At 36.5% G+C, this 72,089-nt stretch overlaps 1 protein-coding gene and 1 long non-coding RNA gene across 2 annotated transcripts; one reads left to right on the forward strand and one right to left on the reverse strand.

Annotated features, from left to right (window-relative positions):
• Positions 1-10,258: 10,258 nt before the first annotated feature.
• Positions 10,259-53,401, reverse strand: PPM1A (protein phosphatase, Mg2+/Mn2+ dependent 1A). The gene is made up of 6 exons (XM_004327653.4): positions 53,262-53,401; positions 20,340-21,193; positions 17,875-17,992; positions 13,592-13,700; positions 12,108-12,165; positions 10,259-11,151 (listed from the first exon to the last, which is right to left on the reverse strand). Exons 2-6 carry the CDS (start codon positions 21,171-21,173, stop codon positions 11,122-11,124), a joined length of 1,149 nt encoding a protein of 382 aa, XP_004327701.1. The 5' UTR covers positions 21,174-21,193; positions 53,262-53,401; the 3' UTR covers positions 10,259-11,121.
• A 6,538-nt stretch (positions 53,402-59,939) lies between these two features.
• Positions 59,940-61,816, forward strand: LOC141277828 (uncharacterized). The gene is made up of 3 exons (XR_012329684.1): positions 59,940-60,097; positions 60,813-60,930; positions 61,767-61,816. It is a non-coding gene; the product is annotated as an uncharacterized lncRNA (long non-coding RNA).
• The last annotated feature ends 10,273 nt before the right edge of the window (positions 61,817-72,089 follow it).

A 72,089-nucleotide genomic window follows, 5' to 3' on the forward strand; every position in this document is an offset into this window, starting at 1 on the left:
GCAGATTGAGAACCACTGCTTCAGAAAAGCCAGGGAACTGATAACAGAAGGAAAATCTGCAATCCTTATCTTAAACCTCATTTTAATTGCTTTCCTAATGGAACCTACAAGTGACAGTTGACAACTGAAGTTGGATCATCCCCTTCTTCCCCTAATACAGGGCCTTTGGAGGGACTTAATGGAGGGAGAACAAAAAGAGACTTGACTAACCCATCAAACAGTAATGCATTATTGACTACTATAAAAGATGATTTCTAGGGACTAAATTAATTCCATTTTGAATTTCAGAAAAACAGAATTCTCTTAACTTAAAAAAAGATATATATATATTTTGCGGTATGCGGGCCTCTCACTGTTGTGGCCTCTCCCGTTGCGGAGCACAGGCTCCGGACGCGCAGGCTCAGCGGCCATGGCTCACGGGCCCAGCCGCTCTGCGGCACGTGGGATCTTCCCGGACTGGGGCACGAACCCGTGTCCCCTGCATCGGCAGGCGGACTCTCAACCACTGCGCCACCAGGGAAGCCCCCAAAAAGATACTTTTTTACTTTAAAACAACCTCCTCTTCTTGCCCTTAGTATCTATCTCCTTTTCTTCCCCTCCTCCACATTCCCTTCTTCCTCCCGTGCCCAAAAGAAAAATGCCAACTTCCTTAAATGACTTCAAGTTAATGTATAAGAAAAATCAGATTCTAAGATTAAAAAGTACAGTTCTTTTTACGTTAAGTATTCAAATTCTTATACCTGGACAAATGAGTTTTGAACAGAAGTGTTTGACTTTCAGTCCAAGAAACTAAAATATCAAGACAGTTCCAACAGATTTACAGCACCAACTATATGATCTTCAAAAATTGCTACTGCATTCTTATCTCAAATTACGGAGACTTGCACTCTAGGCAGTTTCCTTCTTGAAGCCCTGATCCTCCTGAGATGAAGCTTTTACTGACACTGTGGTCCTGTCAGATGCCAAGTCCATCTGGTGGTGAAGCAGGCAAACCTCTCTGAAGGTCAGGTTGAAGAAGTAACAGTAGTGACAGGCACTGTGGAGCTGACCTTGAACAAGGATATTTGTATATGCATATATAATACACTTATAACCATACTGTCATTAAACAGTCCAGTCTATATGTTTTAAAAATCAGGACAGAGCACACGATAAAACTTTATGATATCCAAGGATATAGAATTCAACGCCTTAAGAGTTCTCTAAAAAATAATTACAGAAGTCCTAAAGCAGAACATAGGCTAGGAACTTAGATATTTAAGACAAAACCAAAGGAAAAAAGAAGGCAATTATTCTGATTTCACACAGAAAAGGAAATACTAAGGAAGGACAGCAAGTAAGCTCCCTTTCTGTGATCTAGGCACAGAAGCAGTTTTATTGCCCTTAATAAGACCCCTCTCTATTAAGGATCACTGCAGCAAAGAGTCTGTCAAAGAACATCAAAAAAAGACAGTTATAAAAATTGAATTTACATCAGATACATGAATACTTTTATTTGCCTAATGCTAAGTTTAAAAAGTTACTTCCCATGTGCTTCTACTTCATCCAGTCACTAGAAAATTTCAGTTTTTGTTAGGAATGTTTTGGAGACTTTTAGTTTAAAAAACCTTTCAGTTTTGTAGTAGGCAGTTAAAAGATCAATGGCTAAAATAATTGAGAATAACTCTGCTCTCATAATGACATATAGTTAAACTTTGTTTTCTTCATTAAATAGAATCAACTATACATTCAAAATGTTATATTGAGAATTTAAAAGACAATCCTGGAATGGTTTCAGGATGCTAATATAAAGTACATACATAACACCTTAGACTTAGTCACAAACTCTTCTAGCAAACCCTTTGATTTTTAAATACTTGTTACCAAAACAAACACAAATAGCAAAATATAAAAGATCTTTAGGAAGGGCACAGCATGGATACAACCTAAGTCAGAGTTTGATCATCACTCAGAATGAAGTTAGAGCTTTCACCCACCTTTAACAAGGACTGAAGAGTATGATTCTCAGAAACTTCAATGATGTCTCACAGTCACAGACTGAGTTGGATCCATACATCTTAACAGGCTTAATAAAATGTCTGAAAGGAACTCTTCACTCACCTCAATTATGTAATTAAAAATAAAACCATAAACATCATTTTCCCACCTTATCTTTTATGCTTTATTATAATTCTGCCTGAACATTTAAATTCAATATTATTCCCTTTCTGGGTCACTGCTGGAATAACATTTCTCATACCAAATGTCTACGCAGCAAGTTGATTTATCCTAGAGCAACTATAGGGGCACTGTGAAAAGTCGGAAAGACAAAGAATAAGTTAGTAATTTAAAATAAAAAGTTGTCTTACGAGCTTTCATTTAATTTCAACGTAGGAATTATAAATTTGGTATTGTCCATTTACCGAACTTCATATTGGCAAATTTTTTCAAAGCTATAGCTTTTCTTTAAACTTGTCATCCAGTTCTAAGGATCAATCCTAAGGAGACGTGATTTAATTGAAATATAAATACTGAGAAGTGCAGGTGACCTCTGAACAACACAGGTTTAACTGCACAGTCCACTTATAGGCAGTTTTTCCACTACATATGTACTACAGTACTACCCAATCCGTGGTTGGTTGAGTCTGCTGAGGCCAAAACAAGGATTCAGAAGGCTGACTGTAAGGTTATACTTGGATTTTCAACTGTACAGAGGGTCGGCACTACTAACCACCGCATTGCAATCTGATCACTTGCAATCTGATCACTTAGTAACTTCAGAAACTATTAAATGGAACCAGATAAAAACAGCCATTTTGGTAGATCAAAAATGATCAAATATTGTCAATTTCACTAGGTCAAGTGTCTAGAAAAACATTTGTGTAGCTATAAGGAAAGCCATAGAGAAAATGATTTATCTGGAAGACCCAAGCTGGTACCCAAACTATAGCAGAGAATGACACACATATAGTGTGTTTAGCTAATGCACTATTCAGGTAACAGTACAACTATTAACATGAAACACAATTTTATCAAAAGCTTTTTAGGTACTCTGAATCACCTTATATTAGGTATGAGAATAAATATGAATCTCACGTAGACAACAGGCAGCAGCAGAACACAAATCTTTTACCAGTGGTTTTGTGCCAAGTAAACTAAGTCCTACAGAGGGCATGCAAGCCAAGTTTTTTTGGGTAGTTCATCTAAGAATAGACTTTTCAACTAGAATCAAAATTTCTGTGATTTGATGGGAATTTCAAGTCTGAGCTACTAAGTGGTAACAACAAAAAAAAGGGTACTCCAATATCAGCTTCTCAGCATGTGATCAATTAAGGGAAAAAAACTGAAATAATTTTTACTAAACAAAAACAAACTCCACAAAAAACCTAGCTTCAACATTCAAAAGAATAACTACAAAAAAAACAAAACCAAAACTTCAGGACACAATTTGACCAGTGAACAGATACTAGTTATGCATAAGCCAAATGAACCCTTTTTTACTTCAACCTTAGTTATAAGACTTGCTACCTTTGGCTATGATGCCTCATTACTGTGTTTTCATTACACATTTTACAATGAACAAAATAAGCTCTTGCAGTTCATAGAACTTTACTTACATCATCAATTCAATGTACTCTAAAATCCCTCTAACTATGCAAGCCTATAAAATAAGTCACACTTTCAGACACGAATGAACACAGGACAGAGGTAGTACAACCAATTTTCAGAATGAGCAGAGGAAGTAAGCATCCTAAACACGTGTCTAATACGAAGCAGGCACTACACCAGGGATAATAGCTAGGTGGAGAAGTTCTTTTCCAGGCCACTCCCCATACAGTCTCAACTCTTTAAGGAGTAAGAAATATACATCTATAAGACGACAAACGGTATGTTCTTGCCAAGGGGACAACTTATGCCTTTTTGGTTTCTGGGATGTTTCATGAAAATAATCATCAATCTGAACTTACTGGCTTTCAATCATCTTCCTAAAATCAGGGAGGGACAAGTCTAGTTCAAACTGTGACTATCAGATCTATCTTTTTAAGCAAATTAACCAAGTTCAGTTGAACAAAAATTTTCTTAAGGTCTCCTAATAAATAAATTCAAAATTTCCAGGTTTCTATGCAGAACAAAAATGCTGCCTGCAGTATCAAATAATCATAGATACACACACATTATGCAATTGCCTGTTTATTTAGTGGCACCAGTTTTGCGAGCTAGAATTATTTCTACTTTTCATTTCATACAATCTGCAACCACTCACAGATTGAATGCAATTTCTTCAGTGGACTTGAAAACAAAAAGTACATTCTTAAAGTTAGAACTGAATTCACATACTTTCTTTTGACAAGAAAATGATACATAATACAACATACACATTTATGGAATTTCTTTAAGAGTTTGGATCACATAAACTGCAAACAGTAGGTGAATTACTGTGGAGAATTTTGTTAAACACTGTGTTTAGGAAATACTTCTGTAATTGTATTCGTTTTACATGTATGGATTTTGAAAAATGGATATATAGTGCTTTTAACATGTAGATGATCTCTCCACTCATAACGTTTATACAAATTAATTGAAATAAATCATTTCAAGAGTGAAACCAAGCAGTATTCAGGCATATTACTATAAATAAGATATTTTCCTGCAGATATGCTGTTGACTTAGTTCAGGGCTAACCAGGTAAGACAACAGTCTTTACATTTCAAAATTCCCACAAATGGGAATTAAATATGCTGTAACCGAACATCCAATTTTGGCAACAAATGCAACAAGCTAATCAATTTTTTCATGGTGGTTATGTTTAAGAGAAATCTCAGTCCTGTACATTGGTGACTGTATGTATGTTAGATCCTACTTTAACATTATTTATCAGTAAACACCTAATTCCTCTCATAATTTGAAGTGAACTAAACATTTAATAAACTCTGACACCAGGAAGCTCAAAATCTTAAAACCTGAGTGAGATCTGACAAGTCAAATGTGCTGTTTGTGAATATATTAAATCTATACTATGCAGGTCAGAAATGTTCCATGAACATTTCCATTTTACATCTTTTTTTTTGAGATTCAAAAGTGGCAAATTTAGAAATGATGTTATCCTCCAAAACTAGTGCAAATACTAATCATTCTCTTTCCCTCCCTAGATACGAATTTTAAAAAGGACATTTTAATATCAGATTCTACCTAGACACCCATCTACCTACTCTATCTTTAAAAAAAAACCGATTCCTTAAAATAGACTCAAATTATTTTGACGTCCTTGATGTATTAATATCTTTTATGGGCTTTGATGGAAAAGTGTTGAGGCTCTGTTATGCTGTAGTATAGGATCTTAACCAGGGGCCCATGAACCACTGAAGTACTGTAAACTCTGGGGAGGTACGTACATTATATGCATTTTCCTGGGTGCCAAATTCCTAGGATTATTCAGTCTCAAAGGCCCTGTGACCCTGAAAGGTTAAGAAGTATTGCTGCAATGAATTTGTGCCATTCATTATACCTAATTAAGATAGTACTAACTGTGTTCTGCAGCTACCCAATCTCTTACACAAATCTAACTTCAAATAGTACCATAGAAATGCAAATGTTACTAAATGTCCTTTACTGGATCAGGAGGACAATGTAAAAAGAAAGAAAAATTCTAAATAATTTTTCTAAACATTTAATTCAACGAGAAAGCTATTATAGAAAACTGGGTTTTTGAAACAATGAAAAGAACTGAAGGATTGGGTTTTGTGGTGACGAAACATTGCATTTATTTTTCTCAGTTGTTTCTATGTTGGGGAAGCAGTAATTTTTTATCATTCTCTGCCTTGCTGGGAAAATCAAATTATCTGCAGAAGCAAAGGCTGGTTCTTGCTGGTTTATGTGATGCAACAGTTCTTAATAATATACAGCTAGGTCCAAGGAAGACCTTCCTATGGCTTTTTAAATAATTAAGAGTAATCTTCCTCTGTCCTCCTCACTGGCATCTTCCCAACCCTTCATTTCCCACGTTTTCCTATTTTTGGCCCAGGTTTACATAGTATTAATTGGCCTTGGTGAGGTAATGCACTAAGCTTTCTTGCTCAAGAAAATGGAATTGGCCTGTTTTGGTTTGAAAAAAGAGAAGCCACCAAGAGGGTAGTAGAGGAAATGAAGCAACATTTCCTGCAGGATAAGGGAGAAAAAATGTCACTCTGTTGTTACATCAAGTTAAACAACCTTCCCCACCCCATCCCCACCATCTTATAAAAGTATAAGTTGTCAACTACGATTTCAATTTTAATACATCTGAGTGTTTCTAACTGGCACACTCCTACCCACTGGTAATATAATTAGGAAACCATGAGAGCAGAGGCCACTAAATATATAAAACAGGAAAAAGGGAAAGAATCTGTGTCATAGGAAACAAAAGTGGAACCAAATGCCTTTCATCATCTCTGTGTAGCATTCTATTAGTAATAACTGACACTTAACTGACATTTAACTATTCTGACCAACAAAACAACACAGTATTATACTCATAACATTTAGAAATATATTCTTAAATCTTTCAAGCATATTCTGAAGTATTGTATATAAAATTTAAAACAAATACAACCCCAAATTCATAGCATGTTATATAAAGAAGTAAAATTAAGCTTCTAAACTTTTAAAGTATAAAGAAGTCTTTCTAACGCCTAAAAGAAAAACTTAATCAGAAGACTAGATCACTTAATTAAAAAACGGTCATCTCATCAGCAGTATTTGTAAGCAAAAGTATATGAAACTCTAGAAGTTTTCTTTGAAGAAAAAACTCAAATGAGAAACATTTATATACTGAAATATTTACATATTTTCTAATACCAAATCCTAACATAATACTGTACAAATGGCAATCAAAACATTAAAGGTTTAAACCTCTCATTCAAACTTTATGAATTAAAAGTATATACCATGAAATTCAAAATTAAAACAAAATAAACCCCTGTAACCAGTTTCATCAGTTCTTTCAGAAACTGCAAACTGAATTTCCATATTAATTTGTCCAGTAAAGATGGTCAGTAAAATTATTTAAAAAAATTAAAACACAGTAATCACTTAGCTAAAATTGGATATTAACATTGGCATTGTTTTTTCAAGAAAATACACACTTTTGGTTAAATAAGATAAATTTAGCTAGATACATGTTCTTACTTTATTTTTTGTCCACACCACGCAGCATGTGGGATCTTAGTTACCCAACCAGGGACTGAACCTGAGTCCCCTGCATTGGAAGTGCAGAGTTTTAACCACTGGACCGCCAGGGAAGTCCTAGATATATGTTTTTAAATGCGTTAAATTCCACCAGTATTTCCAGGGTTGGAGAATTCTAAGAAATATTCAATACATTACCTTATTTCTCTGATTTACTGCTGTCAGCTGGAAGAATATAAGCCATTCGTGAAAGGCAATCAAGCATACTGAACAGACTTAAGCCTCATCAGTCCAATTTTATTCTTATGCAAAGCAAAATTTTCTTTTGAATGCGATTTTTAACTTTGAGAAGAATAAAACAGAAGAAAGAGTTTTCAAGTGACTAAAGGAACTGCAAATGAGTTCTTTAGGGCAGAGACCCGCCTTGTTCAGGAAAGTATGGGGCAGACAGCAGGTGAGCAGTAACTTTTTTGGATGAGTGATCCAGTTATAATATTAACATACATTAGATTATAAATTCTATTCAAATGTAAACTCCTTGAGAGCAAGGACCTATTCATTTCTTTATAGTTCCAAGGTGCTTACCCTAAAACAGTGTTTTGTAATAACACTTTATATATTTTGTAGAAAAGGTGAGTTACTAGCTGGATTAATATATGGTCAAATGATCACTAAAAGTACTACTATAATTCAGATTATTTGAATTACATAGTTGATTTATTCTTTACTCTAAATTTCTTAATTTTATGAAGTTAGTAAAAAAAAAAAAGTGGCTGGGGGCTTCCCTGGTGGCGCAGTGATTGGGAGTCCGCCTGCCGATGCAGGGGACACGGGTTCGTGCCCCGGTCCGTGGGGATCCCACGTGCCGCGGAGCGGCTGGGCCCGTGAGCCATGGCCGCTGAGCCTGCGCGTCCGGAGGAGTCTGTGCTCTGCGGCGGGAGAGGCCACAGCAGTGAGAGGTCCGCAGAAAAAAAAAAAAAAAAAAAAAAAAAAAAAAGAGTGGCTGGAGCAGTACACTAATTGCATAGAACTCTAGAAACAAGTTAATGCATCATAATTAAAAATAAGTTTGAAACGGTTCTAAAGCTGAATAAGAAAAATACCACTTAGATTTTTTAAAGTTAATGCTAATACTGAGAACTGTTTCTGTTATCTGTAAAAGTATATTCCCTAAGAAAGTGGAAATTAAGAGAGCTTACCTTGCTAAAACAATAAGAGATCAGTGAAATTGTTAGGGCAACAAGAATCTGCTATACAAAATGAATTTCCTATTAAAAGCAGCAAAGTGGGTTCATCCTGTTAAAACATTTAAATGAAAGTACATTTGAATAGTATGTTATCATCACACAAGAACTTTTACCCTCCAAAGAAAATAACATACAACATATCAAAAAATTGAGGCATTGCCCTGAGATGCTAATTAGCACACAAAATGGGGTGGGAGGTCAAGAATTTAAGTGGTACAAAAATGAAGTGCACAAGAGAGGTGCAAAAGTGCCTTTTAAAGTGTGGCTGGTTCCCCACCACCACCATTAGCCCCAGGAATCAAGAACACACATAGTTTGCCATTATAATATATACTTCCTTCCTGTACTTTTATAATTAAAAATTCTATCTAGTATGGCAATGTTGACTCATGTGGAAAAGATTTAGTCTTCTTTGGTCACACTTACAGTTTTCTCTCACTTCCAGGCCTAATTTCAGTACTAATAATTTTAACATTTTAACAGAGGAATATTTTAACCTCCTCTTTTTTAAAGACCCTCAAATTAAAAAGTCTCTAAATATGCTACTATGGTTTGAAATATAGCTTTCCATCACATATTTTACTTACGATTTAAGATTTTGCATCTCAAAATCCAGTTCAAGTTTTTGTAATTTCCAGAACTAAAAACTTTAGTCTACTTAAAAAATTAAGGAATTATAATAAGAATTTAGTTTTCAGTACTGGTAATCTATACTAGAAGCACTGGTATTCATTAAATGTACATTTAGATGCTTACAGTCATAACTTAGAACATTATCATACTTCGCACTCTACCACAGATTTAGACATTAAGCATTTATTTGTAAGTTAAGTACGGAATTGGTTCTGTAATTCCAACTGTTATGAATTTCTAAATATAAATAGCACTTGTTTTTCTTCATGCCGGATTAAGATATAAATTAAATACAATTAAGTTACATTTAATCACCTCCCAAATAAGAGGGATAATGAAAAGATTTTGCTGGCATATAACTACTTAAGTCTGAGATATTTCACATTACTCTTCCCAATACTCCCCTAACTTTACATTAGTTTTAAGGCTATATATACAAATACGTATATTTCCAAGTTAGGGAAAAAACAAATATAACAAAATTATACTACCTTTATACACAGTTTTGATTTTGTATTCAGTGTTGTATTTATATCTTACATTTTAATAGTTTTCTAGTGGGGAATCTGCTTACTGAATGATTAAATTACATGGTGATTAAATACAATATTCAACCTAAACAGACAAAAATACAGAAGGGCACAGAACAGTAGAGTCTTTTCAATGTGACAGATTTTAAAACTTACTTTCACATGCTTAATCAGAGGAATTTAAGCCTAAATTAAATTAGGTTATTTTTATATCTACAATTCTTTAAGCTTTTTAAAGTTATTTTTAAAGGCCGACAGCTAAATATTATCAACATGCTATATTTCAAATCACTAAATACATCTTAACTATTTGGATTCTAAAGACATGGGCTAATTAAAAATCACAGACACACAACACTCACGAACACACATACACCCCTACGATAGATTAGATTGTTAGATTGTCAAGCTTTGACAATTATTTTAACTAAACAGTAGGCAAATTCAGGCTGATAACACATCTAAATGAAAAAATAAGCAGCCTGAAAGAAACCCATTTAAAAATAGATCAAAGAACAACAGAGACTTAAATCTTTTATAGTCTTTCTAATGGAAGGGAAACAGTTCCATTTATGCCTTGAATTACAGTATTTTCCAATTAAAAGAGACTAACATCTTTCCCCATGAGAAAAATTCTCGTTTACAATGGTATGGTGCTTTAAAATAAGGGCGGAGTAAAGGAGGAATTACACATACATGATTAAATTTCTTGTTTGTTAAATCAAGCTTTATTGATAAAATGGAATTCAGGATATCTTACTAGGAACAGCAGCAGGCCCAGCCAATCATGATAGCAAAAATGTGGCAGTCTCCTACTATTTGTAGGAAGCTGCTGCTTATCAATTAGTAATTAAATGTAAGGACTTGTAAAAGAGATGCAAAGAATCAAGGCATTTTAGCCCCAAGATTGATATTCTTATGAATATATTGTATTACCTGCAATACTCATGGTAACAAGGAGAGAACCTAGAACAGTTAAATGAAGGGACCAGCTTTATCGACAATGCCAATCCCACTGCCAAAAACATTAAACTAGTTTTCAATTAACTCCCTGGATATTCAGCTTTGTAAGATTTTGGAATAATTCTCCATAATCACGTGCACATTTGAGCGTCTAGCTGACATGGCTGCTGCTCTCCCTGTCCCAACCCCAAGTCCAAACACAGCATGACTTGAAAGGGCTATATATCTGTTGCGTCACACAACAAGCCAAACATTTCTTATAACTTTGATAGTGATTTAAAGCAGTTCATAATTAAATATGAGCATTTTATACAAGGACAATTATACTTTACAAAAAACAAAATCATACAACAAAAATTGCTGGAGTCTGATTTACAACATGAATTATGGTTTGAAATCACGTTTACATAAGTCTCAAATTTACAAAAAAAAAAATCAGTTCTGGGCTAGCTGTGGTACTGCTGAAGTTCTCTGGTGTAATCACTCTCACCCATGTCATACATGCCCTTCTTTAAAGTTGAAGATGGATGTTTAAAAGGTTCAAGGAAGTTGAGCTGTACTCTCCTTTGGAGGTGAAGGTAAACTCCATGGCTAGATGAGCAGTTTCACCACATATCATCAGTTGAAGTAGAGTCCTTTATAAAAGGAAACAAAGCAAAACAAGGAACTAAATTAAAACTTAGAGATGCATTATTTCCTGGGTAATGCAGAAAGATAAGGTTTTGTAAAGCTGACCTTTAGAATATAAATGTTTTCTAAAATATATAATATGTGTACATGTGTTTATGAAATATCAATATTTAATCTGTTTAAAGAATTGTGAACCCTTTGTTTTGTTTTGGAATAAAATATTTGAAATATGATTTTACCATGAGGTTGACCAAATGTATTTCTAAACCAATCAACTACTAAAAAGAATTTTATTTTTCTCTTCAATAAACCCAATTTATTTTTAGAACACTACCTTTACAAATTTTTATTGCATAAAAACCTCAAGTAATAAGAGATTTGAGGAAGTTTCATAATGCAATATATAAAATATTTCAGAGCCAGGCCCAAATGATTTTAAGTTACCACTTTTCTGTAATCACCATACTACAACAGAATTGTAATAGGAAACTTAATTGGAGAATAGGGCATTCTAAATGTCTTTATATAAACAGAATTCTCTAGTCTAGTATTTAAATGAAATATGCAGGGTTCTTGGCAAAGAATGGGCATTAATGGAGATGGGTATTCTGAAGCTCTGTTACAGCTGCTTACAAAACTCAGAATTAATTCAAGATTCTGAGCAGAGATATTCCCAACTTCAAAAAAACATTTAGTGGCGGAAAATTTCTGAAGTTGATTGCTTGGAGAGGCTTAAAAAAACCAGAATAATTAAAAGGGACTTTCTTCTTTTTTGAGTTAAATGGCCACTCACCATGATTATATCCTCAAGCACTAGAACTGTGGTGCTGGCAGAGTTCAGAGCAGTCAGGGGTGTGTGTAAGAGAATGGGTGCAATGAACAGCTCTGCAAAAACAGGTAGGAAGGATATGCATTTAGAGTAGAGGGGAAGGGAAAGCAGAGGGAGCTAAATGCCACTTACAGTGTCATCATTTTTGTATGGATTCAGTCTATTGTAAACGGCTTCAATAACATTCCGCCTAAATTTAGAAAAAAAAATGCAGAAAGTTAATTCTTCAGAGCACAAAACTGCTTAGTAACTCATAGCCAGGTGTTCGTTAAAATGTCAAAGATACTCATACACTTAAATTATTTTAGTTTTATTTCTTACTGTCAATAAGTGAGCCATACTTTAAGATATTTGGGCCCCACTGTTAAAGTAGTGGTGAATTTATTCTAGAATGTAACACTCTACTAATGCAATTAATAGAAGACTAAAAGTCATGGCTTGGAAAAAAAATCAGTCTATATGGGCTACTTCTGTTTGAACTGGCATTTAGTGGTTATGAGTCAGAAATGACAATGCAGTTCTTAAGATATAATATTAATATATTCTGGTTAAGAGCTGAATGTTGTGAAGTAGAAATAACTTCAATATCTGTTATGGTAAAATAATTTAGATATTTTACACTTAAATTTCTGCTTTTCATAATGCCCCTTTAAAAAAGCGCTATTAAAACTGAAATGTCAAATATGACATTTCCCTGGCAAGTCTAGGAATTACTTTTTGTATCATATTTTATTAAAAAATCAGTAGTGGTATTTATAAGTTATAAGCCTCCCTACTTACAAAACTGATTTGAAGCAATTTTATAGACAGTCATTTCACAGATCATATCGGAAGAAACAATTTCCAAAAAATAAAACCTTCAAACAGGAAGTTTTACAATTACATGAAATGATTAAAGAACATGGCTACACTTACAGATCAAGTGGAGGATCAAGGAAATTAGTCAATATATCTTTGTAGGTCAATTACATGGATATCTGAGGTAAAAATGTTTTAAGCCTTGAATTATAAAATTGCTTAAAGTCTCTACTGTAGTTTATAAAGATGTAAGCTTAGTATCTAACACATATTAGCCCACAGTTCTAGGAACTAAAGTGAAGAGAGAAAAAAAGCAAGAAATGCATCTACCTATCTTGCCTTACACCAAAACCCAACCAACCAGCATCAACAACCAAAAACACTAGGAAAATCAGAGATACAGAAAAATGGCCCAGATGGAAGAAGAGAAAAATGCTCATCCATGGGGTGTTCAGTTATCCAGGGATTAAGAAAATCAAATTATAATAGTAGGAATAATAATGACACTTAGAATTTTGTAGTACTATGTAATTTAGTTTAAAAATTTCTTTCACTGTATTATCTCAGTTATGCTATATGAGGCAATCAGTGTAATCCAAGCCTCCACTGAAGACAGCCTTCAGTGTAATTAGTTACAATGATATTCTGATACCGATTCTAAGTAAGCACCATATATCATTAATACTGAAAAACACCGAACCACAGCTTAAACATTTTGAAGTCACTTTAGAAATTAGGTAAATACACATTTGATCAACGGACACCTAACATTTTCATGTACAGAGATAGATGGTAAGAGTACGCAGAATATAACTTACTTGCTTGCCAATTCACCCCCTGGTGGGAGGCTGGGGATGTTCTCACTCGCTAATGTACGCATCACATGGACTAAGTCAGGGACGCCTTCCCCCTGCTTCTTTATGATTTCTGGGAATCAGAAGTACTTTTTTTGTAAGTGTTATCCAAATTTAATAATAATTAAAAAAACAAACAAAGATAACTTAGGTTTTTAAAGATGGCATTTACCACATCTGAGATTTTCTAAACTATATAAAAAAATAAAAATCAAATTGACCTTTGAAAATTGATGACAAAGGGATGTACAAAATGATACAAGAGATACAATACTTTCCAGAAACTTCAAAGAATGAAAATAAACAAGATAAAAATGTGAAAAAATTTCATATTAAAATCAATGTATTACCATAATCAGGGATATGTGTGTACAAATGAGGATATTCCTCTTAAGATGCCAACTAATTACATCTGAGGAGATTAACTCCTCTCTTTAGACTGGAAACATGTTTCCTGAACTTTGCCCTGAAAATACAGTACACAGATTTTTTTAAAAAAATAATTTCAAGATTTGAAAAAAGAAAAAAAAAAACCTTTAAGTATGGGGGATTTACTGATTATATACTAACCCAAATCATATTTACATATGTTTATATTTGCAAAATGATACTTAAGTAGCATGTGCAGAATAGGTCATGTACTTGAACACCACTCTCAGCTTAACTTCTGTCTAAAGTATCTTTAAGCAATAAATAGATATATACCATTTCCTTAGTTGACTGTTTGAACAAAGCCTACAGAATGGAAAAAGGCTAAATTTCAGGACAAAATTTTTAAAAAGAAAAAATTTGATAAACCATACAACTGTATTTAAAATTGTTAATTTCAAAACATTCAGTTATTAAATGGATAGAGTGATATGATCGGCAGTGTTGCCATGCAGATGCATATTGTTATTCATACCACAAAATACCAACCATTATGCACAGACAACTTAAAGAGCTCTCAAACTATTCACTTTAAGTACAGGAAGTCTTTACCTGGAGTTTCAGCATATTTATTCTAAACGTAAGATCATGCCAAGAGTATTTGTAAGTTATATGTTCAATTTTTTGTTTTCCATTATTTACACTAAGAAATTTTCTTTGTCATCATTGTAGATCATTCTAGTTCTCAATTTGTAAATACCTTTGAAAATACAATGCATGTAAAGCCCTTTCATCCTTTGATCAAGCTTCAAAATATTAATTCATCATTAAAGCCACATATTAAAAGACAGACATTGCTACCCATACTTGTTTAAATGGCTCAAACTGTCCTTTGAGGATTAAGGCCAAATTTTACCATCTTTTATTTTTTGCTTTTTTTTAAACCAGTCTTTAATCTGAACAAAAAGCAAGGATCTCAGATTTGGTTTGCCAAGTTCCTTTATTGTATAATCTTTAACATCTAGTATATTTATTCTACATGATTCTAATGCTGGAAATTTGCTGTACAAAAATAAAGGAATTTGATGTTGACCTAAACTGCACAATTTCACAATCTAAAGCTGTAATACACTTAACATACAGTCTCTGCTAAGCCAATACAATTATTGGATAGATAACTAGATACAATATAAATGAACACTGATGATAAATTCAATCAATGATGGTTTCAGGTCTAAAAACATTACCTTGAATCATCTATATTTGATGTTTCATACATCTCCTTTGTTAAAATATAAAAATTAGGATATTTTAATTGTGAATAAAATTACAGGAAGACAAATTCTTTAAAAAAATAATATAAGACTTTAAAAACAGTTATATCTCCTATTCCACATGGGACAATACACTTAAACTATCTGACCATTAATACTACACTAGCCTTGATTCTCTGTGCTTTAAAAAATAAAGAAAAAGAAATTTTAAGAAATATTCCTTTAATTGCTCTTGGACTATACATTTTAATTACAATTGTAAAAAGACTGAATGCTTTTATTAAGGAATATATATGTATAGAATATCTATGTTCCACATACTCATGTATAAACATATTCTGGCCCCCACCCCTCCACCAAGCCTGAGGGATTCTATCAGTTATCTCCAAATTAGCAACTTTAAAGCTTGGGCAGTCAGTAGCAAATAAAAATACATACATGACACAAGTATCCTCTTAAACTGGCTTAGAAGGACCACAACTTAAGTGGTATGGTTTAAATCATGAGCTGAATCTTTTCACAACCCTAGAGAGTCAAGTATTTAGAATATCATAGGAGGAGAGCTAAAAAGCCTTTGTCCTTTTCTGTGGTGTGGACAGAGAGGCCAAAAGTATTCAAAGCAAATAAAATGAGGTTTAATAGGTCACAGCAATTTAGTGAAGGCATGTACTTAAAGAAAGAAAAAAAGAAAAAGGTATTCAGTGCCTGTTTTGGAAGCTGATTGCAGTATTTATCACTTTTTAAGACATATAACAACTTTTACAATGCAAATAGTTACATTCTTTCTATGTTTTACATTCTTTCTATTAATTCTTTCTATGTTTTTAAATATAGTAGTGGTTTTTAATTACTGTAATATTTAACTAGATGCAGTCTCATCAAATCTACCTCAGTAAATAATACTGTATTTAATTTACGACATAATAATCTCCAGTTGAACAGTACAAGTATAACAACACTTCAACATACCAAAAATATTGAGGATTAATGTAAAGTCTGTTCAGGTGGCAATTCTTGCTTGATAATAAGCAATATAAAACTTAATATTGTAACATAAAATTACTTATCTAAAGCAATTATTTAGAATTGCATCAAAAACTTAAGAGTGCACACTAAAGAGAAAAAATAGCAATTCATTTCTAAAATTTGACCCCATTTCATAGTAAATAAAACTAATTATTTCTTTAAATTGATAAGAAAACATGTACACTCAGGTTAAAGTGCCAATAAATTAAATATCAACATATCCCAATACATATTCTTCTTCAGGTTTCATATTTTTCCACTAACAGCAGTTTGAACCAATGTGCTATGACTTGGTAGCATTCTAAATATTTTATCTCACTGATAACTTATATTGAAATGAATCACTTAAAACAAAAAATTTCCAAGACCCTTGGAAACAGTGAGGAAACAAACTCATTGAATAGTATGTCCAGTGAATGAAATACTAAATACTATATACACATACTAGATATATCACTATCAAGTAGGTGAGAGAAATAAAAACAAAATAGCAGCTCCAGACAGTACTGAAAAATCAAAACCAACCATGATTCTAATATCAGACTAATTATAATTGGTATCAAACAGCAAAAAGGGAGAAAACAAAATTAAAGTGCATATTAATTTTAATAATGCAGGCACAGCAGGATATAATAGTGTATCAATGTTTACATGCTATTAAAGGTCTTTAACGTGCAATGTAATGACATTAGGAGCCAAAAATGCATTTTAACACTATTATTGGCATGTCAAATTTTTCTGCTTAAAGAAACTGCATAATCTACATGCTTATTGCATATATGCAGTAAACTGGAATTCTCTGGGGAGACTTAATAGTTATGGCAAATAGTAGCTGCATCAGTGATCATTTAAAAGTTTTTCAAATATTTAAAGGCATTACACTTGAGCTACAAATACCTTTCTAATTGTCTCAAAGTAATTTGCAGAATTATGACAAATACACTTCTGTAATTCCCAACTTATTTCTTGATTTTATTCAGCATTTATATTTCTGCCAGGTAGAGATATATGCCAGGTATGTCTTCTATTCAGGTTTATGTTGTCTAGGTGAGGCAGTTTATGGCTTAGGCAAGAAGCTTTGGAACAGTTTAAAATAAATTTTTAAAAGCTGTGGCACATGAAAGTTGTTAATAACCAGGCTATGATCTTCAAGTTATTTTTTTAAAGTCCCAAAGATCTTAAAATTCATACACACAGCTTTACACAGAAAGATGGTATTCAAATTATCACCATCATAAAAAATCTGTTTATAATTAAATAAACCACAAATTAGACTTTCCTGGCATAAAATTATTCATGCCAATGAATTCATAAAGAATTTGAAAGCACACAACACTTTAGCCTTTTTAAACAGAAGTATCCTGAACAGAATGTACTGGGCCATCCGAGTTGCTATTTCTAATATAACTGTGATAGGACAATAACAAATATCTAAACAGCTACTACAGAAATGCCCTTTCCCACTTTTGTACACTAAATGTCAAAGGCATGTAAAGATCTAAAAGCTAAAATGTTAAAGTTTGATTATGTTGAGGTTTTTCTTTAATAAAGCTACTTATTTTTTGTTAAATGATCCACCTTCTACTCTGCTTTCCAGGTACTTGTCCAACTCTGCCTCCTTCGTCACTGCTTCTGGCGATACTTTGGGTGCATTTGGAAAACAGATCAATATCACACTCATGTTGTCTCGACTTCCCTGGGAAGAAAAAAGTTTGAGAAAATATTGTTTTCTTTTTGCTCTTCAAAGCTTTGAGAACCTTTACAGTCATGCCAATTATACTTGTTCTAGTGAAAACATATATTGTTTTTAAGGAGAGAAAAATATATATGCACATGTGGAGCGGCACCACCCAATACATATATTGTACATATGGTATACAGAATAACCAATACTCCAAAAGACAAGAGAGAAACACTACAGATTAAAAAAATGATTGTTGCAGTAGAGTTTAAAGCTCTATAAAACAAATATTTCTGAACATTTACTGGTGGCCTACTTAACATGAAGTGATACCTAACACAAATACACATACATACATTCATTCAATTCAACAAGATAGAAAATTCTAGTGATATTCTTTACAACATGATTTGATCTGTAGTTACATATATACTTGAGAAATTTACTTTTTTTTGACAAATTTACATTTAAAATAAATTATGGGGCTAATTAATTTGCTTCATAATAAGTAGAAATATGGAATTAGAAATAAAACTACATATATAAAGTTTATAAACCAGCTTTTAACTTTCATAATTTAAAAAAAAGTTTCAACTTTTAGGAAGTACATTTGTTTTTAAAAGCACCTAGATATTCAAAATGCTATAATTAAAATACTTGAATCAATTTTGGCCTCCCCAAAAATCAGACTTCCTCTTCCTATTAGTAATTGGAGTTCTAAAATTTTAAGTATTTAATTCCCCTATATGGGAAAATTGAAGTTATACCATTAATTTAAGCAAATACAAAGAATTTAATATTTAAAATATTGGGGGAAATTGTATAAAAATGAGGCAAATGATAAGATACTGAACAATTTTTAAAACAGAGCATAATGCAGAAGAGATAAAGTAGAATCTGAGTCATAATTTACTAATATCTGAATCTGACCAAGTCTCTCAAGAAAACAGCTTTTAATTTAGTTAACAAGTATTTAACTCTCAAGCGCTACAGAATAAACCTAACAAATGAATGCTACTTTTTCCCTTTTTTATACTAAAAGGGACAAAGAACATAAGCATCCTTGTTTGGTTCCCCCCAAATTCAGAAATTAACAACAATAGTGTGTACTACCAAGTTGTTGCTCTATTGATTTTTTTTTAACATATGTGTTGGATGTTACATAAACTTGATTTGTGTTGGATATTACATAAACCTGATTTTTAATTAAGATTTTAAGTACAGCTGGCAGTTGTGCATATAAAACCACAGAGAATATTATGTTGACTTTCTATTTCCGAGTTTTAAAAGGACATCAAATATACAGCCTCAGAAGAGTTTTATAAAATCACCATTTGTTAAACAAACACAAAGAATTAGTTAATGAGCATTACTGACAAAATAGAACTGTGGTGTAAAGAACACTGCACCTAAGTCAAGGACTTGGATTCTAGTCTTAGCGCTGCAACTAAAGAAGTAAATTGTGTAACATTTTTAACTTTTCTAGAAAAGGGAGCAGCATGTATCAAGCACACACTGTTTGCTAAAACTAGGTACTTCATATGTATACATTAGTTCATCAACAGTCTTATGAGTTAGATACTATTTTCTCCATTCAGTAGCTGAGAGAGGTGGAACAATTTGTTCAAGACTATAGAGTACAAAAGTAACAGAGGTTAAGATTTGATTCTAGGTCTGACTCTGAAGTCCGCAGAGCCTTCTCTTGCTCATCTATATACATGATCCCATTTGATCATCCCGACAACCCCATAAGACAGGGTAATAATCTCTCTCTTTCTCTCTCTTTTTTATACAATTAAAGAAACTGATTTTCCAGACAATTTAAATAGCTTACCTGAAGTCATACACAGTCTCATACCAAGTTCTTCTGACTCCATATCCAAGGCTATTTCTATTACATCACACCAAATGATCACTAAATCCTCTGTTGGTGCTACAGATTCATTAGACCATAGTCTCAAAGTATTTCCATAAATGTACTGAGATATCACATGGTAAAAATAAAATATTAAAATTCTAAAATGCTTTTCATATATAGACACTGAGGCTTAACCCTCCCCATTCCCTTTTCTAAAACATGATACAGTCTTTTACCTTTGATAAAATTCCACAATAGTAAAAAGCTCAAGTAGTCATGGTTACTAAAAGACTAAACATTCAGATTATAACCCTTGCACTTTTGGTAACCGCGTAATTTATTTCTAAGAAGTATTCCTATGTTATTTTCATAATTGATGAAAAGTATCCTGCAATTGTACCAAAAACTTATTTCTGAGTACTATAGGTTCTAAGATGATTATATACTAGAGTAGTAATTAAGATGACATAAAATCATTTCATCTAAAAAAAAAAGTCTAGCTACCTTATACAAACAGGTGTCGACTACTTCATTGCAAACTTTCTCAAGGTCATCAGTGACTTCAAGTCTGGATCTTACAAAATCACAGAGCTCTTCATTTCCCATGACATCCCAAATACCATCACATGCAAGAATAATGAACTGATCATCTTCTTCAGATCTTTCAATATCATGGACTTCAGGCTCTGGTGACACAAGCTGCTCTGTAGGACCTTTTCCATGGACACATTTGTAATCGAAGTCCCCAAGGGCCCTTGACACAGCCAGAGAGCCATTCACACGTTGAATCATTACAGAACCACCTGCATTCTGAATTCGTTCTTTTTCCAGCGGATTACTTGGTTTGTGATCTTGTGTGAAGAAGTAAACTTTCCTGTTCCTACAAAGTAAACCTCTTGAGTCTCCACAGTTAATGAAATAAGTATGTTGAGGAGAAATTAAGACACCCACAGCTGTTGACCCACTTCTATCAGCACCATGTTTCTTCTCTGACATAACTCTCATATGTTCATCAATCTCCAGAAAACCTGTTCTGATTCCATTCTTTACATTTTCCACAGAAGGTGCTCCTGTAGACCCTTTAAAATCCTGGTTATTGGTGATGTGATCTAACAAATGCTCACAGCAGTATTTGGCAACCTGAGAACCAGCATGCCCATCATACACAGCAAAGAATGACCATGTTTCAAGTCCACTTGGCAAACCGATCACAGCCGTATGTGCGTCCTCCATTTCAACTCGCCAGCCTTGCATGCTGCTTAGCCCATATCGCAACCCATTACCCTGCCCCTGGGCATTATGTTTTTCCATCTTTGGTTTGTCTAAAAATGCTCCCATTATGTCTTGATCCTCTAGGTCTGCAAAGGAAGAGAAACAGGAAAGTTAATAGCTATCTTATAAACAAACTACATATCCAACAACCTTTTTAAGAGAGAAGGAAATACCAAGAAAGCTTTAAATAAGAATTCACAACTCTTGTGATAAGCAGACACTCACTGCTGACTTGGAACCTGATGATTAACAAGGAAGAATTGGGGGAAAGGCTGTTCAGGCACAGCTCAGAATGTACAACAGGCAGAGAGAAGTAAAGCATCATGATAAAAGTAGCTGATCTGACACTCTCCCCAAGGAACAAGTACTTGAAATAGAAAAGAGACTTGGCAGTGGCCATCAGCTTACATGAACCATGTCAAGTGGTTAAGGATGCATTGAATATGTGAATCTCTTAGGGAATCTCAGAACTAAGTTGTATGTATATATTAATCAAGAAAAAACAAATAAATGAATTCACAGGACATACCAAAAGCCTACTAATTCAAACATCTTAGTTGAACATTCAGGATTTTCCAAAGTTTGATTCCAAATATCTAGTTTTATTCCTACTACATCAACTCTCTGAAAAAGTAGAAAAAGATCTAATCACCATGATTCAAATTTGCATGCTCCTTCCCTTAAGTCTTTCCTCCTTACTTATAGAAATAAGTATACCCATCCTTTAACGTCTAGCTCAAATTCTACCTTTTCCATTGGTTTTTCAGTCTCTGAAAAGCCAATAAGTTATTAGATACCTGTAAGTGGTTCAGCCTCAATTTTCAAGTTGCAAAGCAATTATACATACATATAACAAAGACTGTCATATGTAGATATAATAAAATTCATCTACTGTAACCTAATCTAGTGGTAATAACACGTATCATCATATGGTACTCTATAACCATTTGGTATAAACAGAAAAGGAGATCAAAAGGTCTAGGACAGCACTGTGGACAAGCCTGAAAGCTTAGCTAATCTAATCCTTTCCCAATAATCAAAAGCTAAAACCCTTGGTCTGGAATGAGCTTACACAAAGCAGGAAGACAGTTGGCCTTTACTTGAGTAATGGCCTAGAATGTAGACACTTGGGGTCCAAGTGATCAAATGAGTCACAATTTAAAGCAATCTGAAAGAAGGATACAATGAGATTTAATGGAGGTTAAGGTGAGATGGGAAGGAGTGGGGGAAAGTACCCAGGTAAATCAGGATGCACTTAGGAGATTAGGGGATTGATGATGCTAAGCTCTGAGAAGAAGCTGGGAGAGAGAAAGGAAGAAGAAAAACAACTCAGAAAGGAAACAGTTTCCCAGCAACCTCTCCCTCCTTCTCTATCCTACGAGGGCCAAACTAATACACAGAGAAGTCTGGCTGATTAGTATGATAAAATGATCTCCTGCCTACTTGTCTGTGTCCTATTACAATTCCACTAATGGAGGTTAAATAATGAAAACTAGCCATTATTCATTCCTTATGGTGGTATTCATCAAATTACCTTTCTGACACCAAGTTGATACACAATATGGCAAGGGTGAGTGTTTTGATTGGACAAAAGATACAATAGTAATGATACCTTAATAGCAGACAATGTTTAAGATGAATTCTAAATCACTGATAAGTGTTTTACAACTGTTACCTGAAGTCATTCTCAACAACACTCTAAAGTAGGTAATAATATTATCTTCAATTTATAGACGAACTTTAGTGTGACTAAAGAACTTGGCCAACGTCACTCATCAGACAAGTTGAGGGGAGTCAGGTCTCTAATTCAAGCCTGCCTGGCTCTAAAGCACCATTTACTACTACAGCAATGGTCTCAGTCATGGCTGTACAAAAGAATTATCTGTGGACCTTTTGAAAAGTTAAGATTAAAAAAACCAGAATTTCCACAGTAGGGTTGGAATCTAGGAATCTGTGTATCTGTTGTAAAGATTAGATGGAAAGCCTAGATAGATAGGTAGATAGAAGATGATTAAGCCATGGTGAGGTTAAGTCATCTGCTGAAGGTCAACAGCAAGTTGCTTCATCTCTGTACCTCAATTCCTTTAGCTAGGCTAAAGGGGAGGTGGGAGATGTTACAGTCAGCCCTCCATATCTTCGGGTTTGGATATGGAGGGCCCACCATATTCACTGTACTATGCTATTTTATAGAAGGGACTTGAGCATCCACACATTCTGGTATCCATGGGGGCTCCTGGAACCAATCCCTGCAAATACTGAGGGACAACTGTATACTTAAGACACTTGATACCACAAATCTAGCATTCGTCATCTTATAATGGGCATATATTAATACGTACCTCTGAATGTTGCTGCAAAGTTTAAATGAGGTAATGGCTGCAAAGTAGCCACATAGAGCAGAGCAAACATGAGGAACTCAGCAAATGGAAACTATTTAATTATGACTACATTCCCACATACACAACACATTTAGATTCTGATATTACCTAACAGGGATCTTACTCTCCCTCTCCCTTTTATAGAAAAATCCAGTAGTTATTTTCCAGAGATATATCTATCTATCTATCTATCGATCGATCTAGATATAGATATATATATGAAACTACCAAACAAATAATTCTTTGAAGATAAACAGGGTATGCTTTCTAAAAAAAAACACCCCAACTTTTGAAAAATGTATATTAGAAATATAAAAATGTAACAAACCAAGTCAATCATCTGATAAAATTTTAGGTCCAGCTCTACTGCAAATGCAAAAATATAGTCAAGGGCAAATAATTTTGTGTCTGGATTTTTACATACTGAAAATAGGTGATTCAGAAATCTTACCTCCTGGGATTCTGAATAATTTGTAGAAGCCTGGTGAAGCAGCCAACTATAGCTACAAAATACAGCAGATAGTTATATAAAAATAATAGTTATCAGAAATTATTTACTTATAAATACTATGACATAGTACTTATAAATATGTCATACTTATAAGTACTATGACATACTATAAGTACCTATAAGTAAATAATTTTTACTTTTAAAAAATACATAGTTATTTTCCATAACTGGTCTACTAAAGAGTATTTTATTTAGTCAAGTTATTAAATTGGCATGTATCTACAAACAGTAAATCCCAAGGCGATTCAGTTTGCCCATGAAAGTTTAAGTTAGTTTCTGAGAGAAATTCTAGTTCTCACTTAGTGTTAAATCTACTCTGAGCACATGCTGGGTCTCATCACAACACTAGCATTATCAGATGATCTGAACATTTCAATACAAAGTACTATGACAATCATAAGACTGAACTCATCTTTGATATAATCAGAAAATTTGGTGACCATTTTTGTCTTTTAAAACCAAACAAACTCCCAAATTGAAAAATCCTAAGGCTGAGTCAGGAAGTATTCATTAAAGTTCAGCGACTGCCTTTTATTAAGTAAAACCGATCTCACAATCATAATGAAGAGTCTTGAACCTGGTCATTTGGTTTAATCCACTCAGAATTATCCCAAGTTAAAAAAAAGCTCTATATATTCATTCCACTGTTAAGATCCCTAAGCACCATATTAGCCATGAAACAAGAGTTATTAAACTGACAATTCTGGCAGAGTCCTTTAGTAAAAAATTGAAGACTAAAACACTGCAGGGTTCTTCTCTGTTTACCTATGGACACACAGTATAATACAGAATGCCCTGGTGCTCCATTAACAGAGGACAAAATAGACTATGTAAACAATGTTGAGAAAATTATATTCTCTTAGTAATTGATATCAGAATTCTTCTTACAGCAAGCCCTACTTTTTCTGAGAAACACTAGTTTGATCAGATATGTAAGTAAGGGGTTAAGGATCAAAAGATATACTCAACATAACAAAAGATCACTACTAAACAAGCATTTGAAGGAGGGTAGATGCTGCTAACTGAAGGATCTTTGTTTGATGAGCACTGAGATAGGTTTGATTATAAAAACTGGGGAGGAAAATCTGGACTAGACCTCCATAAGAAATAAGAAATCTGAAGGTTGGGGGAAATCCAAAGGGAAAAAACTATATAGCATGAGAGACTTGAAGCTTCTTGGGGGAAAAGGGAAAAAATGGAATACCAGTTAGCAGCACTGGTAGCAGTGTATAACATGGCAACATTGAAGTCATTTGCAGTGAGGAGTGAACTCTCTACTACTACCAAACCTTTGGTATAGCCTACATTGCCCACTAATGCTTATGTATGAATAGACTGTCAAAGATGAGGACAAATGGTCAGCTGACCTCTGGAATGCACACTTACTGAACAATAGAATACTAAGCAATTTATTGCATAGACGGGTTCAGAGAAGATGCACAAAGTCCTTGTGGCCACATCTCTCTACCAAGGATAATCTAGGCTACATAAACTACTTTTAACTTCCCAAGGTATGAAACATGGTAATTCATAAATTATATTTTGTAATCCAAGGTAACCATCTCAAAGTTATCTATGGTAATGATACATAAGCACATGAACAAAATTTTACACAATTTGAGGAGAAAAAAAAGATCAATCTTGGGTAATTTTTCTCCCATTTGGAGTCTGAAATTTCTAATCATTACAAAAATAGTCACATTTATATGTACAAATTTGATTTTGATAACTTGTATAAATAATCAGAGCCAAAATGTAGAAATGATCTGTCTAAACCTATTTTACAAATGAGAAGGTACAGAGAAACAGAATGACTTGCCCAAGGTCAAAAAGCTAGTTCAGCACTAAGCCTGAGAAAAGGACCTAGGTTTCTGGACTAACACTCTAATTCTCCTAAACAAGCCATCCTGTATATCTGCAAATGAAGTAATGGAAATCTAAAAATGTAGACTTTTAAAAAGACAACACACAAGGCAGAGAGGCATGGAAGATGGTCACCGAAGAAAGCAGAAACTTCTTTTAGTGTCATTTCTTCCTCTGCCTACTCTACATAATTTGTGTTCTAAACTACCAAAGGTAAATGACCAAAAAAAAGAGGAGGGAAGGAAAGGTAAAGAAGAAGAGAAAAGGAAGAAAAGCAAGAAATCCAACTTTTATTTTTTGTCTGAGACTAACAGAAAACAACAGTGAACTAACTGCAATTTCTGGCAATGCCAATTTCAAATACACGAGCTAAATAAAATATAATAATGAGCAGAGAAAACTAAGAGGATGTATTTTTAAAGATTCAGAAATTAAAGGTGGGGATTGGGGGTGGGTGGGTGAGCTCAGTATTCATTAGCTCCAAACTAGAAAACGCCCATCAATTTATGAGATGACACTGAATGAATGAAACAACTGCAAGCTGTCAACCAAAGCAAAAACAAAAAAAGCAAACAAACCACTCTGAAAGTAGGTTCATGGAAACGAAAAACAATTACTGAACTAAAATTTTCAAAAGAGACAATGAATAGCCAAATAGATACCACAGTTAAAACAATAAACAAAACAAAACAATAAATGAGATCACTTCGAGGAATTCTTTTAGTACTCAGGTCTTTCCTCATCTTGATTCCAAACATACAAACCCACCCATGTTGGTACCCATCCTATCCTCATACCTTTCTGTTATAAGAGTACTCTCTGTCCTCGCACTTAAGTTAAATCCCTCTGTTAGAGCTTTGGAGCCCATGCTTCAAAGGAATCTTACACAATTTATGCGTCTTCCCAGGAATAATAACATTATTATCCTCTTTCACTCCTTTATATTCAACCTCCCCCTTTCTATTGGAGTACAACTTTTAAAGACACTCAAATGTCATCCATTAAAAATAAGTCTTTAGGGCTTCCCTGGTGGCGCAGTGGTTGAGAGTCCGCCTGCCAATGCAGGGGACGCGGGTTCCTGCCCCGGTCCGGGAGGATCCCACATGCCGCGGAGCGGCTGGGCCTGTGAGCCATGGCCGCTGAGCCTGCGCGTACGGAGCCTGTGCTCCGCAACGGGAGAGGCCACAGCGGTGACAGGCCCGTGTACGGCAAAAAAAAAAAAAAAAGTCTTTAGGTGGCTCATTCCCCTCTAGCTACCTCCTGCCTCTTTCTTTCCCCTACAGTTCAAAGTCTTTTAAAAAAAGTGGTGATGCTCCGAACTGTTGTCTGGCCATTCCATCAAAACAAGCTCCTCCAAGCTTAACCCAATGGACATTTTGGCCCTTGTCTGACTGACTGCTCAGAGCAGCACTCAACACAATACTCCTTGAAACACTCTTCCCATTGGCTTTTCAAGATGCTACACACTCCTAGCTTTCCTCCTACCCTAGCTTTTCCATCCTTGTCTTATTTGCAGGCCCATCCTCATCTCTCAAGCCATTAAATATTAGCATTCAAGGCTTAGACCTAGGCCCTCTTCTCACTCTATGCTAGCTCCCAAGGTACTCTTTCATATCGTTTTTTCTTCTTTTTTTTTCTTTCATGGTTTTTGCCAGTGAATGGCACCATCATTCATCAAAGTGAATAGAAACCAAGGACATATCTTTGATACCTCTTTCTACTTTATCTCCCATCAGTCCAACATCAAGTTCCATGGATTCTACTTCTTAAGTATTCTCAAATCTGCCCAGTTTTTTCTCTAACACCATAGTCTTCAAGGTACCATCATCTTTCAATGCATTATTCTATACCAGCCTCCTATTTTGTCTCTTCACATGCATGCTGGCCTCCCTCCAATTCATTCTACAAACTGCAACCTTAGTAAACTTTTCAAAATACAAATATCAGTGATCGTTTTGTAATCTACAGAAATATCAAGTCACTATGTTGTGCACCAGCAACTAACATAGTGTTGCAGATCAATTATACTTCAAAGAAAACAAAAAACCCAAAAAACAAACTCACAGAAAAAGAGATCAGATTTGTGGTTACCAGGGGTGGTGGGAAAGGGAATTAAATGGATGAAGGTAGTTAAATGGTACAACCTTAACAGTTACAAGATAAGTAAGTACTAGGGATGTAAGGTACAATGTGACTAATTAACACTGCTGTATGCTATATTTATGTTTTTAAGATAGTAAATCCTAAGAGTTCTCATCATAAGAAAAAAAAATTTTTTTTGTACCTACGTGAGATGACACATGTTCAACTAAATTTACTGTGGTAATCATTTCATGATGTATGTAGGTCAAATCATTATGCTGTATACCTTAAACTTACACAGTGCTGTATGTCAATTATATCTCAATAAAACCAGAAGAAAAAAGATAATATAATACAAATTTCACTGTATCACTTCTATACTAAAAGTCATTCAATGGCTTTCCTCTCTTTGGGGGGATAATGAACTGCTTAATATGGCTCACATGAAAGCCCTGAGTAGTCAGGCGCCCATCAACCTTCTCCAGACTTACCTTACTTCATAATGCGCCACCCCAATAACATTCTCTACTCCAACTGTAAGGGCTTTCTTACAGTACCTAGTACTTGTCACGTCCCCTTCCTCCAAATAACATAAACAAATGCCACTTCCTCTATAAAAAGCTATTCCTTCCTCTCTTACTCTACCCAATTCATACTCATTCTTCAGATTATTAACTCAAGTATCAGGTCTTCTGGAGAGCCTCCTTTGAATACTCTGGATTCCCCTAGCACAGCAGACCTTCAATAAACACTTGCTGAATGAATTAGCTCCAAAGAAAAAGCAGATGTAAATATTAAAAATTTGGTAACAGAATGAGTACACCCAGGGAATAAATATAAACATAAAAAAATAAGACTTTCTGATGGACAAAACAGAGAAGCTATAATCAAAGAAAGAAATTTTTCCCTCAGTAGAAGTCTTCAAACTTACAAAGCTCACTGAATATCTAGGAGGATTAATTGCTAAAAACCCACCCCTATTTACCCACAACTGAAGAAATTCACGGAAAAGAAAAAAAAAAAAACTATAACATAAGCTTCTAGGAAAATCTTGGGTAATCTTCAAAGGAAAGAGTATCAAATTAGTATCAGCCATTGCCAACTATAAAACTGAATCCTAAAGTAGAGAATAAACAGAGTTCTAAGAGTTAAGGTTAATTACATAATCATCCAAACTATTATTCATGTGTATAGGGGGAAAGACATTTTAAGATATATAAGGACTCAAAAAAAAAAAAGGTATATAAGCACTCAAAGCATATACTCATACTTTATGGAAAATTCAAGAAAAAATTCCAAACAAGCAAACATCTATTATGTTTTAAAACTATTAAGTTCATCTCTAAGACTTGTCATTAGTTTAACTTTTTAATAACATTACAGAAAAATAACCTTCTTAAAAATACTGATCTAGAAAAACAAAATCCCAATATATAAAGTAAAAGAACTTGGGAAGTGGCCCAATTATCCAAGTTAACACTAGGGAGACACTCTCATGTCTTTAGAATTATTCTCACATCAACAGCAAAGCACATATAAATCAAAAAACAAACAAAAAATCTTTCATAAGACTAAACTTAAAAGTTACAGATCTATCCAATATGAGACTTTGGACAAGTCCTTTAGCTTAATATCTAACTTTCCTTACTGATAAATAATCAACCTTGATTAATTAACAAGGTAATTGTTCTGAGAAATGTATAAGAAATTAAGTGAGAAGATTAAAATTTTAGGAATACCTACATAAATGGCATTAGTAAATTAATACTTTAGTCTAAAATCATGCTAATGAATTCCCATTTAAAAACTTATTCTCAATACCAAGATGATGATTATGAGATAAATAAGATTATTTTACTACAGAAAAGTCAACTTTTAAAGAAGGAAAAAAGAAAAAAGCAGCTACCAACTAAGACTACAAATTGGTAGCCTGAATTTGACCTTCACATATATTGTTAGTTCCTCTCCCCAAGCAACATGCATTCTCCAGAGTCCCCACTACTCCTTACTGACCATATCTAGACCATTTCATCCACTTTTCCACCATGGCATCTGAGTTTGCATCATTTGGTAAAGAGGACAATACCTGTGATTGTAACAGCATACAATCCATGAGGATTTACTCTAATCTGATCTTTCACTAATGTGGCCACCTCATCCCAAAGTAGCAGTATAGTAGACTGAATAATGGCTCCCAAAGACATCAGGCCTTAATCACGTAAACATTACCTCATTTGGAAAAAAGAGGTCTGTGTAGATGTGATTAACTTAAGAAACTTCTGATTGGGGGGGTTGGTGGAGAATATCTGGGGTTATACTGGGGTCTCTAAATGCAATCACAAGTGTCATTATAGAGGCATAAGAAAAGCTGACACACACAGAGGAGAAGGTGATGTGAAGACAGAGCAGAAAGAGATCTGAAGATGCTGGCCTTGAAGATTACAGTGATGTGGCTACAATCCAAAGAATGCTGACAGCCACCAGAAGCTGGAAAAGGAAGGGAATGCATTTTTCCCCTAAAGCCTCCAGACTGAGCACATTCCTGCAGGCTCAATGAAACTGATTTTGGACTTGTGACCTCCAGAACTATAAGAAAATAAGTGTGTATGAAAAATCAGAAACTAGAATATAAAAAGTATTAACAGAGCTAAGGAATGAAATTTAAGAGATAAAACATTATTGTATTATTTTAAATAACACGAAAAGCAATAATGAGAAGTAAAGAACTTATAGAAAACAAGTTACAAGAAGTAAAAACCAAAATAAGAAAAATCATCCAGTATGAAGATAGTAAGAATAAAGAGGTAAAAGTGAGTAGATTAAAGACACACACACTGTAGATTCAACAGTTTATTAGTACACTGTAAAATGAAAATCAAATAATGGAAGAGAAATTAAAACCTCAAAGAAAGAAGAAATTAATCCTAAACTGAGAGAAAATTTGAACTTGATGATTCAAGGCATTCATCAAGTACTAGATAATTTTAGTAGAAACTGACCAATACCACAGCATAATTTGGTGAAGATAATGAATTTCAAGAATATAAGAATTTAGGGGAGGGATAAATTGAAAGCTTGGGATGAACACACACACACACTGCTAAATATAGATAACCAACAAGGACCTATTGTGTAGCATAGGGAACTCTACTCAATATTCTGTGATAACCTATATGAGAAAAGAATCTAAAAAAGAATGACTATATGTATATGTATAACTAAATCACTCTGCTGTACACCTGAAACTAACACAACATTATAAATCAACTATACTCCAATAAAATTAAAATATTTAAAAAAATGAAGAAGAAAAAAAATATGAGAATTTAGACAAATAAAACATGCCAAAAACAAAAACAAACCAGGCTGGCCTCAAACTTCTTTGCAATGTCAGATGATAGGCAATAATGAACTAATACCTATAAATGTTGAGGGTAAAGGGGTATATTCCAAGAAATCTAGACCCAGCAATGTTGGCATTTATTATGAAGATAATAGAAAGATATTATCAAATATGCCAGCACTAAAGAAGTATATCATACATGTACCATTTCTGAAAAATCTGTTTAAAGACAGATTAATGCTATCAAGAGATTAATCAAAACAAGAAACTCAATAGTGGAGATGTCCTAGTATATAGGGCTTTGGGGTGGGCAAAATATACTAAGCAAATACAACCAAAAAGAAACCAAGGGTTGCAATTTTAATATCAGACAAAGGCAAGCATAAGGAATAAAGCAATAACGAGGATGGGTATCTTTTTAAATTGATATGGATATTGTCTAAAATTATAATTTAACTTACAAATTTTATGTGCTAAATAACTATTTTTATGCCAGATAATTCATAGCACACCTATCAAAAACACTATATGCTGAAATCAAAACTATGTATTGTGTTCAAACACACTTAAAAACACTAATTAAAACTCAAATATTTACTGAATTGTACATTGAAAAACAAAAGCTTTATAGCTTTTCCTAATGCACTCCCACCGATCTCACCCTGGGGACCAAATAAAAGAAAGAAAAAGAAAGGAAACAAATGATACCATATTATCTAACTTGAATACAACAAACAGTAGATACTGGTAACAATAAAAGAAAACTTCAAACATCTGGAAATTGCTTTAAAAGGCATGCTTCTAATCAACTTTTCATTGAGTTTGTATATTTTTACAATTACAAAATATTTAGAAACAATAATAATAAGAAAAATCTCATATCAAATTCTATGAGATGTAACCAAATCTTATTCATGGAAACTCATAGTTTCTTAGTAAAAAAGTGAAGGCCAGTATACTAAATATTCAATTCAAGAAGTAAAAACAACAACCACACACATACACACAAAACCTAAGGAAAGCTGAAGGAATATGTTATGAAAAATTAAGGTAAATATGATAATTACATGAGAGAAAAATGATTAAAATAGGTAAACCACTAGTTAGCCTAATTGAGAAAAACTACAATTCAAACTTAGAAACCAAACAGGCTAAACTCACCTCACAGGTAGGTGTTTTTCGTTTTGTTTTTTATGAAACATACTGTATAATTCTTTGTCAATAAATATGAAAATATGAAGGAAATTGACAATGCTCTAGGAAAACAAATTACCAATTTTCTTTTTCCCCCCAAGAAGTGACGGAATAAAGACCAGTAACTCTGGAACAAAATGAGAAAGTTATCAAAGAACTATCTTTAGAAAAAGCTCCAGAGCTCACAAGAAACAAAAAGCAAAAAGGCAAAAAAAAAAAAAAAAAAAAAGCAAAAAGGCTGAAGAACAATTCGAGGTTAAAGACCGAAAAAATATGACAACCAAGTGGAATGTGTGATTGTGCGCTGGCTTATATGTATTTGTGTGAGCAAAGAGAATATGCATGTGTACACATAGAGGGAAAAAAGAGTTTATAAAAAAATGTGGCAAAATGTTAACAACTGGTCATCTGGTAAAGATGGAAGTTCACTGTATTCTTTTTTTTATATTTTCTGTAAGTCTGAATTGTTTTCAAAATAAAGTTATTAAAAATAAAAGTGCATTAGGCAAGACAATTTCACAACCAAGATGTTTTACGCCTTAAAAGAACATGTAACTCCCAAATTACCTAAACTACCTAAAGAACAGAGAAAAAAACTTACCACTTTTTATGAACATACACAATCCTGACGTAAAATTTGACAAAGATAGCACTAAAAAAATAAAACTATAGTCCAAACACATTCATTAATACAGATGCAAAAAACCCCAAGTAAAATAAAACCATATATTACGGAATAAAGACAAATAACGCTAATTACTTACAAGTTACCAAGTAGGGTTCATTTTAGGAATTTAAATACATTCGGCAGCCCATTAATATAAGTCACCTCTTTAAAAGTTAAAAGGAGAAAAATCGGGATTCCCTGGTGGCGCAGCGGTTGGGAGTCCGCCTGCTGATGCAGGGGACACGGGTTCGTGCCCCAGTCCGGTAGGATCCCACGTGCCACGGAGCGGCTGGGCCCATGAGCCATGGCCACTGAGCCTGCGCGTCCGGAGCCTGTGCTCCGCAAAGGGAGAGGCCACGACGATGAGAGGCCCGCGTACCCCAAAAAAAAAAAAAAAAAAAAAAAAAGGAGAAAAACCATACGATCGTCTCTGCATAGGCTATGATATGATAATACATATTTCAAGCCAGAAGGGAAGCATAGTGATTAGAACAGTTCCCAAGAAAGAAACAAGAACAAAGATACCTGCTCGTATCTCTATTATTTAGCAATGTCTAGAAATACTGATCAATGCAGTCACATTAAAAAAAAAAAGCATAAAATTATGAGATCATATTATTACTTGCAGATAACGATTATGTGATGGCAAACTCAAAATCTAAAACACTGTTCGAAGAAAAAGTTCAAGAAGGCTATGTGACTAAAGAAAATTATATAAGAAAACTATTAACAATAATAATTTAGAAAATAAATAAAAATGTCAGCAAAGGTATATCTGAATAATTAACAAGAAATATTCATGACTTTTAAGAGCCTCAGAATACAAGACATTCTTTTTTCTGAGATAGGAAGATTCAATATGGTAAAGACATTTTTCATCCCTTTATTAATAATAAATTCAATATAATCACAACTGGGTCTTTTTGTTCCCAGACCTTGATGAAATGATTCCAAAATTCATTATGAAAGATTAAATGTATGAGAACAGACAAAACATTCTAAAAACCATGAGAATTTGCCATACCTAATATTAAAACAATTTCAAATTATGGTATTTAAGAGGGAATACTACTGCAGGATAAACTGATCAGTGGAATAGAACCAAGACTCCAGAAAGAGCTGCAGGAACAAAAATTCAATAATTGGTGTTAGAACGGCTGGCCTATTCCACTCCTGCCCTCCCATGGAGGAAAGCTGAATCCCTATCGTGGATCTTAAAAAAACACCAGCTGATTAAAGATTTAAGTTTGAAATACTAACAATAAAATCATACAAGTACATCTAGGCAAATATTTCTATAATCTTATGGTAGGAAAGGACTTTCTAAGTATGCCACAATGGCAAAAAGGAAAAGACTGACTGACTCCAAAGGAATAAAAAGTAACTCCAGAGAATAAAACTTCTGCACTATAAAACAAAGCTCATAAGCCTGAAAGGCAAATATATATGATAAAGTTAATATTCCTAAAATAACAAAAGTCTTATAAGACAACAAAATGAACACTTTAAAGGAGAAGAAACGGACAAAGAACACGAACAGACAATAAAATTCATAAAAGAATGCAAGTGGCCAATAATATATGGAGCAATGACGAATCTCACTAGCCATTAAAAATAAACTTATTTTTCACACATTACGTTATCAAAGATCAAAAATTTATAACGTCCACTATTGGCAAAGGAGTAAAAAAAATATACTTCTCGTACATAGGAGAGCAAACTGGTACCTTTCTGAAGGCTATGTATGATATATAATACATTAATTTTAAATGATGATTTCCATTAAAATGGTTTTGTATATTCACACTTTGAAGTGTTCCTCTGTTCCAAATGTATTTTTAAAATACATTACTATAAAACAGAAAATTAAGAAGACCAAGCCACCTGCTAAAGATAAACTCCTGAAATACAAAGCACTTGGTGAAACTGAAACTGTGACTCGCCTGGGCTCAAGTAACAGAGATGCACAGAAGTCCACATCCTGTAGGGATAGTAACAGAACTAAAAATGCCCCCATGCAAGGCTGGGATAGAAACCAGCCTCACTGAAACGAATGCCTGTGGTGGAGGGGCTCTCTTGCTTGTAAAAGGAGGAGGGAAAAGCTACTTACTAGCCATTGCCAGGGAATTTAGTTTAAATGAAATTACGTGCTCCTTCAACAGAAGCACACGCCTTCTTTAAGTCTGTATTTCTTGGAGAGATAAGCCTGATCCTGATGTTATCAAGAATCAGGGGAACCAAGCCTCTAATATAAGACATGGTTTCAGTCTGGGCACCCCAGAGCCAAGGTAAAGGTGCATGCAAAAAAACACTGGATAAGAAGGGTGAAAAGAAAGAGAACAAAAAAATTCTATCTAATATGAAACCAAACTCCAAAACACACCGGGACAACTAAACTAAGATGGACAGCCAACAAACATCAAAAATTATAGGAATTCCATCTAGAAGAAAAAGTAGCAATCAGAAAATAACTTAAAATGTGTATGTTTAGGATCCTTCCAAAGCTAAAAAGAACAACAGACAAGAAGGGGGTAAAAGGATAATAGCAGGGCTTCCCTGGTGTGCAGTGGTTGAGAGTCTGCCCGCCAGTGCAGGGGACGCGGGTTCGAGCCCTGGTCCGGGAAGATCCCATATGCCACGGAGCAACTAGGCCCGTGAGCCACAACTACTGAGCCTGCGCGTCTGGAGCCTGTGCCCCGCAACAAGAGGCCACGACAGTGAAAGGCCCGTGAACCGCAATGAAGAGTGGCCCCCGCCTGCCGCAACTAGAGAAAGCCCTTGCACAGAAACGAAGACCCAACACAGCCAAAAATAAATAAATAAATTTATTAAAGAAAAAAAAAAGAATAGCAGAAGTCAAACCAGAATAGGTGGCAATGAGTGAGTGAGAGAACCTGAACATGAGAAAGTATTCACTGAGAAAAGCAACCGAGGCCACATAAAGTAGCTGAACAAAGTCAAAGTGTGAATCAGTAAATTGGAAAATGTACCTAGGAACTGCCTAGAACAAAACACAGAGACTAAGGATTAATAAAAAAGCAATATTCGAAGATATAAAGGCTAAGGAATTTCCTAGAACTGAACTTCAGATCAACAATCTATTTCAAAGAGTGCCTACAGATAACACAACATACACATACCTAGGCATACCATGGGAATGTGTTCAGAACATCAAGTATGGTAAAACAAACAAATACTAACATTTATATCATACTTGAAATATGCAGGGCTCTAAATGCTTTACATCTATTAATGCAATCATCACAACAACCCCTATAATACAGATACTATTTCATTACCTCTGTTAAGAACTTGCCCAAGGTCACACAGTAAATAGTGGTGACAGAATACGGAAAAGGAATCTTTTTAAAAACTACCAGAGGAAAAAATTACATACAAAGGCATAACAATTAGGTAGAGACCAGACTTCTCAGAGTTCCAAGTTTGCCAAGTTTCATAATACAATGAAATAATATCTTGAGGGTGCTGATAGGAAGCGGGAAAAAAACTATTAATCAAGAATTTTTATTTGCAAAAAAAAAATGTACTGTGTAATAAAATATACTTTCAGACAAAAACTAAGGACATTTACAAGCCATACTCTGTTGGTAAAAAAATTACTAAAGGATATACTTTAGCAAGAAGAAAGGTGAATCCAAGAGATACAAGGAACAATAAATTCAAAAACCGGTAAAATATAGTGGCTGATTAAATTAGGTATTAACTATAAACAAGGAAATGAAATTTATGCTACAAAAAGGGGAAATAAAATTGTAGGCAATTATACACATGATGGAGGAATGTTTGGTGTTTAATCAAATATAAGCTCATAAAAAAAATCAAATATACAAGGAAACAAGTTGCCATGAGTAGGAGTTAACATATAACAAATACTCCCTTGATGGTGTAGGAAAAATGGGGTGCGAGAAGATGGTCATGTCCCAGATCTTGAGTGAGTCCCTGGGATGGGCCGCCAAGTGAGGGTCCTTGACTTTGCACAGGAAAGAATTCAAGAGTGAGCCTGAAAGCAGATTTATTTAGAGAGATACACACTCCATAGACAGAGTGTGGGCTGTCTTGGAGGGCGAAAGAGAGGCAGCCCCAGGGCATGGGGTCCTCTAGGAAAGTGAGAGCTGTGCTGGGAGATACAAATTCCACAGAGATAATGTGGTCTGTCTCAAAAGGTGAGAGGTGTGGGGGTGGCTAGTATTTATGGGTTGGGTAATTTCATAGGCTAACAGGTGGAAGGAATATCCTAACTATCTCGGACAAGGGGCAGATATTTCTAGGAAATGGGGCACCACCCACTTTTTGGCCTTTTATGGTCAGCCTGGGAACTGTCATGGCACCCGTGGGTGTGTCATTTAGCATGCTAATATATTACAATGAGTGTATAATGAAGCTCAAGGTCTACTGGAAGTTGAATCTTCCACCATCTTGGGCCAACTAGGTTCTAACCAGTTTTTGTGGTACCCTGTTCTTAATGATTGTGCCCTGCCCACTTCCTTCCTACCTCATTAGGACTTCAGATATTAGAATTAATGAATATAAGATATAAAATAACTATGTATGAAATGTTTAATAAGGTTAAAAAAACAGAAAAATGAGAAATAAGAAATTATTTAAAAATTACCAGGCAAACTGGGAAAGAATTAAATGTCACATTTGGAAATTTTTAAAAATTGTTTTTTTAATTGGGTGGAAATGTAAATTGGTGCAGCCACTATGGAAAACAGCATGGAGGTTCCTCAAAAAACTAAAAATAAAGTTGCCATATGATCCAGCAATTCCACTCCCGGGCATATACCCAGACAAAACTATAATTCGAAATATACATGCACCCCTATGTTCATAGCAGCACTATGTACAATAGCCAAGAGAGGGAAACAACCTAAATGTCCATCAACAGATGAACAGATAAAGAAGATGTGGTATGCTGTATACAATGGCATATTACTCAGCCATTAAAAAGAAATAATGCCATTTGCATTACTGCAAACATGGATGTCTTTACAAAAGACGGATGGACCCAGAGTTTATCATACTAAGCGAAAAGTCAGAAAGAGAAAGACAAATACCATATGATATCACTTATACATGGAATCTAAAATATGACGTGAACATATCTACAAAACAGAAACAGACTCACAGCCATAGAGAACAGACTTGTGGTTGCCAAGGGGGAGGTGGGGTGGGGGTTGGGAAGGATTGGGAGATTGGGATTAGCAGATGCAAAATATTATATATAGGACAGATAAACAACAAGGTCCTACTGTATAGCACAGGGAACTATATTCAATATCCTTTGATAAACCATAATGGAAAAGAGTATGAAAAAGAATATATATGTACAACTGAGTCACTTTGCTGTATAGCAGAAATTAACACAACATTGTTAATCAACTACACTTCAATAAAATTAAAAAAAGAAATCAAAGTAAAAAATCGTTGATATTAAAAACTCAAAGGATGATTTAAACAGATTATAAATAAATGCAGTAAATTAGCTCATTGAGTTGAGGAAATTTAAAAAATTACATTCACTTCAAAAAACCTACAACCAAAGTATGAGAGAAAGAGGAAGGTGAAAAAGAAAACTAAATTCTCCAACAACAGTAAGTAGCATAAACAGTCCACAGATGTAAGCGCTAAGAAATTTAAGACCTGGACATTGCAGTGCTCCTGGAAGCCCAGGAAATACTAACTAATCTCTGTTCATGTCAACTCCCTGGAACATAGAAGTTGTAGAGCTCTCTAGACCCTATTACCAACATCTATTCCACTGAGAATCAGAAGACACCAGCAAAATAATGGTACCTTACGCTATACAGTGAGGCTTAATTTCATTTGACAAATGCTCCTCTGGTATCTCATATTTTCTAAATATACTTAAATCATAGCAATCTTTAAATTTTCACATCTTTCTTTAGTTAGAGATAGAAGTTTCTTATATGGTCCATTAGTTTGCAGTTCACAGGGCCAAGAACATTCCTCTAGAACATTCCTCCAATCTTCCTCAAGACCAAAAATATTTTCACAGGTTTCTCTGGTTAAATATTCTTGTAATAAAGCTCAATCTTATAGATTAGTCAGTCAAATCAACAAGTACTCTTAAGCTTCTCTTTCTACAATATAAATAATCTAATAAACAGTCATAGATTATATATAGAGGAGTTCTTTTGTAAATAAAGGAATGCTTGTTATTAAAGCAAATTATACACATATTTTGTAAACTTGGTTTCCAATACTTAAAACATTCACTTAAATTAGATAACACATTTTACCTGTTAAATAATAAATCTCAGTTGTTCTAAAGAAAATGTAACCTATCTTCATCAGCTTTTCCTTTAAAATGTATATATAAAACATTGTAGGCATATTTCTGATAAGGAGCTGAATATCGGATTTTAAACATATCATCCAAGTGGTCAAATATAGGTACTAACAGTTCCCATTAGTGTGCACTCCCCTCCCCCCAAATTTCCAGTTTGCTTATTATAGGACTTTACTGACTTTAAAAGCTATATGTGGGATTCAAGATCTCTGAGGGCAATTTTACCGAGTATCCCTAAAATCTCACTAACAATTCTAATCCAACCAGAAGGCACCTCTAACAAATCAAGATTTTCTTTGGCAGCAGCAATTTCTCAATTAGTGCCATTCTCTGGCTAATTCTAGAACTCTGAAGCAGCCCAATATGGTGGCACCCAGAATAGGATTCTGCCCCTTCAGTTCAGAAAGCCCAGGGGCACAGTGCCATTTTTATTTTCTCTGGGATTTCTCTAAAGAATAGTCCCAAGGTGATAGGAGTTTCTGAGTCTGCACAGGTTCAAACCTGAGGATCTTCAAATAACCCAAAAGAAACATATGACTATGGCTCAGCTTCAAAATTCCTACAAATTTGTGAAAAGAAAATAAGGGCAATACACCTCATCAGAAAATGGATTCATCATTTGTGCTTCACAGACATATGACTAAAATTCAGAACTGAAAATTTTCTATATTTCACTTATCTTCTTATCTTCTAATATATTATAACATTTTTGCCTTCTGCTTCTTCCCTCTAGGTCTTACTCTCTTTTAAGCAACCTCCAAGTTTTATTATTCTTCTGCCCACAAATTAAGTCTCCTCGAAAATTTTATACCATTTCTATTCTTGCTCTTTGTCCCTCCCTAGTCTGAGCAATCAATCTCGTCTGTTTTCCCTTTCTTGCTTTTAATTCGTCCTCATTCTTGTGTTTAGGGGAGAGTAAGAAGGCAGAGTTCAGGCAAGGAAAATATTTCAGTGAATTCATGCAAGTCTGAGTTTGTTAGGTAGGAGAGAAATGGCTACTACATCAACAAAGCTGAGGGGCTACTGAGCAACCCACAGTGAAAAGCACTGCTGGAGGTGAGGACTACATATTCCTTGAAGTTATACTACTAGTGAAGAACCTGATTCTTGGTTTAAATTTGGATAGTATTTCCAATTACTAAATAATTTTTCCTGGTCACAGAGGAGGAAACAGTCATTATTTAAGCTATAAAAAGAGGCTAAATTATTCATAGCTGGCTATCTCATGAGATATACATGATGTTTATCAGGCTAGAAATCACTGATCAAAAAGTTATTTGGATCCCATTTATATGAAATATCCAAAAGGCAAACCTACAGAGACAGAAAGTAGATAAGTGGTTGACAAAGGATAGGGGAGAAGAGAATGCGGAGTGACTCTTAATGAGAACAAGGTTTCTTTTGGGTGTGATGAAAATGTTCTAAAATTAAATTGTGGTAATGGTTGCACAATTCTGCTAATACACTGAAAACTACTGAGTGGTAAACTTCATATGGGTGAACTTCATGCTATTGTTATATCCTAATAAAGCCGTTTTAAAAGATTACTATGGTTTTATACGGCTTTCTGTATCTATATTTTATTTTGCATAAAAAGGTTTAAAAAGATGACTATATATTATTTGTAGTAACATGAAAAATACTATATTAAAATTTTTTCACAGATTAAAAAAAGTTACCTGAAAATTTCTCAGCTGCTCAGTATCTCTTCATCTTACAGCTTCAACTAAATATTTACTTCACTCTTTCAATTAAATATTTACTTAACCTCCTTCAACAAACCAAATTTCACTCACATGAATTCTAATGCAAAATACTGTTACTGAGTTAAATAATACCCTAAATTAAAATGTTAAAAATGAAATTTCAAAAAACAAAGTCAACCAATCAAACCAACGAAAATAAGTCAGATAAAGCTCTTTTATGCTAAATAGTATTTCCATAAAGCCCATGACACAAGTCATTTAGTACGCAAACTACAGTCAGTTTACACAGATATTAGCAGCAGTTTCAATTTCACAAAGTGTGTGTGAGACAGAGCTTGCCACTTTTGATGTTTCCTTCATGTTTCATGATTTTTTAACGTATCACCATCTTCTAGGCATGTGCTGTGATCTGAATCACATACACCATAAGGTAGTCTTCTTAAATTGCTACAAAGGTATGTACCGCACAATTTCTAAAAGTAAAATTTAGAAGTACACAATTGCCTGAAAAATACCTAACCTTAATTTAGTTGGAAGGTTCTAGTCACTATAAAATTAGATATTGACCTATTTTTACTAAACATTATAGTATAAGCAAAACATTAAAAGATTTAGATGGCATAGATTTAGTTTTTAAAGTTTCCTAAGACTGTTCTGGTATTCACAATCTCAATTTGCTTCATCTGTTACCTATTTCAAATTTCTCAGTTTTGGATAATTTATACACATTGAGAAGTCTACATATTGAGAAGTGGATTCAATTCCCAGTTTGCTGTTTTGTTTTTTTTTTTTTTGCGGTACGCGGGCCTCTCACTGCTGTGGCCTCTCCCACTGCGGAGCTCCGGACGCGCAAGCTCAGCAGCCATGGCTCACGGGCCAAGCCGCTCCGTGGCATGTGGGATCTTCCCAGACCAGAGCACGAACCCGTGTCCCCTGCATCGGCAGGCGGACTCTCAACCACTGCGCCACCAGGGAAGCCCCTGTTTTTTAATTCTTGCATATTTGAGGATTCAGACTCTGACTGACCCAGAAAACAATAACTGATTTCCTCAGCCAATCCATCATTTTAAATTTTGCTTGAAAAAAACAAAACCCCTCACAGAGAGCATTTATAAGTGTTTGCTGATAACCCTGTGTACTTAAGTTGAAATAAGGGAAAAATAAAACTTATTAAATAGTTAAGATGGTAAAAGGTTCATTCAAACACAAAATATGTGAAGATTCTAAATATTTTACACGTATGAATAATGTCTCTCCTGGAAAAAAGGACCAAAAAGTATATGCCTTTAAAAGATAGACTTCTGTCCATAAAATCTAACATTCTTCAAAACAGAATAATTCACTGAGTCCATAAACTGCGATATGTGATGCTTTGTGTATACGGTAACGGGTGCTGGAAAGTAAAAGAAAAAAGGGTTTTTTTGAAAGTGAAAATTCTTTCTCTATATATATATATCCAACCACCTCCTATACTTGATTAGCCATACCTCAAATGACGTGGCCTAAAATAAATTTCTCAACTCCCTACCGCTTCTCCTCTGTCTCGGGAAGTAGATCTACCATTAGTCATGAGCTCACAGAATCCTGTGTTTCTCTTATCATAGCACAGAAGGCCCTGTGAATCTTTAGATTTTAAGATCCATGAGGGAAGGAATCATGTCTCTTCTGTTCGTAAGTACCTAGTACATAGTGACACTTGATTAATATATGGGACATCATCATGACTTCTCCCTTGTCAACAGAGTTAGGAATTGTTTTCTACCCAGGAAAAGGTATTCCCATAGAAGTTGAATTGTATCCTACCATTTCCACTTTGTTATTCTATAGAATACATAGTTCTAATTTTTTAAAATCTCTACAGAACACAATTGATTTCTAATATTAAAATATCAGACCCTGCAAAGCTGCAGGTTACCAGTCAAAAACTTGATTTTCAGATTACTGTTCATTAATGACTTTTAAAAGTTTCTCAACATCATTAGATACACATTCATTACTGAAAAATGCCACATGAGATATGCTGAAGGGGAGAAAAGAGAAAAGATGTAGTTTTGACTAGAAGTTAGAGCGCATACATTCTCTTTCCCTGGGCTATTTACTTATTCATCTGCTCATTCATTTAACATTCATGAATGGGTACATTTTTTAAAAAGTCTTTTCTATGTAAGAAGCAAAGTATAAGGTAATTTAAATGCAAAGGAGTAATTACTGGGAGCTAGGAATCTACTTTCAATGTATTTTAGACAAAAATATCTTAAATTTAGTCAGGGAGTTTTATTGTATAAAATGAACAATCCCATTTGCACTTAAGGAGCTCCTGATTCTACTGACTGTAGCAAACCACTACAAGATCACTCTAGATGGTTGACTAGTTGTTAAAGTACTTGCTTGTAGTATCAGGAAGCATTTATAGAGAGAAAATGAAGACAGATATGGAGTAACGTAGGGTTAAACTGTGGGTTGACCACAAAAGCTGCCAATTCTAAGATCAGCCCCTTGACATCCAAACAAGGATGATATTCTACTGCTTTATGAAAAGTGAAAATTTTGTTTACTACCTATTTATATTCTGAAGTATGATGGAATATTGCAAAAATGTTTTTCTAAAGTCTGGTAAGTTTTGCAATTCGGTTTGTAAAACAAAACAAAAAATATATATATAGCCACTCCTTGCTTATCCTTATCGTTACCATTTTCATTACTAAATTTTGGTAACAAAGTAAGCAAACTGCATATCTCCTATTGACATAATATGAAATATGACACAATTTTCTACCACTCATACTAAAGACAAGGAGCAGGGCTAAGAAGTCAAGACATTCAAAGTTGGTAATGAATTATGTTCTTATTCTCTGAAGCAGTACAACAGTTCCTGAATAGCATATTTTTAAATAAAATAATTAAGCCACATACAGCAGGACTCAAAACAAAACAACCAACCAACCAAACAACGTGTTTATCTACAACCCCTTCCTGAGACAGTCATATCACAGACGAATACAAAGCACCAGCCTAAATTTAAACTAGATTATCTGTGACCTATGCTCTCTCATAGTATGCTGTATTTCTGGCTCACATTCGATTTTCTTTGTCATGTGTTTATCAGAAAATGAGGAGGGAGACTACAAAGATTAAACAATCATATATTGAGCACTTATTTAAAATAAATGAAACCTGGTCCCTGCTTTCAAGGAATTTACTTTTAATAAATCTTAATATTGAAATGTTCCATTTATAGTATAATCTCTATTGTGAGACCAATTAGCTTGTATTTAAGACTATCTTCCTAAACTCACTAAGAATTTCATTTGAATGAAGGACTGATGAAATCATTTATGTCAGTGGGAGGCACAGAAGTGAACATGAATAAAATAAGCCATAAGACAAAATTGTGTACGGTTTATAGTACTAGTTGTATTATAGCTTTAACTTACGTGCTTTTTATATTAAAAAATTTAATGGTTCTTCTTGGTGAAAAGTTCTAAAGGGAGCTGACATGACATGTGATACTGTACTTTTCAACTTTATGTATACTTCCACCTCAGATTGCAGCTCAATCACAAGATTCACTCTCTGGGTACAATAGAACTGTAGCCATACCCTTCATATACAAAGATTTTCTAAACCATTACAATCGCCAAAAGAGTTACTTATAGCAGTAGCAATGAAACTGCAGTGACCCACATATATAATTACTTTGAAAAGTCCAAGGACATGTGTTTGGCTTCTGTTACTAGCTGTGAAAATTAACCTCTGTCTTAATTTCCCGATCTTTTAAGATACAAGTAATAATAGTATCTATCTCATACAGATAGATATAAAGATTTAATGAGCTAGTACTTGAAAATTTCTATGATAATGCCTGGCATATAAGTGGTCAATAATGTCAGTTATCGTTGTTACTAGCTAATGTTAAGGCTAGAAAAAGTTAAGAGCCACACAAAGAATCAAATTCATGATTCTGGTCTCATTAGTATCATACTCCAATAAATGGATCTTAGCAGCCACAGACGGCCTATATAAAATTATCCATTCAAAAAATTCAATAAAGGAAATTTTACTATGCATTTTCTAAATACTAGAAATAGCATAACAATTTGATATGGTTTAAAGTTTAGCTTAGAGATTTATATGAAAACAGACTATTCATATATCAGACATTTGTTTGACTCAAATTAAAAGTTGATAGTAGCCAAAGCGATCCTGAGGGAAAAAAAAGGAGATGGAGGAATCAGACTCCCTGACTTCAGACTATACTACAAAGCTACAGTAATCAAGACAATATGGTACTGGCAAAAAACCCCAGAAATATAGATCAGTGGAACAGGACAGAAAGCCCAGAAATAAACCCATGCACCTATGGTCAACTAATCTATGAGAAAGGAGGCAAGGATATACAATGGAGAAAAGACATTCTCTTTAATAAGAGTGGTGGGAAAACTGGATAGCTACATGTAAAAGAATGAAATTAGAACACTCCCTAACACCATACACAAAAAGAAACTCAAAATGGATTAAAGACCTAAATGTAAGACCAGACACTATAAAACTCTTTGAGGAAACCATAGGAAGAACACTCTTTGACATGAATCACAGCAAGATCTTTTTTGACCCATCTCCTACAGTAATGGAAATAAAAACAGAAATAAACAAATGGGACCTAATGAAACTTAAAATCTTTTGCACAGCAAAGGAAACTATAAACAAGACAAAACTACAGCCCTCAGAATGGGAGAAAATATTTGCAAATGAAGCAACGGACAAAGGATTAATCTCCAAAATATATAAACAGTTCATGCTGCTCAATATTAAAAAAACAAACAACCCAATAAAAAAGTGGGCAGAAGACCTAAATAGACATTTCTCCAAAGAAGACATACAGATGGCCAAGAGGCACACGAAAAGCTGCTCAACATCACTAATTATTAGAGAAATGCAAATCAAAACTACAATGAGGGGGCTTCCCTGGTGGCGCAGTGGTTGAGAGTCCGCCTGCCGATGCAGGGTACGCAGGTTCATGCCCCAGTCTGGAAAGATCCCACATGCCACCGAGCGGCTGGGCCCATGAGCCGTGGCCGGTAGGCCTGCGCGTCTGGAGCCTGTGCTCCACAACGGGAGAGGCCACAACAGTGAGAGGCCCATGTACAGCAAAACAAAAACAAAAACTACAATGAGGTACACCTCACACCAGTTAGAATGGGCATCAGAAAATCTACAAACAAATGCTGGAGAGGGTTTGGAGAAAAGGGAACCCTCTTGCACTGTTGGTGGGAATGTAAAATTGATACAGCCACTATGGAGAACAGTATGGAGGTTCCTTAAAAAACTAAAAATAGAACTACCATATGACCCAGCAATACCACTACTGGGCATATACCCAGAGAGAACCATAATTCAAAAAGACGCATGCACCCCAATGTTCACTGCAGCACTATTTACAATAGCCAGGTCATGGAAGCAACCTAAATGCCCATCAACAAACGAATGGATAAAGAAGATGTGGTACATATATACAATGGAATATTACTCAGCCATAAAAAGGAACGAAATAGGGTCATTTGTAGAGACGTGGATGGACCTAGAGACTGTCATACAGAGTGAAATAAGTCAGATAGAGAAAAACAAATATCGTATATTAATGCATATATGTGGAATCTAGAAAAATGATATAGATGAACCGGTTTGCAAGGCAGAAATAGAGACATATGTAGAGAACAAACATATGGACACCAAGGGGGGAAAGTGTGGGTGGAGTGGGGGGTGGGATGAATTGGGAGATTGGGATTGACATATATACAGTAATATGTATAAGATAAATAATAAAAATCTGCTCTATAAAAAAATTAAATTAAAAAAAAGTTGATAGTTACCTCCCTTTTTTAACCAATACATTGTCTAGTTACTGTGATTCCGCAATTCCTTTCTGTTAAAAGGATGCCTACTTCATAATGTTTGCAAATATAACTCTGGAAAGAGATGCATGATGGTCATGAATGTCCTGTTAACCCTCACAGCCAAAACATAAGAAGTTAAAATGAAATACTTAGGTCCAAAATCAGCCAACATAATTTTCTATACCAACATAACAACTCTGCCACCCTTCTGATTTATATAATCTTCACACTTAAAATCTAGGTTCAGGGGAGTTCCCTGGCAGTCCAGTGGTTAAGACTCAGTGCTTTCACTGCCATGGCCCGGGTTCAATCCCTCGTGAGGGAACTAACACCCTGCAAGTCAAGTGGTGTGGCCAAAAAAAAAAAAAAATCCAGGTTCAGCCAAAATAATATATAAGAAGAGAGTCAGAAACACCTGCCACCAGAAAGCTTTTAACTTCTTCCGCCACCTGCTACAGCAATCACTCCCATTCTCAGGTAGATTTTGCCTAATACTTACAAAATATCTGAATGTCCACTATCCACAGGCACTGTGCCAGGCTTTGGGTAAAGTTATTGCATTTTCCCCTTCTGAATTTTATAATTAAATTGAACACACAATTATACTTAAAACATAAACAGTAAAGTATATGATTAAAGCCATACAAATAATACAATCATAATGCTGTAGAAGTACAGAGAGAACAGAAATGAAACACTCTGGTGATCAGGAAAGGTTTTGTGGGGGAGAAAATAATAGAAATGAGCTTTGATAAAAAAAGAAAACAAAAGCTGGAGAAGGAGGGACAAGAATTCTGAACCATCAATTAGCATGAGCAAAGACCCACTGAGAGAGAGAAAAGTTCAGGGTGTGCTCCAGAGATGGTAAGAGGACCAGTTTGGTTGAAAATAGATCAGTCCTGAGGTCCAATCATGGAAAGCGTCAAAGCCAAATCAAGAATTCTAAGCTTTATTCTAGAGGCAAAAGGGAGTCACTCAACATATTGAGCAGAGAAATAATGTGATGGAGGAGGGAGATGCAGTACAAGATGCTAGTAGAAAACAACAGTTGGAGTGTTAAAACATGGTTTGGGTATGAGGTAGTAATAAGACCTGAAATGTTCCAGTACAATTTTTCAACCTTATATAACCCAGGACCCACATACAAAGCCTTAATGCCTTTCATGAAGACTCCCTGTTTTCTTTATTTGTTTCACAAGAAGAACTGAGTTAATTAGAATAATTCATTTTTCTTACTCTCTTTTGTATCTTTTCTGTAGCAATATCTTCTTGACCATTTCTAATCATGAAATTTTCTTTTTTTGTTTCACAAGAACTGAGTTAATTAGAATAATTTATTTTTCTTACTCTCTTTTGCATCTTTTCTGTAGCAATATCTTCTTGATCATTTCTAATCATGAACCGTTACCCCTCTTCAAAACACCAACCTGTGTCCTTCCTCATTTACTGATCATTCTTGTCTGAACATTCACCTTTGCTTTATTACTTACTCTTTATCCTCTATTTAACCATCGACTCCCACCTAATCATTAACCTAATGACTTCTCTCCAGCTTCATACAGTCAAATAAATCTACTCATACTCAATTTTCTTTTCCATTACCTCTTAACTTTTAGTCTACTCACATACAAGTTCTATATGCCCACAACCTTTAGCACCTTTCTGAAGTCTCTGCTCAATCCGAAGACTTATAGTTTGTCTTCCAGGCTCACTGCTAAAACTACACTGAAAGACAACCCTCTCATACTCACTAAGTTTCTATTCCCCTAAGTATTTCAAGATTTCATATACTCAATAATAGCAGCTACCATTTATTTGGTATTTCTTTACGGTAGAAAATACGTCAAGTGCTTTACATGATTATCTCATTTAATATTCAAGATTACCTAATGAGAAAGGCTTTTCCATTTGACAGATAAAGAAAACTGAGGCTTAGAAAAATCAAGCAGCTTGCCCAAGATCACCCCACTAGGAAGTTTTACCATGTTCTCTGGAGCCTACAATGTGGCTCCACTGATTGTACATACTCAGAAACATTTCCCTAAGTCCTTCAATACAGACATCAACCATTTGAGAATTAATATGGATTCCATTTCTCGATCTGAACAATGATAGCCAAACATATAAAACTGTTTATCTCTGTTGACTTCCGAAACTTTGGGAATGAGAAAATGATTTTAACTTCTTAAATCTTTACTGAATGTTTTAGAAGGGAATCTTGCACTGGAAGACTTAACTACATAAATTTGTAAGGTTCCTTTTAATTCTAGGAATCTGTATCAGAAGTGTAACATTCAGCTTTTCAAATTTTGATTCCTAGGAACAACAATCTAATTGGGAAAAGTCTACTCAAGAGTATTCTGAAAATAATTTTGTATTTACAGATCTGATTCTGGCACATTACTTAGACTCTCTAAGCCTACATTTCTTCATCTGTAACACAGAGATAACATCATATGCTTTAGAAGGTTGTGGTGAAAATTAAAGGCTGATGCTTTATTTTCAATAAATTATGGCTTTTATTATTCACTTTCTTTTGTATCTAGAAGTAGTTTAGTTTCATAGGATTTTAATTCAAATCATATCAGCCACAAAAAATCTAGTGACTTTCAATCCAGATCCTAAACACGAATACTACATAAACTAAGTCAATGGGATCCAGATAAACATGTTAAGAACTATATTAAAAACTCAAACTCCCTTCTTTATCACATTTACTCAAGGAATGTTTAAAACATCTCTAATTTTATAAACACAGTATCAACAATCTATTAACACACATTAACATCCAGTACCTTTCCCTCAGTTTCTCAGAAAAATTCTAAAGTCTATTACATTTTAGATAAAGGTATACATAAGCTCCCCTCTCTTAATTACTTTCTCTAGCTCCTCCTACCTGCCTCAGCAAAAGAAAAGCTAGGTAAAGAGCTTATCTAGGTAGTACACAGATAGCTAGGACATATAAAGGTCAAAATCATCAAGAAATATATTCTGGAGACTCAATAAAATATAAAATTGTTACTTGTGTAATATGGAGCACATTAGACACTGGAAAGAACAAAAGAAGAAAAAATAGAGGTAATCAACCTTTTGATCTTGATATAATTTAACCCAAGCTACTTTCATATAAGAGTAGTTAATAATCCCAGGGAAATTCAGAGAATTTCCTGGGTAATAGTGAAATAATTAATGAAGCAACTCAATTTTTAAAAATTTGTCACCAACTTAATATGAGATGGAAGACAGGACATATTCTGGCATAAAGTTACTACCCAGGGTACAGGAAGGCACAGAGTTTTACCTAGTTGCCTCACAACACCTTTCCCTTCCCCCAAGGTCCATATATTTCACAGGGCCATACCTTGTTTTATCTTGTTTAACTTACAGGACACCACTTGCGCTGATTTTCTTACAGGGCTGCCTCCTTCCTCTGATTTGATTAAGGATGGAAAGTAGTCAGGAGTACCACTCAGAGTCAGATGCCCAGACAAGAGTCAGTCATTCAGGGGATCATCGAAATTATCATCATATAATTAGTTATTTCTACATGATCACAACCTCACATCTTAAGAAATTAATCCAGCTCTCATGCATGAGCATTTCAGGGGTAACAAGCTCCCTATGGACATATGTCAGTCTTTAGTCTTAAATTTTTAAATAAATAAGCATTTACAGCGAAACCAGAATCAGCTACACGTGCTATTAGCTATTATAATAAACAGTCTAGGTGTTATGGGAACAAATTCAAAGACTGTAGGTTTTTACTAACTGCTTAGCAATATTTACCATGTGACAATACGATGTACTATTAATTTCTTTGAAAAAAATTGGGTATTAGAGAACAAATTTTCAAATGAAGGTTTATTAACAAGTCAAGATAAGCAAGACTCAGCTTGAACTGACAGAAAAACCTTAACAATGTGTTCTTAAAATGCCCTCCACATGAAATTACCAAGGGTCTTGTGCTTGTTCAAACCTGTAGTCTCAACCACCCTTTGTCTCTTGTGGAATCTCCATCTGCCTTCCTCCCAAGAGTTTTTCTAGACTTCTCAATCCCAACAGAAAAATCAATAAAAGCTACCTACAGGAATATCTTTCCTAAATAACAATCAACAACTTTAAATTCTTTTAAATAAGAGACAACCCAGAAAGAAAATCAGCTTCAGAATGCTGAAACATCTAAGTGCCTGGCACATAACAGGCATTTAGTCAAAGCATATTAAATAGACAATGTTGAGAATAAAAAAATATAACAACTGAACAGTACATTTGATAATATAATCTACCCCTTTGGCTTTGCTGATTATTTTGGAGCACAGCCATAACCAAACAATTATTGTCTCCTAGTGCAGTGTTCCCTTCAACAGTTTACATTGTAATTATGGGCATCACTTTTGCTCTTCAAACTAAAATATAAACCACTTTTATATGTTAAAATACACACACCACATAAAAAGAATTTTTGATGACTCAATCATTCAACCATTTTATTTCTCAAATATATACTGAGGTAGCTAGCCAAACTTTACCAGTCTTAATATACCTCTCCCATAATATAATTACTTCACTGATGTGAAAAATATTTAGTGATATCTAATCAAAAATGCCTTAACTTCCATGCCTAGCTCATTATAGTTTCATGTGGTATTGCTATAACTTGCAGGTTAAAAGTAATCAGCCTTGTATGACTGAATGTTTAAACAGATATATGTGAGTTACACATAGGAACAGAACTAAAACATCAAACAAGGAATGTTATTTTGGGCTTCAAATTATTTATTGGCAAAAGAAACATTAAATCAATAAAGGGAACATCTATATTTATAAAAGAGGCAGAGGCGTGGGTCACTATTGCCCTAGTCAGTTTCCTAATCTGCAGAGTTACAGAACTACACTCTGGAAAAGGCCCAATATGTAAAAAGATAAAAATATAAAAGTGAAGTTGTTCGAGTTAAAAGCAGTTGGGGAGTAAGCCCTGCTGGACTCCTGAGAGCTCTGGAACCCCTAAGGCTCAGAAGAGCACTGTTAAAATAAATAAGCCCTCTGACTCTTCAGAGCTCTGTGCACCTAAAAAGTGACTGTGTTTAAAATTCCAGTGTGCAAATTTGAAAAGATTAAACCTTTTTCCTCAGAACAATTTTTTTTTAAATTCCTAACTTCCTTCAGTAACGTCAAAATCATTTACTCCGGGAAAATAATAACTACCTCCCATAGATCTTCACACCTCCCATGGTCTTCCAATCACTTCTTAAAATGCATTTGGCTCATTACTCCAATTAGCAGAAAATTTAGGGTTAGGGGAGGGGAGGCGAACAGATTTCTCGGCTTGGACAACTGAAGTATGACCTTTGTGGATTTTTAAGTACCATGCGGTGCTTGAGAAAAAAGAAATACCTCCGGTGATGAAATTTTCAAAACGTATCTAAAACTGCGGTTGGTAGAGGCACTCCACAGCCAGCTGTCCTTCAAGAAAATATTTAAAATGTACAAGCTGAACAGAACCACATCTCAACCAAACTCTAACATCAACAACTTTTACCCACACAATTTACACGGTTAAAAAGAGAAGAAATCAGTTCGATTTACTTCGGTGGATTCGTTCGATGCCTTAATAATGAATGAATTGGAAGCATCACTGCCGAGTTCTGAAAGAGCCTCACGCTCAGCTCCGCCCCCTATAAAACCTGAAGCTAATTCTCCAGAATTTAGTGTTTCCAGGCCAAGTCCGGTCCAAAGGAGGCCTCCCCCCTTCTTTCTCCCGGCCTCCCTCCAGGGGTTGGAGCCCAGGGTGGCCGGGCGGGTGCGGGTGCCGGACGCCCCCTCCCCGCTTGGGGAAAGTTCCGCCGGCCGCTCTCGGGACAGGCCGGTCCGCGGCCCTCGCGCGCGCCGCCGTCACAAACACCCCGCCCGGCCTCGGCGGCTGGAGGGTCGCGCCCCCTCCCCGCGCCGCCGCCGCCACAAACACCCCGCCCCCGCCTCCCCGCCGCCTCCCTCGCGGAGCGTTAACCCCTCGTCGCCCGACGCCCGGCTCCGGGGAGGAGGCCGGGCCAGGGGGTGGAGTTGTCGCGTCTCCTCCCGGGAGCGCCCGGGCAGACGCCCGGCTTGTTTACAGGCCCCAGGCCTGGTCGCCGCCGCGCAGGCCCGCGCCGCCCGCCCGCCCTCGGCCCGAGCGTCGCGCTTACCCGGAGCAGCAGAGGGCGGGCAGGTCCCTGGTCCGCCGAGGCGGCGGCGGCGACGGCAGCCGGGGAGAGGGCGGGAAGAGGGTCACCGCGGCGGCGGCCGTCCAGGTCAGGCCGGGGAGGGGGCGGAGGAGGGGAGGAGCCGGGCTGCGTCCGGGACCCCGGCTCTCGGCGCCCTCGCGGCTCAGATCATCCGGGCGTTGGAGCGGGAGGCGGAGAGCGGGTCCCGGAGGACGAGGAAGAGCCGAAGATTCATAGCTTTCGCGCCCCACCTGCCTGGCGCCCCCCACCCCCCCTCCCCAGCCACCAGTTCCCGAGCTGCAGCCGCCCGAGCACCCGAAGCTGCGGGCCGGGCCGGCTCAGAGACCACAGCTCCCTCGCTCCCGCGCGCGCTCCCGCCCTTAGCGCCGCCGCCGCCGCCGCCTCGAGCGCGTCCCCGCGCAGGCGCGCTCACGTCGGCGCTGTGCTGCCCCTCCCCCACGCCTCCGCCCGCCCCGTCCCGCCCCGCCCCGTCGGCTCAGCCCCAACTACAGCCGCGGCGCGGTGGAGCAGCTGGAGAGACCCGGATGTCGTTGGGCCGGAACTGCAGCGCGGGCCGGCGAGCGGGGGAGGGGCGGATGCAGATGACGTCACTGTCCTACCCGGCTTCTCTCGCCGCAATCGCCTCCCGGCCCCGGCCTCAGGCTCAAGCTGAAGGGAGCATCCGAATCCCGGATCGGAACGGAGGTGCCCCAGGCACACACCTCCCGTCCCTAAGGGCAACAACCCACACACTCTACTACCACCCACCCACACGCTGGTGCAGCCGATACACGCACGAGGCACATGCTCTGAGTTTCTGGCAGGTTTTCCGTCTGTAGCTCATGGGGTTTCACATCGTATTTATTTGTACTTGTTAGACAGTCACGTGATTCTGCTTCTGGGGACTTCCATCGACCTCCAGTGAGGTTAAAGGAACGAAGGATTTTTAAAAATCCGGAAGATAATCAAAAACGTAACAGCTCCTTCTGTTGAAAGTTAGAGATCTGCTAAACCTGATTGAAACTGCACGTGCAGGCGGCCAAAATCCAGTTTAGCTGGCTAGACTACGGAAAACCGGACCCACGCCGGACGCACGCTGTTTGCGGACGCCGCAGCGGATAGAATGACAAACCCTAGGCGGCCAATGAATGAGAACTGGGGAACAGTACATCACCAGCCAGGTCTCCTATTGGCTGGGGTGCTTTATCCCTCTCTTGTCAGAGACTTAACCTGTTCATGGATTTGACCTACACCACATTTGCAGGAACAGAAGTTTAATAGAAAAATCCGTGTTTTAAAGAGATGCTCTGGTATACACAAAGAAAAACCAAACACTGTATTATTAGAGGCAGGTACTTTAAAAAGAACTGCTACTTTGTATCTCCTAAAGCCACTTTGTTGTTCCAACTCTTAGATCAAAAGCAACCTATTTATTCTGTCTCTTGTCATTTAGCAAACATTTAGCTGCTTTCAGAGCTGAAAAGCTGTCTCCAGTTTTTTCAACATGTCTTTTTGGGAAGATTCTGTTCCTTTCACTTTTAGGCCTGGGATCTAACAACAGTATGAAACAATATCACCTAATGATCACTGGCAGGCCACTTCTTCAAGGAACCCCAAAATTACTCTACCCAATATCTTTGGGGTTAGAATTTCTTAGCATGAGATGAAGATGGATCATTTCCAGGTATGGAAAGTAAAAATAAAGTTCATTTGTGCATTTGGTCCCAGTATTATCTGAGGACATATTTCCTAATTACTTCTCCCCACATTTGCCAAAAAAAAAAAAAAAAAAAAGGAAATTAGATCAAAGATCTTTAAAACTCTACCTTATTGGAATCCTTAATATTTCAGACAAATAGCAGCATGATTAGCATGCTAATAGACTCATTACCATTCTGAAACAGAATAGCCCATGTGGCAACCACTATTTGGAGTGCCCTTAGAAAACAAATTTTCGTATTCATAAGGCAGAGCCTGGGTAGCCAATGTCACTCTTGGACCATAAAGAGCTCGAAGGTCTTGCCTGTCTTTCTGCTTCCTTCCTTTAGGCTTCCACGTCTTTCTTCTCTCTGTTCTACACTTGTAGGAGAATCTGAGTCAATTATAGCAGAAGAGGTAGAAAAATAGGAAATATGACCATAAAGATATTTTTAAGGAGTCTGTACAGTATACCACAGACTACCAATTAAGCTGCACCTTCCCACTATTTCTTATTTCTGAATACAGCTTGCATGGACATTTTGGTACAAACTAGGAAATTCATGGGTTATAAGATTAACATTTTAAAATTTGGAACAAAGATATCTTAATATTATCTAAATATATATGCTTGATATAATATCCCCTTCCTTATTATTACACTATATATTATATTCCCTAAATATTATACTAAATATTCCCAAAATATTATGCTAAGGGCAAAAAACAAGTATTAGAAGAGGGGAAAGAGGCATTGAAAAAAAAAAAAAAAAGAGTGTTAAAAGTTTTCTCCGGGCTTCCCTGGTGGCACAGTGGTTGAGAGTCCCCCTGCCAATGCAGGGGACACGGGTTCGTGCCCCGGTCCGGGAGGATCCCACATGCCGTGGAGCGGCTGGGCCCGTGAGCCATGGCCGCTGAGCCTGCGCGTCCGGAGCCTGTGCTCCGCAACGGGAGAGGCCACAACAGTGAGAGGCCGGCGTACCACAAAAAAAAAAAAAAAAAGTTTTCTCCTCTTTTGAACTACAAGGCTTTGCTTGGGCCTCCTACACACATTTGAGATGTTCATAGTAAGTTTTTGCAAAACATCAGTGAGAATATATTGCCATAATTGTACTTCAGTAATTTTTACAGGTATATTGTGAAACTATTCTACTCTGCTTTGGAAATTTGTTTATATTTCAATTACCAAAGAGGAAGAAGGTTTTCTGAAAGATTGGTTGTCAAGTCCTGAGTTTAAACTATATGCCATTAGCCTAGTAATTGCGAGGCTTGGGGTGAGGACAGGAAGTGAGGAATCTGAAGCTTAATCCAGTCAGCAATACTCCTTCCTCTTTTCCTCCACAATCACTATTTTTTAAAAAGAGGTTTGTATTTTTTTTGTAAAACCAAATTACTATTGTGAATCCATCCAAGACAGTCACCTAAGACAGCCTTGCCTGAGCCTCTCAAAATGACCTCAGTGATTTAAGTGGCCCCTCAGGGGAGCACCTGAGAACCTCTCAGCTGAGTCATCCATCCACTCACACTGAGGCCAGTCACTACCCAAGAGCCGCAAAGCCAAGCAGAACACACATTCAACTCTACCTTCCTCCTCCCTCCTCCTTCACTACCTGTTTCATGTTTTTTCCTCAGATATTCTCTTCTTTTATCCTCCTCTCCTCTCTTCTCTCCTTCTTATTACTCTTCTCCCTTCCTTCTGTTCTCTTTTTATCTCCTTTGCTCTTCTTTTCCCCATTTTTCTCTTCTCACTTTTCCCTAGCCTAGTCCAAATTACGGCTTCTGCTACCCACTTTCTCCTGAAGCAATACATATGAGCAGATAGTGCCCCTACACTAATTTTGTTGGTGGGGAATGTACCAACTGCCGCCCCCGCCCCCCTCCTCCTTCCTCCATCCCCCACCCCACCATATCAGGTCATGAAAAACAGCTGTTTAAAGGACTGTCACAGAATGAAAAGGATTAGAGAATCTTATTCTGTACGACATCACTGAGGTGGCCCCATCAGGGTGGGGCAGACAGGAGCCAGCAGGCTTGTGCTGCCATTGTGGCTTCTCCTGGGCCCTGAGAGAAATGTGGCCACTGGGAGCACCACGGGTCAAGCCCTGGATAACCTTTAGGGTAGGATCTTCCCTCAAGAGATTGTAGGTGGCCACAGCCGCACAGCATTGATGTGGATCTTGTGAGACAAATTCATCTGTTCAATGGCTGCTTATTATGTGCCAGGCACTGTGCTGGATACTGGACGTAGTTAGTGACATCAATGGGCAACGTCCCAGCCCCCGAGGAGCTGATGTTATAATGAGAGATATAGACAAAGAAGTAAACAAATGAACAAGGAAACTGCAGGTTGTGATCAGTGCTGTGAAGGAAATAAGTAAGGAAATAGACTGGGGGGATGACTTGAAACAAGTGTGCAGAGAAGACCTTTCTAAGAAGGTGGCTTTCAAGCTGAAGGAGGAGCCAGCTTTGCAAAGAATCAGGGGAGAGCTTTACAGGCAGAAGGATCAGCGTGGGCAAAGGGCCTGTTGTGGGAAAGAGCTTGGCAGAAAAGTTGTCTGCAGACCAAAGAGAAGTTCAGCAAACTCAGGCAAATATTTTATAAAGTTGCTCAAGTTTAGAATTATAACTTAAGATATTTGGGATACTTAATCCAATTTACAGCTAGGATACCACCTTAAGTAGAGGGGCACAGTCCATACAAAATAACTTACTGAATTGGTCTGGCCCAAAAAGCAAAGCAGCTTGAGAAATCAAAATTAAAAATCAAAGGACTTTTATTCAACTCTTGAAATTAAGAAGCATTCCACAATGCCAGAAAGAGGGCCCTTCAGACAGTCCAACAACAGCTAGAAATGAGTAAACTAAAGTTTAGAAAAAATTGTTTTTCTCCCAATTTAGATAGCTATTCTTAATGAGTAAAGACTAACAAAAATTTGGACTTCTTGAGAACAGTTTTTCTGGGAGTTTACTGTCTACTGTGGGCATTACGGAAGATCTCAAACTAAAGCATACTTTTAAAAGCTGCAACACATTTTGTATCCTTAACAATGGTGGCCTGGTTGAAAACCAGTGATGAAATGCCATCATAATAAAGGCTTTTTTTTTGTATGTGACTCTACAGTTTACAAAGCCCTGTCACTTAGACCAACCAATTTTATCCTCAAAATAACCCTTGGCAAGGCAAGGACTGTTCTCATCTTTTACAGCAGAGAAATCTGAGTGTCAGAGAGCTAGCGGTTGCCCAGGGTCACCAAAAGTAATGACTGGTACCCAGGTTTTCCCCTGTATCCTACAGATCATCCCTAGCTTTTACGTGCCAGTAATAAAGGTAGCAAGGAGAGTCAGGAGTGGAAAGTGCATGGACTTAGAGTCAACAGTGGTATGCAGAACTGGCTTATACTATCTCATGAGAGCAGACTGTTAAATTTTTAGGAATTTTGCCAGTTGTTTGCTAAACATGGTCACTGTTAAAAATTAAATTATATAAACCTCCAATTAAATTTTAAATGAAGATAATATATATTATTGAAACAGACTCACAGACATAGAAAATAAACTTATGGTTACCAAAGGGGAAAGGGGAGGGAGGGATAAACTGGGAGTTTGGGATTAACATATACATACTACTATATATAAAATAGATAACCAAAAAGGACCTACTATATAGCACAGGGAACTATATTCAATATCTTGTAATAATCTATAAGGGAAAGAATCTGGAAAATAATATATATATATATATATATATATATACACGCACACACACACACACACACATACATACATACATACACACACACGCACGTATAACTGAATCACTTTGCTGTACACCTGAAACTAACACGACATTGTAAATCAACTATACTTTGTATTTTTAAAAAAAAGATAATATATATTAAAAACGTATCTTCTAAATTATCTGAATGTATGTTACTATTATCTATGCTCTTGAGGTGCTTTTGTGTATTGTGTCTAAATGGTAGAAATACTCTATGATGTGTTACTGCACATCTATTCCCAATACCACATTCAGTGACTTGACTTTGTGAGCTTGAAACTGGCTGTGGAGGGAGTATTTACACGATGGAAATCAGCAAATGCCACAGATCAAGGCTTGACTTATTGCTTTGCTGATGGTCTAGACTTAAGAAAGTGACAGAGGAACCATTAATAATGCAAATTAAACATAAAAAGCATGTTGTGTCTATAGCTGTTACATAGTGAATGGCACAAAAACATTCATCTCAGCAAAGAAGTCACTCACATAATAAGCAAGTAAGTTCCCATATACATCTTTGTTGTGTCACTTTTATCTTAGATGAAAATATTAATCAACACGCCATGTCAGAACTACATTTGGAGAGCTGGTTGTTAAACATTTACCAGCACACCACTGGATCCGCTGTACTATGCCAACTGGGCCACTTATAGGTTCTGTGAACTTAAGCATGTCACTTATACTATTAGCCTTGCTTTCATTCTTCACGAAACACTACCTCTCAGGATGTATTGTGATATTTACAATAGATGAGGCACTCTTGACCTGCACATCCTTCTTTCTCCTCACTGGCAGACCCTTCACTCACTAGAGTTTGTATACAGATACATGGTTTCTCAGTCTCCCTTGTAGCCTAGAGCAGCGTCCCAGCCTATATGCCAGTGCGCACTGCTATATCTCAGATAGGTTACAGATGTGACAAGGTATTGGTCCCTTAAGCCCTTGGAATATTTGAGTGAGGCTCAGCTGCTGAAACCCGAGATGGTCCCATCTGCCCAAAGCAGCCCCACCCAGGCACTCCTTCTGTCATTAAAACATTATTTTTTAATTTGTGTTATGCTGTGAAAAAGTTGGGTAGCAGTGACTTGAGGCATGGGTGTGTAATACAATTCTGACCAATGGAACCTGAGGAAAAGTTTTGGGGGGATGGATCTCAGAATGATTTTCCTCCCTAATAAAAAGAGTCACATGAGAGAAAGTACCATTACATGTGTTGTTATGTCTGTAGGTGCGCCTGGCACTTGTGGACCATCTTGCAAAAAACCAACGTAACAGAGAAGAAGGCGAATGATGGCAAAAGTCTGGATGCTGCACATTGTTGAGCCACTGAGCCACCCGAGCAGTTGCGTACTTTGGAAATTTATATTTAAGGAGCATAATACATTTTCCTCATTGTTTAAGCCACTTTTATTTTTGTATTCAGTTATTGTAGCTAAAAGCACCCAAATACAGTAGAAGAGCTGGTACACCCTCTACACCCAGTGAGTGCTCAGTAAGTTTAGCTAATCACTGAATTGGATCCTTTGCCTTTAGAAGAGCTGCATGGTCAGATGTAAACTTATTCTCTAAACATTTGAGTGATTTGTTCAGTACTTAGATTCACCTTTAAAGTTTACCTTGATTCTTGCATAAAAGTGTTTTAAATTGGGTACTAAATGCAGTAATTGAAAAAAGAAAGCATCTTAAGCTTGAGAGCAATTGGACACAGGTGTTAATATGAATTTTCTTTTCTTGAAGGATCTTGACAAATTAGAGCTCTGTTGCCTGAGAAAGGTGACATAACCCCTTCATGTTCTGCAGAGTAGTATTAGAACAAGTGCATGGGAATTACAGAGAAGACAATTTTAGTTCAGTATAAGGGGAAGGGAATGAACTTGACCTAAAATGTGCTAAACTCCATACCAGGCCCCTTATGAGTGTGATTTAATTCTCAGAATAACTTTGCAAAGAAGATACTATTTTTCCATTTTATAAGAGAGGAAACTACAGCTAAGAAAAGAGCTCATTTGCAGACCTAGGACCCTCTGATTCCAAAGTCCCTGCTTTTTCTGTTACAGAAGCAGACTAGGCCTTCTTGAGATGACTTTCTTTCTCCTTGAGGCCCTTTCCACTACATTTTCTTATCCAGGAAAACAGAACAATTCCTACAATGGTGTTCCAACTGAAGACGTCTTGGTGAGGTGGGAGAAGAGTTATATTGCATATTACACAGCAAAATATTTCCAAGCTCCATGTAAAATCATCACTTATCCTCGAGTTTTGCTTCCAGCCATCACTTCCTCCATTCTCCTGCTTTTTCCACTCTCGGAAAACTTCTCTCTTCCCTTCTCCTAACACACCATCCTTTCTTTTGGGCACACTCGTTATAAATCCCACTCAGCAGGACAAAACCTAACATAACACCTATCGACCCCCACCCCACATGTCCTTGGAGAGCCTCTGCAATTGGTACAAACAAGGCAGAGGCCTCTTTGTAGAGAAGCAGCAGGTAGTAGGAAGAATCAGGTTAGCATCATAGACTGAAAACTAAAGAGCTTGGGGCCAAGCAGGTGTACTCCACGTGTGAGATCAGGCTGGGTATAACACAAGAGGCAGTGGTGAGAACTGTGGAGAAGGAGAGCATATTTATTCCATATGAAGACATCCAAGACAATAGTTGTTTAATGTTTAAGCATGTTGGAACCAAAGAGGATATCCCAAAGCCTATCTCTGCTGTCTAGTCTGTGTACAAGTTGTTTAACCTCTCTCAGACTTGGCTCCCTCATCTGGAACATGGGAATAATCAACTTGCAGAAACAGATGAAATCCTACACTTAACGTGCCACATTGCCCTATACCATGGTGTGTAGACACACAAAAAGATGTAACCATTACTTTTAAGCACATCATGTGATATTTTTAACAGTGGCAACATACCATGCATGCAATATTTTCTCTCTCCTACAGGCCTAGACTTAGTTGCCAGTTATAGGACTAAACTCATTATTTTCAAGAATTGTTTTAACTTCTAGTTCTTTGGCTTGGTGAGGCCTGTGGGAACTTCTGCATGACCTATGACAAGGGACTTCTGCTGGAGTGTTCTGCCGCCCCGACCAATGTTGACCATTTTCGTGTGAGTTTCTCCTTCACGCCTCCTGCACCAAAGGCAACTGTTTGGTTCCGAACCTAAACTCTAGATTGTTCTTCTTACAGTGCTTCGAAAGGACTCCTAGCCCTATATTATATGTGTTATAGTATTTATAATTTTTATATTATATACTTGAGTCACCATACATTTTATTCGATCAAAGCATCTTGAATATGCCAGGCATTCCTCTAGATCCTGGGGATACCGTAGTGAGAAAGAGAGGCAATTTTCATGGAACTTACTCGGGGTCAATAGAAAATAAGCAAGGTCATTGCAGAGGGATACGTACTATAAAGGATGTAAAGCAGAGTATGATGTGGGCAAGCAGTATGGGAGAGGGGGCCAAGGAGAGGTCACTTTAGACCGGTTGACCAGAGAGAGCCTGTTAGAAGAGGTGGCAGTTGAGCAGGACTGAATGACAGGAGGAAGCCACCATGTGAAAATCTAGGGGAAGAGTGTCCCAGACAAAAGCAAAGGCTCTGGGATGGCAGTGAGCTTGGCATGTCAAGGACCAGACAGAACTCTGGGATGTCTGGGGCATGGTCATGGAGGGAGAGAGAGCTATTTAGGCAGGGTGACTTTAGGCCACAGTAAGGATTTTGATTTTATCTTTAGTGTGATGGAAAACCACTGGTGGTTTTTACGTAGGGGGGTGATGTGATCTAATTTGTTTTGCTCTTGTTGCAGTATGGAGAAGAGATTTTAGAAAAGCAAAAGTGGAAGTAGAAAAATCCTTTCATGTCAGTTTCATAAATCCTTAGAGAGGAAGTGAAATTAGCTTTCAGCTTTAAATGGCACAGTGATTACGTTTTGGTGGTAGGAATGTGGTCTTTTAGAGAGTTCTTGTTACTGGGGCTCATGTTTTCTTTCTCTGGGAACTATACTTAGATATTTTTACGGATGACTCATCAAGTAACCTTTCTTGGTAAGTTTAGTGAATTGTAGCAAAGAGTACCTTGCAGGAAAAGCCAAGTTAAGAGTAGGTAAAATAGACACCCACTTAAGTGTTCAATTTCAGGTGAATACTTAGTGTCCTCAGAAGTATTCTCTAAGAACCTCATTACTCTCTCCCTCTCCACTCACCATTCTCCCAACACACACCTGAAGGCTGAAGACTAAAATTCTGCTAGTTAATTTATGCCTTGTGCTATCCAGTGAGGATGATAGTTTAGGTGTCCCTTACTTAAGGCAGACATTTACATCTTAATATGAAAGTTTTTACATCGTTTTCAGAGTAAAGTTTTAATACTCCAGACGCAAGTTGCCTTGACACACATTGGTGAGATAGGGTAAAAGAAATTTAAGAAGGCATTTAGTAAAGACCTCAATAACACCAGAGATGAATTGTACTTCCACAACCATACCCAGGTTCCCTCTTGCTCATGGAGCTGTGAAAGAAATACATACACTTCACATGTTCAGTCTTCTTATTGGATACTGGGTTTTCTTCATTTAATTTGATGGTCATATATTAGTTGCCTTCCAAGTGGACCTAGAATAGACCTTTGGGAAAGGACCATGACTAATTTTATGTTTAATCTTATAACTAGTACATTATAGATATCCAAGAATTATTTCATAATAAAAAGTATTATGGATATTATATATTACATTTGTAGAATCTGTAGCCTTCACATTGATGTGCCAAATAACAATTTCTGCCCGTAGTGCCGAATTCAGCCTAGTACTAGGTGGTGTAAATCGTAAGCACCTACCACTGGAAAGAATAATTCGTCATTCAAAACCAAGTACTGATTAAAAACCTACCATGTGTCAAACTCCATTAAACATGGAGAGGGATACAAATAATAGCTGCTGTAATATATTGCAAATCTCCTATATACCAGACTCTTAAACATGGCATATCAATTCTATTAAAAATATCTGTTAGATATAATTTGTTGTTTAAATTATATTTTATGGCTATTCTAAGTCCTTGAAAGAAAGAATTAATAAAATATATGAAGCTGTACTTTTAAAGTACCATGTGTAAAGTACTTTTACTTGGGGATCAGTAAAAGTACTGACCTTTATCCAAGTAGGAAAGACATACAAAACTCTTTTGTGTTGTCAATCACAACAAAAGTATGGAAAGGTTAAAGGGAACAATGTGAGTACTTGAAACATGCGATGCCAAAAGAAAAATTTTGGCTTGATATAAAATACCAGTGACTTATACGGCCTGGTGAGTCATGTGTACCATATCTGGGTTATGTACCCATAAACACTGGCTTCAGGGCAGTCAGACTCTTTAGACTGTCATCACTAAACTCATCACGTGTCAGTCCTGCCTGAATTCAAAAGCAAAAACTAAAATACAGTAACACATGGAATTGAGAACATATAAAATTTCTGCTGTTCTACATTTAGATTCCCAAAGGCAATGTTACAAAAGGGTGTTTAAAAGGCAAAGATTGTAATTCTATCTAATTTGGATTAGTTAGATCCTTCTTGGTTATTTAATATTTCTTTGAAGCCTGTTAAGGGCAAGAACTTTCGCTGTCTTCTCAATAAATGTACTCTAATAAACCCCCACCTATGAAAAGAATTAAGTTAATCAAACACCAAGTATAGGATAAAAACATAGTATGTGACAAACCCTATTAAACATGGCAAGAGATACAAATAATAGCTACCATTTATTGAGTACTTTCTGTTTTCTAGAATCTTTATTTCTATAGTATCTAATTTACTCCTGACAATAGCTCCTCAAGATAGCTTTCATTACTATATTTTACAGATGAGAAATGGAGGCTTAGAGGAGTTAAGTCACTTGTCCAAATTCTTAGAGCAAGTGAGTGGATAAAATCCGAACGCCATGTGACTGTAAGTTTTGCTATTTTTTATAATGCAAAACTGAAGGTTAACATATAATCTTGGTGTCTATTCAGACATCAGGCTATACAAAAATCCTCTGGCCTGGGGTGTCAGAACACAGGGTTTAGTCTTGGCTCTGATGCTTTGCCACTGTGTGCAACTCAGGAGAGTCATTCCATCTTTTTGAATTTCAAGTTTCCACATATGTAAAATAAAGGTGGCGAACGAAATAATTTTTACAGTCCCTTCCAGCTTCAACACTCCACCACTCTAGCAAGGAAAAAAAACCCTGAATCTGGAAATGGACATCTATTTCTCCAGACTGGTAACACATTAATCCACATTTCTTTAGGGGAAAACATCTCTTCCTCTCTCTCAGTATAATTCCTTCCTCTGATCTCAGAATCTGTTGCAGTTTGGGCACATGACCCAAGTGGACCAGTTAGAGTAAATCCCAGGAATTATTTGGGAGACGTTAGAGGAAAGACACCCTATTTCTCTGTGATTGCTAGAAGGAATGATGATGAGAGTTTGGCGCTTCCAGGGGCATGCCCAAAGCTAGCTCCTTTTCTGGAATGTTCAGTTTCTTGAGGCAGTAAATTCTGTTCTGTTAAGTCCATTTAAATTGGGGTTTCTGGGCTTCCCTGGTGGTGCGGTGGTTGGGAGTCCGCCTGCCGATGCAGGGGACACGGGTTCGTGCCCCGGTCCGGGAGGATCCCACATGCCGTGGAGCGGCTGGGCCCGTGAGCCATGGCCGCTGAGCCTGCGCATCCGGAGCCTGTGCTCCGCAACGGGGGAGGCCACAACAGTGAGAGGCCCGTGTACTGCAAAAAATAAAAAATAAAAAAAAAATAAATTGGGGTTTCTGTCTCTTGGTTCATAGATGTCATGATAGGGGTAATCCTTGAAGGATGGGTTAGATTTTCATTAGGAGGATACTTTTAAGTAGGGGGAAACTATGCCCAGAATCCTTGAGATGGGAATGACTCCGTTAACTGAATTGGAAGCAAAGTGTGGAGAGGCAATTAAATATATTGAAGGAAAAGTAGTATGAGACCAAATTGTCAAAGGTTTTGAAAACCTCCTGGAGGACTTTAGACTCGATGGTTATGTCAGACTTATTTTTCAAAAGAGGCCCTTATGATATTTGTTTTTTGAAAAATTCTATTTCTTCTTTTCCAAGCCTTGCTATTCTCCCATAAAGATCTTGGGCGAGTCTTTACAACTGCCTCAACAAATAGGATATGATTGAAGTGACACTGCATTACTTCCAAGGCTAGGTCATAAAAGGCAATATAGTTTCTATTGGTTCTCTTTCTCTCAGGACATTTATCCTTAGAACCACACTACCATGTTGTAAAGAAGCCCAGGTAACCTGGAGAGGCCATGTGTAGGTGTTCTAGTTGACAGCCTGTATAATAAAGTATTTGGCCTTTGTCCCCAGTTCCTGAGAAGTACCCTCTAAAACTCTGGAATTTCCCCAGTAATAGGAGAGTCTTTGTTATTTATCGTGTTCCCTGATAGTATATGCTGATGAGATGACTCTAATGGTGGGCTCTTAGACAGTTTAAATAAACGAGATGACTCAGGATGGAAGCTGCTTGTGCCACAAAGACCAAACATGTGATTAGAGCATTGGGGTTTTGAATTGGGAAATATTATGCCAACCTATGGGAAGAAGAGGGGATCTGGAGATTGAGTCACATGGCCAAAGATTAATTAATCATGCTTATGTAATTGAATCCTAATAAAAACTCTGGACACTGAAGTTTGGGTGAGCTTCTACAGTTGGCAATACTCTGCATACCTTCACACATTGATGTGCTGGGAGAGTGACATGTCCTAACTCTGTGGGGAGAGGACAATGAAAGCTTCACATTTGGAACTCTCCTAAACCTCACCTTAAGCGTCTCTCCCTTTGGCTGGTTCTGATTTGTATCCTTTAATTGAATCATAAGTACAGCACTTTCCTGAGTTCTGTGAGTCATACTAGTGAGGTACCCATCCTGAAGGGGTAGTGGGAACCCCTGAATTTGTAGCCAGCTGGTCAGAAATGAGGATGACCTGGAGATCCCCAAACTTATCGCTGGTATCTGAAGTGAGTGTAGTCTTACGGAGGACTGTGCCCTTAACCTGTGAGGTTGGCCCAACTCTGGGTAGTTGGTGTCTGAAGTCATTGTACAGCCATAGCTAAGGTCCAAACTAACAGTAAGAGAATCAATCATCAGACATGAGAGTGAATAAGTGATCAGTGAATAAGCTGATTTCCCAGCCATCAAGTTACCCCTAGCCTCTGGGCCATCCAGCTGATGCCCTAGACAACATGGACCAGAGAGAAGTCATCTCAACTGCATCCTGCCCAAATTCCTTACCCATAGAATCCTTCAGTATAATAGAGAATTGTTTTATGCCATTACCTATTAGGGAAATTTGTTACAGAGCAAAAGATAACTGGACCATATTTTTGTACTTGTGAGTAGGGTGGAATTGTAACAAAACCTAAAACATGAGGCAATGGCTTTCAGACTAAGTGGCAGGCAGAAGGTGAAAGGACCTTGAGAAGAGTTAAAGTCTAAAGGGTCTTGAAGACACTGTTAGTGGAAGTTTGCGGTCCTCAAGAAGCCAATTAATAAAGGATTAAAGAAAGTGAGGAAAATGTTATTGGAAGCTAGAGGAAAATAGACTCTTTTCATGTGATGGCAGAAAATTTAGCAACACTGTTGACTGCAGTAAAGTAGAACAAAGGGAATTTACCTAATTGACTGGATGATCTAGCCAAAAAGACTTCCAGGCGGAGTGATAAATGTGACCCATGGCTTTTTCTATGTGCCTTAGTAAAATGTGACAGGAGAGAGATAAGCTAAAGAAAGAGCTGTAAATATAAAGAGCCAGGACTTGCTGGGTTTAAAAAACAAAAACAACAACCAAAAAAAAAAAAAAAAAAACACAACAAAACTCTTTCTCATTCCGAGTGTCTCTAGACAGCAAATGATGCCAAAGTAAGAAATAGCTTCTGGGAAGAAATCAAATCAAGGGTTCTTTCAGGAAGATACAGTCTAAAAAAGAAGTCAAAAGTGCAACTTTAAATGTTTTTTAAGAATTTAGAAAGATTTAATGTGGTGCCTCATAGACCATTTCAAATAATCACAAGACCATCTAAGAATCTTAATGGCATGCCCCACAGATCCTCTCCATTAAAAAATAGAGTGTCCCTCTAAAGCAATTAGAAAATAAGATCAAAAAAGGTTAGCAAAGTTAGCAGAAGGAAAGAAACCATAAAGATCATATCAGAAATAAATGAAAAAGAAATGAAGGAAATAAGAGCAAAGATCAATTAAATTAAAAGATGATTCTTTGAGAAGGTAAACAAAATTGATAAACCATTAGCCAGACTCATCAAACAAAAAAAGGGAGAAGACTCAGATCACCAGAATTAGAAATGAAAAAGGAGAAGTAACAACTGACACTGCAGAAATACAAAGGATCATGAGAGATTACTACAAGCAAAAATATGCCAATAAAATGGACAACCTGGAAGAAATGGACAAATTCTTAGAAAGGTATAACCTTCCAAGACTGAACCAGGAACAAATAGAAAATACAAACAGACCAATCACAAGCACTGAAGTTGAAACTGTGATTAAAAATCTTCCAACAAACAAAAGCCCGGGATGAGATGGCTTCACAGGTGAATTCTATCAAACATTTGGAGAAGAGCTAACACCTATCCTTCTCAAACTTACAAAATATAGCAGAGGGAGGAACACTCCCAAACTCATTCTAAGAGGCCACCATCACTCTGATACCAAAACCAGACAAATATGTCACAAAAAAAGAAAACTACAGGCCAATATCACTGATGAACATAGATGCAAAAATCCTCAGCAAAATACTAGCAAACAGAATCCAACAGCACGTGAAAAAGGTCATACACCATGATCAAGTGGGGTTTATCCCAGAAATGCAAGGATTCTTCAGTATACACAAATCAATCAATGTAATAAACCATAGTAACAAATTGAAGGATAAAACCATATGATCATCTCAATAGATGCCGAAAAAGCTTTTGACAAAATTCAACACCCATTTATGATAAAAACTCTCCAGAAAGTAGACATAGCGGGAACCTACCTCAACATAATAAAGGCCATATATGACAAACCATAGCCAACATCGTTCTCAATGGTGAAAAACTGAAGCCGTTTCCTCTAAGATCAGGAACAAGACAAGGTTTCCCACTCTCACCACTATTATTCAACATAGTTTTGGAAGTTTTAGCCACAGCAATCAGAGAAGAAAAAGAAATTAAAGGAATCCAAATCGGAAAAGAAATAAAGCTGTCACTGTTTGCAGATGACATGATACTATACATAGAGAATCCTAAAGATGCTACCAGAAAACTACTAGAGCTAATCAATGAATTTGGTAAAGTAGCAGGATACAAAGTTAATGCACAGAAATCTCTTGCATTCCTATACACTAAGAATGAAAAATCTGAAAGAAAATTAAGGAAACACTCCCATTCACTATTGCAACAAAAAGAATAAAATACCTAGGAATAAACTTACCTAAGGAGAGAAAAGACCTGTATGCAGAAAACTATAAAACACTAATGAAAGAAATTAAAGACAATACAAACAGATGGAGAGATATGTCATGTTTTTGGATTGGAAAAATCAACATTGTGAAAATGACTCTACTACCCAAAGGAATCTACAGATTCAATGCAATCCCTATCAAACTACTAATGGCATTTTTCACAGAACCAGAACAAAAAATTCTACAATTTGTATGGTAACACAAAAGACCCCAAATAGCCAAAGCAATCTTGAGAAAGAAAAACAGAGCTGGAGGAATCAGGCTCCCTGACTTCAGACTCTATTACAAAGCCACAGTAATCAAGACACTATGGTACTGGCACAAAAACAGAAATCTAGATCAATGGAACAGGATAGAAAGCCCAGAGATAAACCCATGCACATATGGTCACTTTGTCTTTGATAAAGGAGGCAAGAATATACAGTGGAGAAAAGACAGCCTCTTCAATAAGTGGTGCTGGGAAAACTGAACAGCTACACGTAAAAGAATGAAATTAGATCATTTCTTAATGGGGCTTCCCTGGTGGTGCAGTGGTTAAGAATCCACCTGCCAATGCAGGGAACACGAGTTCGAGCCCTGGTCTAGGAAGATCCCACAGGCTGCGGAGCAACAAAGCCCATGTGCCACAATTACTGAGCCTGCGCTCTAGAGCCTGCGAGCCACAACTACTGAGCCAACATGCCACAACTACTGAAGCCTGTGCGTCTACAGCCTGTACTCTGCAACAAGAGAAGCCACCACAATGAGAAGCCCGCACACCACAATGAAGAGTAGCCCCTGCTTGCAGCAGCCAGAGAAAGCCCACACGCAGCAACAAAGGCCCAACACAGCCCAAAATTAATTAATTAATTAAATTTAAAAAATTATAAAAAAAAGAACACTTCCTAACACCATACACAAAAATAAACTCAAAGTGGATTAAAGACCTAAATGTAAGGCCAGACAGTATAAAACTCTTAGAGGAAAACATAGGCAGAACACTCTAGGACATAAATCACAAGATACTTTTTGACCCACCTCTTAGAGAAATGGAAATAAAAACAAAAATAAACAAATGGGACCTAATGAAACTTTAAAGATTTTGCAGAGCAAAGGAAACCATAAACAACAAAAAGACAACCCTCAGAATGGGAGAAAATATTTGCAAACGAAGCAAGAGACAAAGGATTAATCTCCAAAATATACAAGCAGCTCATGCAGCTCAATATCAAAAAAAACCCAACCCAATCCAAAAATGGGTGGAAGACCTAAATAGACATTTCTCCAAAGAAGATATACAGATTGCCAACAAACACATGAAAGGATGCTCAACATCACTAATCATTAGAGAAAGGCAAATCAAAACTACAATGAGGTATCACTTCACACCGGTCAGAATGGCCATCATCAAAAAATCTACAAACCATAAATGCTGGAGAGGGTGTGGAGAAAAGGGAAACCTCTTGCACTGTTGGTGGGAATGTAAATTGATACAGTCACTATGGAGAACAGTATGGAGGTTCCTTAAAATACTAAAAATAGAACTACCATATGACCCAGCAATCCAACTACTGGGCCTCTACCCTGAGAAAACCATAATTCAATGTTCATTGCAGCACTATTTACAATAGCCAGGTCATGGAAGCAACCTAAATGCCCATCGACAAACAAATGGATAAAGAAGATGTGGCACATATACACAATGGAATATTACTCAGCCATAAAAAGAAATGAAATTGAGTTATCTGTAGTGAGGTGGATGGACCTGGAGTCTGTCATACAGAGTGAAGTAAGTCAGAAAGAGAAAAACAAATAATGTATGCTAACACATATATATATGGAAGCTAAAAAAAAAAAAGGTTCTGATGAACCTAAGGGCAGGACAGGAATAAAGATGTAGATGTAGAGAATGGACTTGAGGACACGGGCAGGGGAAGGGGTAAGCTGGGATGAAGTGAGAGAGTGGCATGGACATATATACACTACCAAATGTAAAATAGATAGCTAGTGAGAAGCAGCCACATAGCACAGGGAGATCAGCTCGGTGCTTTGTGACCACCTAGAGGGGTGGGATAGGGAGGGTGGGAGGGAGGCACAAGAGGGAGGGGATATAGGGTTGTATGTATACATATAGCTGATTCACTTTGTTATACAGCAGAAACTAACAAACATTGTAAAGCAATTATACTCCAATAAAGATGCTAAAAAAAAATAGTGTCCAAGAATCTTAAGGGTGTTTCCCACAGCAGCTGTACAGAGGGCCCAAGGTAGGGAAGGACTTACCTCAATGAAATGGATTCAGGTACAAACTGATACACAGAAATCCACAGAGTTTTAATAGAATTTTATCAGCTTGTAAAAAATGAGACAGAGACAGCAAAAAAATTAAAAGAGGACTCTGCATACCTGAACTTCTGTGGGCCAGAAGCAAGCTGAGAAAATAATTTATCTGCAAATCCAAACTAATTATGAAAAAGGAAAATAATACAGGGAGTGGAACCGAGAGCTTAGGGAATAAAGCCAAGAGCTATGGAGCATCATTTCTAGGTAAAATGACTAAGCCATAATTAAAGAACTGGCAACATGTGCCCAGCTGGACTTTAGTATTACTATGGGCCAATGACTACTTTGTGCCTCTTATTTCTCCTTTTTTGAATGGAGCATCTATAGCAATTATCTTAATATTATACTTGAGGTATGTGCAGGGCAGATAACTTGACTGTTTAGTTTGCAGGTCTGTAGATCAAAGGATCAAAGATACTCAAGGAGCTATGCCTAAGGAGCCATGCACAAGAAACATCATCCATTCCTA

The sequence above is a fragment of the Tursiops truncatus genome, chromosome 2, assembly GCF_011762595.2.
Source record: "Tursiops truncatus isolate mTurTru1 chromosome 2, mTurTru1.mat.Y, whole genome shotgun sequence".
NCBI lineage: Eukaryota > Metazoa > Chordata > Mammalia > Artiodactyla > Delphinidae > Tursiops > Tursiops truncatus.

Bases quoted from the DNA above. Each gene is read 5' to 3' on its own strand.
- PPM1A (XM_004327653.4), bottom strand. From the start codon at position 21,173: ATGGGAGCATTTTTAGACAAACCAAAGATGGAAAAACATAATGCCCAG. The intron at 13,701-17,874 runs GTGGATCATTTA...TCTGATTCCCAG, and splicing joins CCTGGAAAGCAGAGTAGAAG to AAATCATAAAGAAGCAGGGG. The intron at 12,166-13,591 runs GTAAGTTATATT...TTCTAAATTTAG, and splicing joins GGGGGTGAATTGGCAAGCAA to GCGGAATGTTATTGAAGCCG.